Source organism: Chroicocephalus ridibundus, chromosome 8 (assembly GCF_963924245.1).
Source record: "Chroicocephalus ridibundus chromosome 8, bChrRid1.1, whole genome shotgun sequence".
NCBI classification, from domain to species: Eukaryota; Metazoa; Chordata; class Aves; order Charadriiformes; family Laridae; genus Chroicocephalus; species Chroicocephalus ridibundus.
Window position 1 is genome coordinate 38,175,775 of NC_086291.1, and position 60,948 is coordinate 38,236,722.

Here is a 60,948-nt window from a genome sequence, read left to right on the forward strand (position 1 = left end):
GCACAAAAATGGCCATATGGCTGGAGATTGGTCCCACGCCCAAAGAGCCAGCAGGGAAAACTAGGCCTTCTTCTAAAGCTCTTTGGGAACCGCGTGCGTAGCCCCAAAGACCTGGGGGCTGCAGGCTTTCCTGCTGCCTTCAGCCTCCAAACCACCCTTTCCCACTTGCCACCGCGCCAGGCACAAAAATGGCCATATCTCTGGAGATTGCTCCCACGCCCAAAGAGCCAGCAGGGAAAACTAGGCCTTGTTCTAAAGCTCTTTGGGAACCGCTTGCGTAGCCCCACACACCTGGGGGCTGCAGGCTTTCCTGCTGCCTTCAGCCTCAAAACCACCCTTTCCCACTTGGCGCCGCACCAGGCACAAAAATGGCCATATCTCTGGAGATTGCTCCCACGCCCAAAGAGCCAGCAGGGAAAATTATGCCATGTTCTATGGACTTTCGGAACCGCTTGCGTAGCCCCACAGACCTGGGGGCTGCAGGCTTTCCTGCTGCCTTCAGCCTCAAAACCACCCTTTCCCACTTGGCGCCGCACCAGGCACAAAAATGGCCATATGTCTGGGGACTGGTCCCACGCCCAAAGAGCCAGCAGGGAAAATTATGCCTTGTTCTAAGGTCTTTGGGAACCGCTTGCGTAGTACCAAAGACCTGGGGGCTGCAGGCTTTCCTGCTGCCTTCAGCCTCAAAACCACCCTTTCCCACTTGCCACCACGCCAGGCACAAAAATGGCCATATGGCTGGAGATTGGTCCCACGCCCAAAGAGCCAGAAGGGAAAACTAGGCCTTGTTCTAAAGCTCTTTGGGAACCGCTTGCGTAGCCCCACACACCTAGGGGCTGCAGGCTTTCCTGCTGCCTTCAGCCTCAAAACCACCCTTTCCCACTTGGCGCCGCACCAGGCACAAAAATGGCCATATGGCTGGAGATTGGTCCCACGCCCAAAGAGCCAGCAGGGAAAACTAGGCCTTCTTCTAAAGCTCTTTGGGAACCGCGTGCGTAGCCCCACAGACCTGGGGGCTGCAGGCTTTCCTGCTGCCTTCAGCCTCAAAACCACCCTTTTCCACTTGGCGCCGCACCAGCCACAAAAATGGCCATATGGCTGGAGATTGGTCCCACAACCAAAGAGCCAGCAGGGAAAACTGTGGCTTGTTCTAAAGCTCTTTGGGAACCGCTTGCGTAGCCCCACAGACCTGGGGGCTGCAGGCTTTCCTGCTGCCTTCAGCCTCCAAACCACCCTTTCCCACTTGCCACCGCGCCAGGCACAAAAATGGCCATATCTCTGGAGATTGCTCCCACGCCCAAAGAGCCAGCAGGGAAAACTAGGCCTTCTTCTAAAGCTCTTTGGGAACCGCTTGCGTAGCCCCACACTCCTGGGGGCTGCAGGCTATCCTGCTGCCTTCAGCCTCAAAACCACCCTTTCCCACTTGGCGCCGCACCAGGCACAAAAATGGCCATATGGCTGGAGATTGGTCCCACGCCCAAAGAGCCAGCAGGGAAAACTAGGCCTTGTTCTAAAGCTCTTTGGGAACCGCTTGCGTAGCCCCACAGACCTGGGGGCTGCAGGCTTTCCTGCTGCCTTCAGCCTCAAAACCACCCTTTCCCGCTTGGCGCCGCGACAGGCACAAAAATGGCCATATGTCTGGGGACTGGTCCCACGCCCAAAGAGCCAGCAGGGAAAATTATGCCTTGTTCTAAGGTCTTTGGGAACCGCTTGCGTAGTACCAAAGACCTGGGGGATGCAGGCTTTCCTGCTGCCTTCAGCCTCAAAACCACCCTTTCCCACTTGGCGCCGCACCATGCAAAAAAATGGCCATATCTCTGGAGATAGGTCCCACGCCCAAAGAGCCAGCAGCGAAAATTATGCCTTCTTCTATGGTCTTTGGGAACCGCTTGCGTAACCCCACAGACCTGGGGGCTGCAGGCTTTCCTGCTGCCTTCAGCCTCAAAACCACCCTTTCCCACTTGCCACCACGCCAGGCACAAAAATGGCCATATGGCTGGAGATTGGTCCCACGCCCAAAGAGCCAGCAGGGAAAACTAGGCCTTGTTCTAAAGCTCTTTGGGAACCGCTTGCGTAGCCCCACACACCTGGGGGCTGCAGGCTTTCCTGCTGCCTTCAGCCTCAAAACCACCCTTTCCCACTTGGCGCCACGCCAGGCACAAAAATGGCCATATGGCTGGAGATTGGTCCCACGCCCAAAGAGCCAGCAGGGAAAACTAGGCCTTCTTCTAAAGCTCTTTGGGAACCGCGTGCGTAGCCCCACAGACCTGGGGGCTGCAGGCTTTCCTGCTGCCTTCAGCCTCCAAACCACCCTTTCCCACTTGCCACCGCGCCAGGCACAAAAATGGCCATATCTCTGGAGATTGCTCCCACGCCAAAGAGCCAGCAGGGAAAATTAGGCCTTGTTCTAAAGCTCTTTGGGAACCGCTTGCGTAGCCCCACACACCTGGGGGCTGCAGGCTTTCCTGCTGCCTTCAGCCTCAAAACCACCCTTTCCCACTTGGCGCCGCACCAGGCACAAAAATGGCCATATCTCTGGAGATTGCTCCCACGCCCAAAGAGCCAGCAGGGAAAATTATGCCTTGTTCTATGGACTTTCGGAACCGCTTGCGTAGCCCCACAGACCTGGGGGCTGCAGGCTTTCCTGCTGCCTTCAGCCTCAAAACCACCCTTTCCCACTTGGCGCCGCACCAGGCACAAAAATGGCCATATGTCTGGGGACTGGTCCCACGCCCAAAGAGCCAGCAGGGAAAATTATGCCTTGTTCTAAGGTCTTTGGGAACCGCTTGCGTAGTACCAAAGACCTGGGGGCTGCAGGCTTTCCTGCTGCCTTCAGCCTCAAAACCACCCTTTCCCACTTGGCGCCGCACCATGCAAAAAAATGGCCATATCTCTGGAGATAGGTCCCATGCCCAAAGAGCCAGAAGCGAAAATTATGCCTTCTTCTATGGTCTTTGGGAACCGCTTGCGTAACCCCACAGACCTGGGGGCTGCAGGCTTTCCTGCTGCCTTCAGCCTCAAAACCACCCTTTCCCACTTGCCAACACGCCAGGCACAAAAATGGCCATATGGCTGGAGATTGGTCCCACGCCCAAAGAGCCAGAAGGGAAAACTAGGCCTTGTTCTAAAGCTCTTTGGGAACCGCTTGCGTAGCCCCACACACCTAGGGGCTGCAGGCTTTCCTGCTGCCTTCAGCCTCAAAACCACCATTTCCCCCTTGGCGCCGCACCAGGCACAAAAATGGCCATATGGCTGGAGATTGGTCCCACGCCCAAAGAGCCAGCAGGGAAAACTAGGCCTTCTTCTAAAGCTCTTTGGGAACCGCGTGCGTAGCCCCACAGACCTGGGGGCTGCAGGCTTTCCTGCTGCCTTCAGCCTCAAAACCACCCTTTTCCACTTGGCGCCGCACCAGGCACAAAAATGGCCATATGGCTGGAGATTGGTCCCACAACCAAAGAGCCAGCAGGGAAAACTGTGGCTTGTTCTAAAGCTCTTTGGGAACCGCTTGCGTAGCCCCACACACCTGGGGGCTGCAGGCTTTCCTGCTGCCTTCAGCCTCAAAACCACCCTTTCCCACTTGGCGCCGCGCCAGGCACAAAAATGGCCATATGGCTGGAGATTGGTCCCACGCCCAAAGAGCCAGCAGGGAAAACTAGGCCTTGCTCTAAAGCTCTTTCGGAACTGCGTGCGTAGCCCCACACACCTGGGGGCTGCAGGCTTTCCTGCTGCCTTCAGCGTCAAAACCACCCTTTCCCACCTCGCGCCGCTCCAGGCACAAAAATGGCCATATGGCTGGAGATTGGTCCCACGCCCAAAGAGCCAGCAGTGAAAATTATGCCTTGTTCTAAGGTCTTTGGGAACCGCTTGCGTAGTACCAAAGACCTGGGGGCTGCAGGCTTTCCTGCTGCCTTCAGCCTCAAAACCACCCTTTCCCACTTGGCGCCGCACCATGCAAAAAAATGGCCATATCTCTGGAGATAGGTCCCACGCCCAAAGAGCCAGCAGCGAAAATTATGCCTTCTTCTATGGTCTTTGGGAACCGCTTGCGTAACCCCACAGACCTGGGGGCTGCAGGCTTTCCTGCTGCCTTCAGCCTCAAAACCACCCTTTCCCACTTGCCACCACGCCAGGCACAAAAATGGCCATATGGCTGGAGATTGGTCCCACGCCCAAAGAGCCAGCAGGGAAAACTAGGCCTTGTTCTAAAGCTCTTTGGGAACCGCTTGCGTAGCCCCACACACCTGGGGGCTGCAGGCTTTCCTGCTGCCTTCAGCCTCAAAACCACCCTTTCCCACTTGGCGCCACGCCAGGCACAAAAATGGCCATATGGCTGGAGATTGGTCCCACGCCCAAAGAGCCAGCAGGGAAAACTAGGCCTTCTTCTAAAGCTCTTTGGGAACCGCGTGCGTAGCCCCACAGACCTGGGGGCTGCAGGCTTTCCTGCTGCCTTCAGCCTCAAAACCACCCTTTTCCACTTGGCGCCGCACCAGGCACAAAAATGGCCATATGGCTGGAGATTGGTCCCACAACCAAAGAGCCAGCAGGGAAAACTATGGCTTGTTCTAAAGCTCTTTGGGAACCGCTTGCGTAGCCCCACAGACCTGGGGGCTGCAGGCTTTCCTGCTGCCTTCAGCCTCAAAACCACCCTTTCCCACTTGGCGCCGCGCCAGGCACAAAAATGGCCATATGGCTGGAGATTCGTCCCACGCCCAAAGAGCCAGCAGGGAAAACTAGGCCTTGCTCTAAAGCTCTTTCGGAACTGCGTGCGTAGCCCCACACACCTGGGGGCTGCAGGCTTTCCTGCTGCCTTCAGCCTCAAAACCACCCTTTCCCACCTCGCGCCGCTCCAGGCACAAAAATGGCCATATGGCTGGAGATTGGTCCCACGCCCAAAGAGCCAGCAGGGAAAACTAGGCCTTGTTCTATAAGCTCTTTGGGAACCGCTTGCGTAGCCCCACAGACCTGGGGGCTGCAGGCTTTCCTGCTGCCTTCAGCCTCAAAATCACCCTTTCCCACTTGCCACCGCGCCAGGCACAAAAATGGCCATATGACTGGAGATTGGTCCCATGCCCAAAGAGCCAGCAGGGAAAACTATAGCTTGTTCTAAAGCTTTTTGGGAACCGCTTGCGAAGACCCACAGACCTGGGGGCTGCAGGCTTTCCTGCTGCCTTCAGCCTCAAAACCACCCTTTCCCATTTGGCGCCGCGCCAGGCACAAAAAAGGCCATATGGCTGGAGATTGGTCCCACGCCCAAAGAGCCAGCAGGGAAAACTATGCCTTGTTCTAAGCTCTTTGGGAACTGCTTGCATAGCACCAAAGACCTGGGGGCTGCAGGCTTTCCTGCTGCCTTCCGCCTCAAAACCACCCTTTCCCACTTGGCGCCGCGCCAGGCACAAAAATGGCCATATGGCTGGAGATTGGTCCCACGCCCAAAGAGCCAGCAGGGGAAACTGTTGCTTGTTCTAAAGCTCTTTGGGAACCGCTTGCGTAGCCCCACAGACCTGGGGGCTGCAGGCTTTCCTGCTGCCTTCAGCCTCAAAACCACCCTTTCCCACTTGGCGCCGCGCCAGGCACAAAAATGGCCATATGGCTGGAGATTCGTCCCACGCCCAAAGAGCCAGCAGGGAAAACTAGGCCTTGCTCTAAAGCTCTTTCGGAACTGCGTGCGTAGCCCCACAGACCTGGGGGCTGCAGGCTTTCCTGCTGCCTTCAGCCTCAAAACCACCCTTTCCCACTTGGCGCCGCTCCAGGCACAAAAATGGCCATATCTCTGGAGATTGGTCCCACGTCCAAAGAGCCAGCAGGGAAAACTAGGCCTTGTTCTATAAGCTCTTTGGGAACCGCTTGCGTAGCCCCACACACCTGGGGGCTGCAGGCTTTCCTGCTGCCTTCAGCCTCAACACCACCGTTTCCCACTTGGCGCCGCGCCAGGCACAAAAATGTCCATATGGCTGGAGATTGGTCCCACGCCCAAAGAGCAAGCAGGGAAAACTATGCCTTGTTCTAAAGCTCTTTGGGAACCGCTTGCGTAGCCCCACACACCTGGGGGCTGCAGGCTTTCCTGCTGCCTTCAGCCTCAAAACCACCCTTTCCCATTTGGCGCCGCGCCAGGCACAAAAAAGGCCATATGGCTGGAGATTGGTCCCACGCCCAAAGAGCCAGCAGGGAAAACTATGCCTTGTTCTAAGCTCTTTGGGAACTGCTTGCATAGCACCAAAGACCTGGGGGCTGCAGGCTTTCCTGCTGCCTTCCGCCTCAAAACCACCCTTTCCCACTTGGCGCCGCGCCAGGCACAAAAATGGCCATATGGCTGGAGATTGGTCCCACGCCCAAAGAGCCAGCAGGGGAAACTGTTGCTTGTTCTAAAGCTCTTTGGGAACCGCTTGCGTAGCCCCACAGACCTGGGGGCTGCAGGCTTTCCTGCTGCCTTCAGCCTCAAAACCACCCTTTCCCACTTGGCGCCGCGCCAGGCACAAAAATGGCCATATGGCTGGAGATTCGTCCCACGCCCAAAGAGCCAGCAGGGAAAACTAGGCCTTGCTCTAAAGCTCTTTCGGAACTGCGTGCGTAGCCCCACAGACCTGGGGGCTGCAGGCTTTCCTGCTGCCTTCAGCCTCAAAACCACCCTTTCCCATTTGGCGCTGCTCCAGGCACAAAAATGGCCATATCTCTGGAGATTGGTCCCACGTCCAAAGAGCCAGCAGGGAAAACTAGGCCTTGTTCTATAAGCTCTTTGGGAACCGCTTGCGTAGCCCCACAGACCTGGGGGCTGCAGGCTTTCCTGCTGCCTTCAGCCTCAACACCACCGTTTCCCACTTGGCGCCGCGCCAGGCACAAAAATGTCCATATGGCTGGAGATTGGTCCCACGCCCAAAGAGCAAGCAGGGAAAACTATGCCTTGTTCTAAAGCTCTTTGGGAACCGCTTGCGTAGCCCCACACACCTGGGGGCTGCAGGCTTTCCTGCTGCCTTCAGCCTCAAAACCACCCTTTCCCACTTGGCGCCGCACCAGGCACAAAAATGGCCATATGGCTGGAGATTGGTCCCACGCCCAAAGAGCGAGCAGGGAAAACTATGCCTTGTTCTAAGCTCTTTGGGAACTGCTTGCATAGCACCAAAGACCTGGGGGCTGCAGGCTTTTCTGCTGCCTTCCGCCTCAAAACCACCCTTTCCCACTTGGCGCCGCGCCAGGCACAAAAATGGCCATATGGCTGGAGATTGGTCCCACGCCCAAAGAGCCAGCAGGGAAAACTAGGCCTTCTTCTAAAGCTCTTTGGGAACCGCGTGCGTAGCCCCACAGACCTGGGGGCTGCAGGCTTTCCTGCTGCCTTCAGCCTCAAAACCACCCTTTCCCACTTGGCGCCACGCCAGGCACAAAAATGGCCATATGGCTGGAGATTGGTCCCACGCCCAAAGAGCCAGCAGGGAAAACTAGGCCGTGTTCTAAAGCTCTTTGGGAACCGCTTGCGTAGCCCCACACACCTGGGGGCTGCAGGCTTTCCTGCTGCCTTCAGCCTCAAAACCACCCTTTCCCACTTGGCGCCGCGCCAGGCACAAAAATGGCCATATGTCTGGAGACTGGTCCCACGCCCAAAGAGCCAGCAGGGAAAACTGTGGCTTGTTCTAAAGCTTTTTGGGAACCGCTTGCGAAGCCCCACAGACCTGGGGGCTGCAGGCTTTCCTGCTGCCTTCAGCCTCAAAACCACCCTTTCCCACTTGGCGCCGCGTCAGGCACAAAAATGGCCATATCGCTGGAGATTGGTCCCACGCCCAAAGAGCAAGCAGGGAAAACTAGGCCTTGTTCTAAAGCTCTTTGGGAACCGCTTGCGTAGCCCCACACACCTGGGGGCTGCAGGCTTTCCTGCTGCCTTCAGCCTCAAAACCACCGTTTCCCACTTGGCGCTGCGCCAGGCACAAAAATGGCCATATGGCTGGAGATTGGTCCCACGCCCAAAGAGCCAGCAGGGAAAACTAGGCCTTGTTCTAAAGCTCTTTGGGAACCGCTTGCGTAGCCCCAAAGACCTGGGGGCTGCAGGCTTTCCTGCTGCCTTCAGCCTCAAAACCACCCTTTCCCACTTGGCGCCGCGCCAGGCACAAAAATGGCCATATGGCTGGAGATTAGTCCCACGCCCAAAGAGCCAGCAGGGAAAACTAGGCCTTGTTCTAAAGCTCTTTGGGAACTGCGTGCGTAGCCCCACAGACCTGGGGGCTGCAGGCTTTCCTGCTGCCTTCAGCCTCAAAACCACCCTTTCCCACTTGCCACCGCGCCAGGCACAAAAATGGCCATATGTCTGGAGATTGGTCCCACGCCCAAAGAGCCAGCAGGGAAAACTGCGGATTGTTCTAAACCTGTTTGCGATCCGATTGCATGGCCCCACAGACCTGGGGCTGCAGGCTTTCCTGATCCCTTCAGCCTCAAAAGCACCCATGCCTACTTGGCGCAGCCACTGACTCCAAAGTTTCCATATGTCTGGCGATTGCTCCCACACCCAATGAGCCAGGAGGGAAAACTGTGGCTTGTTCTAAAGCTCTTTGGGAACCGCTTGCATGGCCCAACAGACCTTGGGGCTGCCGGTTTTCCTGGCACCGTCAGCCTTAAAAGCATCCTTTCCCACTTGGTGCCTCCCTAGCCTCCAAACTTTACATATGTCTGGAGATTGCTGACACGCCCAATGAGCCAGGAGGGAAAACTACGGCTTATTCTAAAGCTCTTTGGGAACCACTTGCATGGCCCCACAGACCCTGGGGCTGGTGGCTTTCCTGCTGCCTTCAGCCTCAAAAGTACCCATGCCTACTTGGCGCCTCGCCAGCCTCCAAAATTTCTATATGTCTGGAGATTGCAGCCACACCCAAAGAGCCAGGAGGGAAAACAGTGGCTTATTCAAAACCTCTTTGGAAACCGCTTGCATAGCCCCACAGACCTGGCACTGCGGGCTTTCCTGCTGCCTTCAGCCTCAAAACCACCCTTTCCCACTTGGCGCCGCAACAGCCTCCAAAATTTCCATATGTGTGGAGATTGCTCCCACACCCAAAGAGCCAGCAGGGAAAATTGGGGCTTATTCTAAAGCACTTTTGGAACCGTTTGCATGGCCCCACAGACTTTGGGGCTGCGGGCTTTCCTACTGCTTTCAGCCTCAAAACCACCCTTTCCCAACGGGCCCCGTGACAGCCTCCAAAATTTCCATATGTCTGGAGATTGCTCCCACGCCCAATGAGCCAGGAGGGAAAACTGTGGCTTCTTCTAAAGCTCTTTGGGAACCGCTTTCATGGCCCCACAGACCCTGGGGCTGGGGACTTTCCTTGCGCCTTCAGCCTCAAAACCACCCTTTCCCACTTGGCGCCGCAACAGGCTCCATAATTTCCATATGTCTGGCGATTGCTCCCACGCCCAATGAGCCAGGAGGGAAAACTGTGGCTTGTTCTAAAGCTCTTTGGGAACCGCTTGCATGGCCCAACAGACCTTGGGGCTGCAGGTTTTCCTGGCACCGTCAGCCTTAAAAGCACCCTTTCCCACTTTTTGCCTCCCCAGCCTCCAAACTTTCCATATGTCTGGAGATTGCTGACACGCCCAATGAGCCAGGAGGAAAAACTGCGGCTTATTCTAAAGCTCTTTGGGAACCACTTGCATGGCCCCACAGACCCTGGGGCTGGTGGCTTTCCTGCTGCCTTCAGCCTCAAAAGCACCCATGCCTACTTGGCGCCTCGCCAGCCTCCAAAATTTCTATATGTCTGGAGATTGCAGCCACACCCAAAGAGCCAGGAGGGAAAACAGTGGCTTATTCAAAACCTCTTTGGAAACCGCTTGCATAGCCCCACAGACCTGGCACTGCGGGCTTTCCCGGTGCCTTCAGCCTCAAAACCACCCTTTCCCAACGGGCCCCGTGACAGCCTCCAAAATTTCCATATGTCTGGAGATTGCTCCCACGCCCAATGAGCCAGGAGGGAAAACTGTGGCTTCTTCTAAACCTCTTTGGGAACCGCTTTCATGGCCCCACAGACCCTGGGGCTGGGGACTTTCCTTGCGCCTTCAGCCTCAAAACCACCCTTTCCCACTTGGCGCTGCGCCAGCCTCCAAAATTTACATATGTCTGGATACTGCTCCCACACCCAAAGAGCCAGGAGGGAAAACTGAGGCTTTTTTTAAAGCTCTTTGGTTGTTGACGCGGAAGGCTCAGACAATAACACTACGACCAATATGATCATGTTAATGCCACTTATTGCACAGATAGCTCTGTTATTATAGACGTTCTGATTCTGCATCACGCGCTGACAATTTGCTGATTGGTTGCATGAGCTGTACATGCAGTAAGAAACATATTATAATTGGCTTAACACATCTGTCCACGCGAACAATCACCCCTCCTATTTCCTGGGACAAGTTCGGCATTTCGCACGCTGAGTTTAGCACACTTTCTCATATCTTGTTTGTCTCAGCATTTCTAATGTTGCTACAATGTTTTCACAGAACCTTCAAACTCACAAGGCCTGCATAGTTGTTAGCAATTCTTTGGTACTTGGAGTGTTCACAGGATGACCTCTTTGTACTAAAAATCCTCCCACAGATCCCCCTTTTTGTTTTTGAACAATCCAAGCACCTGAAAACATTTTTTCTGTAGACACTTCTAAAGATCTTTGTAGACAATAAAACAAACATGGTAAAATGATCAGCAGTATCATTACAAGAATCAAAATTACAAGGCCCTGTTTCAACAAATCTTGTACCCTGCCAGCCAGTCCCCAAGAATTAAACAATTGCTCCAACCATGAATGACCCTGAGTGAGCTTATGCATATTGTGCTGTAACTGGGCTAAGTGGTCATGAATGGAGCGTGAGTGATCAGACAAATTCATACAACACATCCCTTCAAAATCCTCACAACCATGGCCTTGTGCTAACAACAAAAAATCAATGGCAGCACAATTCTGCAGCACAGCATGTCGTATACTATCAGCATCTGTTAATAAAGCAGAAATAATCTCAGAAGTCAGGTTAAACTGTTTTATACTCCAACAGGCTAACTTTTCTAGATCCGTTAAAGCCTTGTCTGCAGCCACACCTGGAGCTAAAAAGCCTGCAAAAATTTTTGACGGGCGATCCCAAAACTCGATGTGGTCACTGCACTCAGGGTTAAAATCAGTAATCGTTTGTCGCGATCGCCGTGACTGGTTCCTAAGACTAATAAGACTAATCCTGTCAGGAGCAAACAAGGTAAGTCTGCCTAAATAACACAGTCCTCCTACTGAACAACTAGGGATGCCTCCCCAAGCTCGGTCTCCACATATCAAAAAATATCCAGGTGGAAGTAGCTTAGGAAAAGATGCATTATTCCAAATCCCTCCAAACGACAGTCCTAGGTCAGCACCTCCATTTTGACAATAATTACTCTTAATAATGAAGCAGTGGGAGTAACATTTTGCATACCAGTGAAGGCACCTGTCATATTAAATCTATAATCTCTATATAATACTGGATTTTGCCCTCCCAATTCAATGTATCTTAAGCTAAAGTTGCCAATATGCCTGCCAGTATTATTTCCAGCATGATGTCCCACTGCTGGAAGTGACCCCAAAAGATCCAATTCCTGCAAAGGGAGAGGAAATGATCAGTTTAAATGATCAATGAGATTACCTTGAAATAGGGGTCCTACTCCTTCTGGACACCAAGAGTTGTCTGTAAATCCTCGCGACAGGTTACAAGTGACATTAACCTGCTCTGATTCTAACAGCGAACTATTTGTTAAATTGGCTTGGAATACGTAGCCTTCAAAATCCTCCAATCGCAGGAATGGAAAACCAATCAAACATGTTCAGAAAGGATCTGATGGAGTGGCCATGGATAAGCAAAAGGCCGAGTTGCCTGTCTGATTTGCCCATGTTACCCATATGTTCTGCCTAGAGGATATGTTTGTAATACCTTCCACTCCCGGTCCCACTAAACCAATAATCATTATCCCAATTATCCAACCCATGTTGCCGTTATGGTTTTCCCTTTTGCTTCCAACCAAATCACCTTGCACACTTTTTCTTTGTTTTCTCCCACTCTTCCAGTTTTACCTTCCAAATGCGGGGTATTAAAACGTCTTTGCTATACTTGACTACTAAAGGATCATAGTTATCCTGATACTTCCAAATTGCTCTAATCCAACAACGTGTTTCCCAAGCTAACCGATGATTATGATTCTCGTCGACGTCATGCTCTGTTAAAATGGCTACACGAACAGCCTGTTGTATTCTTGCATACTGAACTTCCAGGCAAGCCGAACACCAAAACCCTGCTAATCCGGCACATTGATAAAGCTGTTTCTTGCACTCGTTACACTCGCAAAGAACCCATGGTTCACACTCTCTACAAGCTGGACATATGACAGTTGCCAAGCCTGCGAGAGCCAGAGTGGTGAGTTCACGTGGTCACATCACCATCTCGTGTTCCACTCTCTTGCGTTTTAGGTTCCCTCCACGGCTTAATCCAACGTGCTGGTACCCATCTTGGACCTTGATCTGTCAAAACACAAGCATATCCGCGACCAATCATTTTTATCTCCACTGGACCCTTCCATTGCCCTGATTGCAAATCCTTATACTGTATCCATACTGGTGTGGTTGCTTGCAAACCAAACCGTAATGACATGTGATGAATCACTATCGGAGGTGAGTCACGTTCTCCAGTTAACCGCAAATAGTTCAATACATATAAAGCTTTTGCAAGGCGTTCTGCAGGAGAAGAGGTAATTTCTCCCCCTTTTTGTTTTTGCAAAAGCGCCTTCAGCGTAGTGTGTGCACGCTTGACTATGGCCTGTCCCATGGGAGAATGAGGAATTCCAGTATGTTTACGTATACCCCATAGAGTACAGAATTTAGCAAATCGTTGAGAAACATAGGCAGGTCCGTTACTGGTTTTAATTTCCTGGGGTACCCCCAAAAGTGCTATAGCTGCACACATATGCTTAATAACATGTTTGGCTGTTTCTCCAGTTTGTGCTGTGGCCCAGATGGCGTGCGAATAGATGTCAATGCTTATATGGACATATTTGAGCCGTCCAAATTCAGGAACACGGGTAACATCCATTTGCCGTAATTGCAAGGAATGGAACCCACATGGGTTCACGCCTAGGCCAAGCCCAAAACCATTTCCTTGGCAATCCAGACAGGTTTGCACAATGCCACGTGTCTCAGAAATAAGTAAATTAAACTGCCTCGCTAATACTCTAGCCAATTGATGAAAAAATTCATGAGACACTCGAGCTTGTTCAAATAAGTTGGTTTGACGGTTCTCCCAGGTTGCTGCAACCAAATGGTCAGCACAGTTATTACCAATGGCCAGGCCATAATCAGGCTGATGGCTACGTATGTGCACTATAAAATAAGGATACGTTCTCTGATTTAACAAATGTAACAATTGTAACAATAACTAATATAAGAGAGAATTTCGAAGAGATCAAAGCATCAATCGTTCCAGTCTCATAACAGTACCGACAACATACATAGAATCTGAAACAACATTAATCGGTTCATTCTGCCAGTTTTGAAAAGCCCACACCACTGCCCGTAGTTCTAAAGTCTGTAAAGAATCTTGTAAAACACCACTTAGTACTTTGGAGTGCCATTGTCCGTTAAGGCACCAGGTAACCGCCGCCCTTTTTGATTTCTTTCCGGCATCTGTAAATACCGTGAATCCAGACACCGGAGAATTCAAACGTCGTGGATTCTCTTCAACAGTTTGATTTCGAATTAATGGCAAAAGTTTCATTGGTGGGTACGCATTAGTTATCTGTCCGGAAAAATCCGCTAATGCATATTGTAAAACCTCTGAGGAAGAGAGAAGCCAATCCAGATAATTCTGGGTAATTGGAACATATATAACCCCCGGCTCATGTCCAGTTAAGTCAACGATACGAAGTCTGCCTTTTATAATAAGGTTTGCAAACATTTCTATACGAGTGCAGACAGTATTCTTAGGTTGGTAAGATAGAAAAACCCATTCTATTATAGACAACGTACAGTCGACCTGTTGCACTAACAAGCCTACCAAATGTTCTCTGCCAGACCCACAATTTATCACAATCAATTGTAGGGGAACTCCTGTCGTCAAGCGTTGTGTGCACCCAGTCATGATTTTTTGAACTATGAAATCTAAAGCCTTTTCTTGAGTTGGTGAGAGTTGCCGACAAACTTCAGCCTGTGTAGAGGTGCCTAGCAATGACATCAGAGGAGCCAGGTCATCATTGGTGATACTGGATACGGATCACACCCATTGAATATCTCCTATTAATTTCTGTACATCCATTAAAGTTTTAATTTTGGTCGTTAGCTGAATCTTTTGAGGCTTAACAGTACTTTGAGTAATAATCCAACCTAAATAGTACCATGGTGCGTTCTTTTGTACCTTTTCAGGAGCAATTTTCAGACCCTTTTGCTCTACTGTTTCAGTTAACTCCTTCAAGGTTGCTTCAACATCCAAATTTGGGCCTGCCACTAAAATATAATCCATATAATGACATACAAGCAAAAACGGATTATTTTCCCTAAACGGACGTAAGGCCCAGGCCACAAACATTTGACACAAGGTGGGAGAATTCTTCATTCCTTGTGGCAGAACAACCCAATGATACCGCTTAGCTGGTTCTTTCTTATTTGTTGATGGCACGGAAAAGGCAAATTTTTCTGCATCTTCCGGATGCAACGGTATAGTAAAGAAACAATCTTTTAAATCTACAATAAACAAATTCCATTCTTTTGGTATCATCGCAGGTGATGGTAAACCTGGCTGTAATGCCCCCATATCCTGCATTACTGCATTAATGGCTCGGAGATCATGTAATAGGCGCCATTTTCCTGATTTTTTTTTGGAATAGTAAAAATAGGGGTATTCCAAGGGCTTGTTGAGGGTACAATATGACCTGCCTCCAACTGTTCCTGTACTAACATTTGAACAATATGCAGCCGATCCTCTTTTAGTGGCCACTGGTCCACCCACACAGGAGTTGTAGTGGTTCAGGTGAGCTTCAATGTTGGCTGCTCGACCGTGACCACTCCTGAAAAGGCGATGTCACAAGTCGAGCCCCAAGCTGAGAAAGCACATCTCTACCTATCAAGGCGACAGGTAGCTGCATCACGTATGGCTTGACTGAGACTACGGTTCTATCCATAAATGTAAAAGAAACTAAAGTTTGGCTGATCGTTGTCCTTTGTGGACCCCCTACCCCAACTACACTCATCGCAGCAGGAACAAGGGGCCACGCTAATGGCCAGCTAGAAATAGTCACAATGGTAACATCAGCACCTGTGTCTATCAACCTGTGTCTATCAGGGTAATAGACGATCCTGAAGGATGCGTCACAACCACCTTTTCTTCAGGCTTGCCTCGTGCAATATCAATAGCTAACAAGACATCAGGAGACCCTGTTGAGCCAAAACCTCCAGCACCGCTCTGTTTTGGCAGCCACCTGGGGACCATTAATGGAAATAGTATCAATTGTGCAATTTTTGACCGCTGAGGAATGGTAATCGGGGGGGTCAGCGTATATACCATAATCTTTATAATCCCTGTATAATCAGCATCAATAAGGCTCGGTACAATAAAAATGCCCTGACGGGACACGGAGGAGCACCCAATTAACAGAGCACTCAGTCCATGGCCCAGCAGTCCTAGCTGATCTGAATCAATTAGAGTGACCGCCGTTGTGACTAAAGTGGTATCTACCGCTGTTGCCAGGTCCATTCCCGTGCTTCCTGCGGTGGCGCAACAGTCCAGACACCCTGTACCGCCTCCTGTACTTGTGTCATAGCGTGAGGAGGACGCATCGTGCTCGGTACCTGGTTTCCCGATCGCCTACACTCCGCAGAATTATGGGTGGCGCTTCGACAATTCACACACCATCTACCTCCACTCTGACGTGGGGAGCTTACTTGCCCGCTTGCTTGTCCCTTACTTGCGTTTCTGCACTCTTTATGAAAATGACCTGATTTTCCACAATTATAACATTTCTTATCATTATTATTATATTTTCCTTTTGATTGCTGTTGCACCAACGGACGTACTGCCACTCCAACAGCAGCAGCCATAACCGTAGCCTGTTCTTGGGAAAGCACCCGTTCTGCTGTTTCCAGCAGCTGAGCAGTGGTACTGCCTCGAGGTAGGGTACTAAGAGCTTTCTTGGTTTTATCTTTCGCATTATCAAAAGCAAGTCTAAAAACTTCGCCTTCATGGTCTCATCAAGGTCAGGGTGAGCAGAAATGGCCACATGCAATCTATCAACAAACCCAGAATAAGGCTCCGTAGGTCCTTGGCGAACATTTGTAAAAGCAGGAGGGTTTTTTTCCCCTCTAATCCCAACAAAGCCCTGTGAGCTAGCTGTTGACTGAGTTGCAAAACCTCCACAGCAAAATTAGCTTGCCAATCAGTTCGAACGTAAGGTCCCGTCCCCATTAACATCTGTGTCTGTACCCCATACAAAGGATCACCTTGAGGATGTGGGGTGGCACCAGCCTGATCACATAGGTTCTGCCACACACTGAAAAACTGCAACTGCTGAGAAGGGGTGAGCAACATTTGAGAAATCTGCTTTGAATCACGTGGTGTGAGTAAATTTGCAGTAAATAAATGCTCCACCATAGCCCTAGTATAGGGAGAGCCTAGTCCATATTGACTAACAGCCTGTTTCACCTCCTTTAACAATTTCCAATCAAACGGTTTCCAATCCTTTCCACCCTCCGCATTAGCAGACACCGGAAACGCCATAGGCTCAAGAAACGCGACCTCAATTGCCTCGTCTCTAATTACTCCCCTCCATCGGTTTTTCAATTCTTTCTCCCCTCCTACCGCTCCCCCACCCCCCTCAAATCCCGACGATGGCAGCCACGACAAGGCATGATGAGGCAGTGGCAAAGGAGCAGGGTAAGCTGGAGGAGCTCGTAAACTGGATTGATCGTCTAGATGAGCTTCCAACGCTTCCAACTTTTTTAACAACTCCCAGAATTGATGGTCTGTCAGTCCACCAGGTGGTACTCTAGTGCTGCTGCCGGGTGATGGCAGAGTAGAGGGCAGCAGAGGAGGGTACGGCATTGGCTGATCCCTGGAATCCTCAGGGGGGTCTCCTTCGGTACTTTTGACAACAGTGTCTTTGGGAGGGGGAGGAGGAAATGTAGTTTCTTCCTCTTTTCCACTTTCATAAGCAGCTATCTCAAGAGGGTCTGTAACGGGAGAAGGCTGGCTCGGGGCAGTAACGGCACGACTTGCTACATTCCCCTGTGTTATTCTGCAGCCCCGGGGTTGAGGGATGACAGCTTCTGGTGATCCCCTAAAAGAAAGGCTTGTGGGGGAAACATCCTTAACTCCGGGTGTTAATGCTGCAAAGGCAGAAGCAGCCGCAGCACGTTCTGCCTGCATTCTTTTCAAAGTCTCTGATACTAACCTCCATACAGTGGAGAGTTTCTCCGCCTCCTTGGATCCTTTACTTACTTCATCCCACAACACCGCTCCTATTTTAGCCCACGTATCTTGAGCAAAAGCGTCAGCAACAGTGGGAATAAGTCCTTTATCCCGTGCCCATGATAAGAGCACCTTCAAGGTAGGCGTATCATACTTCAATCCTCTTGTAGAGAGTATATGTTGGAGGAGCTTAACTACAGCCTCTTCTTCTTTGGAGAGCGTAGACCCCAACTCCTCCCCAGCCGCTCACTTGGCCAGAGCGAGATTCCCTAACTTGATGCGCTAGCGTCTTCCCGAGTGCCAAGGCAGCACTCACTTATTGACCGGCTTCTTCCACCCCCTCCGTCCGTCGGTTGCTCATCGGCTATTCGCTGATCCCAACACCGATCTGAGGGTCCCTGTTCAGGCGCAAGTTGTCGACACGGAAGGCTCAGACAATAACACTACGACCAACATGATCAGATTAACGCCACTTTATTGCACAGATAGCTCTGTTATTATAGACGTTCTGATTCTGCATCACGCGCTGACAATTTGCTGATTGGTTGCACGAGCTGTACATGCAGTAAGAAACATATTATAATTTGCTTAAAACATCTGTCCACGCGAACAATCACCCCTCCTATATCCTGGGACAAGTTCGGCATTTCGCACGCTGAGTTTAGCACACTTTCTCATATCTTGTTTGTCTCAGCATCTCTAATATCGCAACAATGTCTTCACATAACCTTCAAACTCCCAAGGCCTACATAGTTGTTAGCAATTCTTTGGTGCTTGGAGTGTTCACAGGATGACCCCTATGTACTAGAAATCCTCCAATGTTTCAGAACTGCTTGCCTGGACCACAGACCTTGGGGCTACAGGCTTTGCATGTGCCTTCAACCTCAAAACCACCCTTGCCCACTTGGCTCTCCGCCAGACTCAAAAATTTCATATGTCTGGAGATTGCTCCCACGCCCAAAGAGCCAACAGGGAAAACTGAGGCTTGTCCTAAAGCTCTTGGGGAACCGCTTCCATGGCCAAACAGACCTTGGGGCTGCGGGCTTTCCTGCCGCCTTCAGGCTCAGAACCACCCTATGCCACTTGGTGCCGTGCCAGCCTCCAAAACTTCCGTAACTCAGGAGATTTCTCCCACTGCCAACGAGCCAGTAGAGAAAACTTTGGCTTTTTCTAAAGCTCTTTGGGAACTGCTTGCATGGCCACACAGACCTTGCGGCTCCAGGCTTTCCTGGCGCCTTCAGTATCAAAACCCCCCCTGCCCACTGGCGCCGAGAACTCTTCCAAAATTTCCATATATCTGGAGATTGCTCCCACGCCCAAAGAGCCAGCAGGGAAAACTGAGGCTTGTTCTGAATCTCTTTGGGAAACGCTTGCATGGCCCCACCGACCTTGGGGCTACGCGCTTTCCTGGCACCTTCAGCCTCAAAACCACCCTTGCCCACTTCACGCAGCACCACATTCCAAAATTTCCATATGTCTGGAGATTGCTCCCACACCCAAAGAGCCAGGAGGAAAAACTGAGGCTTGTTCTAAAGCTCTTTCTGAACTGCTTGCCTGGCCCCCATACCTTGGGGTTGCAGGCTTTCCAGGTGCCTTCAGCCTCAAAACCACCCTTGCCCACTTGGCGCAGCACCATACTCCAAAATTTCCATATGTCTGGCGATTGCTCCCACGCCCAAAGAGCCAGGAGGGAAAATTGTGCCTTGTGCTAAAGCTCTCTGGGAACTGCTTAAATGGCCCCACAGACCTTGGGGCTTTGGGCTTTCCTGGCACCTTCAGCTCAAAGCCACCTTTTCCCACCTGTCACCAACACCCTCCAAAATTTCCATATGTCTGGTGACTGGTCGCACACCCAAAGAGCCAGCAGGGAAAACTGTACCTTGTTCTAAAGCTCTTTGGGAACCGCTTGCATGGCCCCACAGACCTTGGGGCTGCGGGCTTTCCTGCTGCCTTCAGCCTCAAAACCACCAGTTCCCACTTGGCACAACACCGGTCTCCATAATCTGTCATATGACTTGAGATAGCTCCAACGCCCAAAAGGCGCAAAAGGGAAAACTGAGGATTGTGCTAAACCTCTTTGAGAACCGATTGGCCGGCCGCCATACCTTGGGCTTGCAGGCTTTCCTGGCACCTTCAGACTCAAAACCACCATTTACCACTTGGCGCCGCGCGACACTAAAAAAAATTTCTTATGTCTCCAGATTACTCCCACGCCCAAGGAGCTAGGAGGGGAAACTGTGCCTTGTTCTAAAGCTCTTTGGGAACCGCTTGCATGGCCCCACAGACCTGGGGGCTGCAGGCTTTCCTGCTGCCTTCAGTCTCAAAACGACCCTTGCCCACTTGGCACCACACGAGCCTCCAAAATCTTTCCTCTGTCTGGAGATTGCTCCCAGACCCATAGGGCCAGGAGGGAAAACTGTGGCTTGGTCTAAAGCTCTTTGGGAACTGCTTCCCCGGCCCCTGTACCTTGGGGTTGCAGGCTTTCCTGCTGCCTTCAGCCTCAAAGCCACCTTTTCCCACTTGGCACCGCGTGACACTCAAAAAATTTCATATGTCTGGAGATTACTCCCATGCCCAAAGAGCCAATAGGGGAAACTGTGCCTTGTTCTAAAGCTCTTTGGCAACCGCTTGCACGGGCACACAGACCTTGGGGCTGCGGGCTTTCCTGGCACCTTCAGCCTCAAAACCACCCTTTCCCTCGTGGCGCAGTGCCAGCCTTCAAAATTTCCAGATGTCTGGAGATTGCTCCCACAACCAAAGTGCCAGGAGGAAAAACCATGCCTTGTTCTAAACCTCTTTGGGAACTGCTTGCCTGGCCCCTATACATTGGGGCTGCAGGCTATCCCGGGGCCTTCACCCTCAAATCTACCTTTGCCCACTTGGCGCTGCGCCAGCCTCAAAAAATTTCCATATGTCTGGATACTAATCCCATACCCAAGTAACTGGGAGGGAAAACTCCACCTTGCTCTAAAGCTCTTTGGTAACAGCTTGTATGGCCCCACAGGCCTTGGGGCTGCTCGCTTTCCTGGCGCCTTCAGCCGCAAAATCATCCTTTCTCATGTTTCCCAGGGCCAGCCTCCAAATTTCCATATTTCCAGAGATTGCTCCCACACCCAAAGAGCCAGGAGGGAAAACTGTGGCTTGTTCTAAAGCTCTTTCGGAACCGCTTGCACGGGCACACAGACCTTGGGGCTGCGGGCTTTCCTGGCACCTTCAGCCTCAAAACCACCCTTGCCCACTTGGCGCAGCGCCAGCGTCCAAAATTTCCATATGTCTGGTGATTGGTCCCACACCCAAGGACCTAGAAGGGAAAACTGTGCCTTGTTCTAAAGCTCTCTGGGAACCGCTTGCGTGGCCCCACAGACCTTGGGGCTGCGGGCATTCCTGGTGCCTTCAGCCTCAAAAACACCTTTTTCCACTTGGCACCACACCATCGTCTAAAATTTCCATATGTCTGGTGATTGCTCCTCACCCACAGAGCCAGGAGTGAAAACTGAGGGTTGTTCTAAAGCTCTTCGGGAACCGCTTGCATGGCCCCACAGATCTTGAGGCTCTTGGCTTTCCAGGCACCTTCAGCCTCAAAACACACTTTCTCAGTTTCCCCAGGAGCAGCCTCAGAAATCATGGAATCATAGAATTGTTAGGTTTTTGAAGAAACCTTAGAGGTCGTCTAGTTCCAACCCCCCTGCCATGGGCAAGGACATCTCCCACTATATCTGGTTGCTCGGAGCCCCATCCTGCCTGGTCTTAAAAAGTTCCAGGGATGGGACTTCCACCACCTCTCTGGTTGATCCTTTCCAGTGTCTCACCACTCTTATGGTGAAGAACTTCTTCCTAACATCCAGTCTGAATCATCCCATCTCTAGTTTTAATCCCTTCCCTCTAGTCCTACCGTTACCCAACATCCAAAGAAGTCCCTCACCAGCTTTCTTGTAGGCCCCCTTAAGATACTCGTAGGCCACTATAAGGTCTCCTCGGAGCTGCCTTTTCTCCAGACTGAACAACCCCAACCCTCTCACTTGGTGTTTATAGGAGACCATGCCCTGTGATAGGAGATCAGCCCTCTGATCATCCTCGTGGCCCTTCTCTGGATACGTTCCTGCACGTCCATATCTCTCTTGTAGTAGGGGCTCCAGAATTGGAGGCAGTACTCCAGGTGGGGTCTCACAAGAGTGGAGTAGAGGGGGAGAATCACCTCCCTCGACCTGCTGGCCATGCTTCTCCTGATGCAGCCCAGGATACGATTCGCTTTCTGGGCTGCTAGTGCGCACTGATGGCTCACGTGGAACCTCTCATCCACCAGCACCCCCAAGTCCTTTTCTTCGGGGCTGCTCTCAAGCCAGTTGCTGCCCAGCCTATATCGGTGCTTGGGATTGCCCTGACCCAGAAGGAGGGCCTTGTACTTGGTCTTGCTGAACTTCATAAGGTTGGCATGGGCCCACTCCTCCAGCCTGTCAAGGTCCCTCTGGATGGCATTCCTTCCCTCCAGCATGTCAGCCGACCCACACATAGAATAGAATCATAGAATTGCTGAGGTTGGAAGGGACCTTTAAGATCATCAAGTCCAACCATTAACCTACCCTGACAAAAACCACTTCTAAACCATGTCCCTAAGTGCTCCATCTACCCTTTTTTTAAACACCTCCAGGGATGGTGAATCCACCACCTCCCTGGGCAGCCTATTCCAATGTTTAATAACCCTTTCAGTGAAAAAATGTTTCCTAATATCCAATCCAAACTTCCCCTGACATAACTTGAACCCGTTTACCCTCATCCTATCACTTGTCACCAGGGAGAAGAGGTCAGCCCCCATCTCTCTACAACCTCCTTTCAGGTAGTTGTAGAGGGTGATAAGGTCTCCCCTCAGCCTCCTCTTCTCCAGGCTAAACAACCCCAGCTCCCTCAGTCGTTCCTCATAAGGTTTGTCCTCCAGACCCCTCACCAGCTTTGTAGCCCTTCTCTGGACACGCTCCAACACCTCAATGTCCCTCTTGTAGCGAGGGGCCCAAAACTGAATGCAGTACTCGAGGTGGGGCCTCACTAGTGCCGAGTACAGGGGGATGATCACTTCCCTAGTCCGGCTCACCACGCTATTCCTGATACAGGCCAGGATGCTGTTGGCCTTCTTGGCCACCTGGGCACACTGCTGGCACATATTCAGCCGGCTGTCAACCAACACCCCAGGTCCTTTTCTGCCAGGCTGCTTTTGAGCCACTCTGCCCCAATCCTGTAGCACTGCATGGGGTTGTTGTGACCCAAGTGCAGGACTCGGCACTTGGCCTTGTTGAACATCATACCATTGGTCTCAGCCCATCGGTCCAGCCTGTCCAGATCCCTCTGCAGAGCCAACGTACCCTCAAGCAGATCAACACGCCCGCCCAGTTTAGTGTCATCTGCGAACTCACTGAGGGTGCATTCGATCCCTTCATCCAGATCATTGATAAAGATATTAAAGAGAACTGGCCCCAGCACCGAGCCCTGGGGGACAACCACTTGTGACTGGACACCAACTGGATTTAACTCCATTTACCACCACTCTCCGGGCACGGCCATCCAGCCAGTTTTTTACCCAGCAAAGAGTACACCTGTCCAGGCCATGAGCAGCCAGCTTCTCCAGGAGAATGCTGTGGGCAACAGTGTCAAAAGCTTTGCAAAAATCCAAGTAGATAACATCCACAGCTTTTCCCTCATCCACTAAGTGGGTCACCTTATCATAGAAGGATATTAGTTTTGATAGGCATGACCTGCCCTTCACAAACCCATGCTGACTGGGCCTGATCACCCTGTTCTCCTGCATGTGCCGTGTAATGGCACTGAAGAGGATCTGTTCCATGACCTTCCCAGGCACCAAGGTCAGACTGACTGGCCTGTAGTTCCCCGGATCCTCCTTCCGGCCCTTCTTGTGGATGGTGTCACATTTGCTAACCTCCAGTCAGCTGGGACCTCCCCGGTTGTCCAGGACTGCTCATAAATGATGCAAAGTGGCCTGGCGAGCACTTCCGCCAGCTCTTTCAATACCCTTGGGTGGATCCCATCCGGCCCCATAGATTTGTGCACCTCCAGGTGCTGAAGCAGGTCCCTCACCATTTCCCTTTGGATTACAGGGGCTTCATTCTGCTCCCCATCCCTGTCTTCTAGCTCAGGGGTCTGGGTACTCAGGGAACAACTGGTCCTACTGCTGAAGACTGAGGCAAAGACTTCATTAAGTACCTCAGCCTTTTCCTCATCCTTGGTCACTATGTTGCCAGACCCATCTACTAGAGGACAGAGATAATCCTTAGTCCTCTTCTTATTGCTAATATATTTATAGAAACTTTTTTTGTTGTCCTTGACAACAGAAGCCAGGTTTAGTTCTAGCTGGGCTTTGGCCCTCCTGATTTTTTCCCTACATAGCTTCACTACCTCTTTGTACTCCTCTTGAATGGTCTGCCCTTCCTTCCAGAGGCCATAGATCCTCTTTTTTTCCCTAAGTTGCAACACTAGCTCCCTGTTTAGCCAGGCCAGTCTTTTTCCCCGGCAGCTCGTCTTCTGGCACATGGGGACAGCCTGCTCCTGCGCCTTTAAGACTTCCTTCTTGAAAATCATCCAGGCTTCCTGGGCTCCTTTGCCCTGGAGGACTGCCTCCCAGGGGACTTTGTCAACCAGGCTCCTGAAAAGCCCAAAGTCCGCCCTCCAGAAGTCCAAGGTAGCAGTTCTGCTGACCCCTCTCCTTGCTTCTCGCAGAATCGAAAACTCTATCATTTCATGGTCACTGTTCCCAAGACAGCCTCCAACCTTCACATCCCCCACAAGACCTTCCCTGTTTACAAACAACAGATCCAGCAGGGCACCTTCCCTAGCTGGCTCTCTCACTAGCTGTGTCAGGAAGTTATCCCCAGTACATTCCAGGAACCTTCTAGACTGTTCCCTCCCTGCTGTATTGTATTCCCAGCAGATGTCCGGCAAATTGAAGTCCCCCACGAGGACAAGAGCTCACGATCTTGAGACTTCTCCCAGCCGTTTATAGAATATTTCATCTGCCTCCTCATCCTGATTGGGCGGTCTATAACAGACTTCTACTACGATATCCTCCTTGTTAGCCCTGCCCCTGATCCTTACCCATAAACATTCAGTCTCATTATCACCATCATTTAGTTCAAAGCATTCATAACACTCCTTAACATACAGGGCCACACCCCCGCCTCTCCTTGCTTGCCTATCCTTCCTGAAGAGCCTATAGGCATCCATGGCAGCACTATAGCTATGTGAGTCATCCCACCACGTTTCTGTGATGGCGACTACATCATAATTATCCTGCTGCACAATGGCTTCCAGCTCCTCCTGTTTGTTGCCCATGCTACGTGCATTAGTGTCTAAGCACTTCAGCTGGGCTATAGGTCCTTTCTCCTTTTTTCTGGCGGGAGCCGAAATTCTGCCACCCCCAGACTTATTCCTAAGGAGCCTGGTTATGCCCCCTATCTTTTCCAAGTCTAGTGCCAGCATGCCACCTTCAGGCTTTTTGCTAGCAAGCTTGGATCCATCCCCATCCCCCTTCAAATCTAGTTTAAAGCCCTGTCAATGAGCCCCGCCAACTCCTGCCCTAAAACCCTTTTCCCCCTCTGAGACAGGCTTTTGCCGTCTGTTGCGAGCAGGCCTGGCGTCCTGAAAAGCAGCCCATAACCAAAGAACCCAAAGTCCTGCCGATGACACCAGTCTCTGAGCCAGGCATTGAACAGCTGGCATTTCCTATTAATCTTCTCATCAATCCTCGCAACTGTTGAGATAGGAGCAAACACTACTTGTGCTCCTGATCCCCTAACCATCCGTCCCAGGGCCCTGAAGTCTTTCTTCATTGCCTTCAGGCTTCTTTCTGAAATTTCATCATTGCCTAACTGAAAAATCAATAAAGGGTAGTAGTCAGTAGGCCTAACTAGGGTAGGGAGTTTCTTCTGGACATCCTTAACTTTGGCCCCAGGGAGACAGCAGACTTCCCTACAGATTGGGTCTGGTCTACATATGGGACCTTCCACTCCCTTCAGAATCGAGTCCCCTACTACAAGGGCCTATCTTTCTTTCATAACTGAGGATGTTGTTATACAAGGCATAATCCGTCTTGGCCTCGGTGACAACTCCAAGTTCAGCAAGCTGTTGTCCTTCTCATCCTCCGGTTCCCTTTGCAGAACATCATATCCATTCTGCAAGGGCACCTGGGATGGTGTGGGGATCACCTGGGTGGCACGCCTGCCACGCCGGACGGGGACTTGTTGCCACTGGCCCCTGTCCTCTGAATCTCCACATTCAGCTATGCTGCTAGAGGGTGGGGAGTGCTCTGTATGTGGAGCTCTGTCTGCCTGAGATGCTTCTTTCAGGGAAGGCAGGATGCGACTCCAGTTATCTATCTCCTGTTCACAATCCCTTATACTTCTCAAACGACTTACCTCCTCACGAAGCTCCATCACTAGGTGAAGGAGTTCCTCTACCTGGGCACACCTCCCACAGGTCTGCTCACCACTACCATTCAACACCGGCGCAAGAGCAGGGCACACCCTGCAGCCTGACACCTGGGTGGCAGCATGTTCCCATGCAAGCTCTGTCTGAGTGGCCACATCGGAGCTGCTCAGTGCAGAGCTCAGGGATAGCATGGCCTTCTGCCGAGTTCTTACCATGACGTCCTGGTCAGGTTGAGAGGTTTCCAGTAACTTACTGTTCAAGGAGCTGCGTCCGGTAAGCCCGCTCTCACCGCGGTGACACCCACCAGCTGCCTGCGTGCTGGGTGCACAGCAGCCGGCCGCTGCGCTCCGGGACAGTCCGTTTAGAACTGCCGCATGTGTCATTGTCTCCGCCCCTGCCGCGTCAGCAGCCCACCCCCGAGCTGCCAGTTCCGGCACGAGGCAGCCGCTTTTCCCAGCCACGAAAGCCCTCAGAAGAGCCTTTTTGCCAGCCTTACCCTCTGCGATCCCCTTCCCCAGTGAGGCCTTACCTGCACTGGAGCTGGTCTCCTCGGCACAGCTTGATGTCGTCGGCAAACTTGCTGAGAGTGCACTCTATGCCACTGTCCATATAGCTGACAAAGGTGTTAAACAAGACCGGTCCCAATACTGATCCTTGAGGGACTCCACTTGTCACTGGCCTCCACTTGGACATGGACCCATTGACAGCCACTCTCTGGGTGCGGCCGTCAAGCCAGTTCTTTATCCACTGAATTGTCAGTCCATCAAAGCCATATTTTATCAGCTTGGAGACCAGGATGTCATGCGGGACAGTGTCAAAGGCTTTGTTCAGGTCCAGGTAAATGACATCAGTTGCTCTCCCCTTGTCTATTGATGTTGTGACCTTCTCATAGAAGGCCACCAGGTTTGTCAGGCACAATTTGCCCTTGGTGAAGCCATGTTGATTGTACCCGATCGCCTCTTCGTTATTCTTCTGCCTCAGCAGTGCCTCCAGGAGGATCTGCTCCATAATCTTACCAGGCACGGAGGTGAGACTGACTGGCCTATAGTTCCCTGGTTCATCCTTCTTTCCCTTTTTGAAAATGGGGATTATGTTTCCCCTTTTCCAGTCAGTGGGGACTTCACCAGACTGCCGTGACTTTTGGAATGTAATAGAGAGCGGTTTAGCAACCTCATCCACCAGCTCCTTCAGTACCCGTGGGTGTATCCCATCCGGTCCCATGGACTTGTTCACTTTCAGGTTCTTCAGATGGTCACGACCCTGATCTTCACTTGCAATGGGCAGTTCTGTCCAACCCCTGCCATTGTCTTCTGTGACTCTGGGAGTGTGGCTGGAGCCCTTGCCAGTGAAGACTGAGGAAAAGAAGTCATTGAGAACCTCGGCCTTCTCCATATCACTTCTCACCAGTTCCCCCATTTCCTTTCTGAGGGGGCCTACACTCTCCCTAGCCCCCTTCTTACCATTAATGTACCTATAGAAATTTTTGCTGTTTCCCTTGATCTCCTTGGCTAGATTTAATTCCAACTGAGCTTTAGCTTTTCTCACCAGGTCTCTTGCTGTTCGGACAGCTTCCTTATATGCTCCCCATTCTAGCTGTCCTTTCTTCCACTCCTTACAAAGTTTCTTTTTGCGTGACAGTGTGTCCAGGAGCTCCCTGTTCATCCAGGCATGTCTCCTAGCACTCTTTCCTGCCTTCCTCTTTGTCGGTATAGTTTGCTCCTGGACATGGAGAAGGTGATCCTTGAATACTGAGCAGCTGTCCTGGGCCCCCCCTTCACTCTAGAGCTTTGTCCCACAACACTTTGGCCAGCAGATCCCTGAAGCGATCCAAGTCTGCATGCCTAAAGTCCAGGGTCATAAGCTTGGAATATATCCTCCTAGTTGCCCTGATGATCTTAAATTCTATCGCTTCGTGGTCACTGCAGCCAAGGTTATCCCTGAGCCTCATATTGGTCACCAGCCCTTCCCTGTTGGTGACAACGAGGTCCAGCATGGCACCGTTTCTTGTTGGTTCCTCTACCATTTGGAGGAGGAAGTTGTCATCTATGCATTCCAGAAACATCCTGGATTGCTGGGGCCTGGCTGTGTTGTCCCTCCAGCAGATGTCAGGGTGGTTGCAACCAGTTCCTCCTGCAGAGCCCCATACTTGTTCTGCAAGGGCACTATAGGTGGTGCACTTCTTACAGGAACCTGCTTGCTCCGTTTCTTTCTTTTGTTCCATCAGACAGAGACCTGCTCCCATTGACCCAGCTCATGAGGGTTACTACGGGAGGGCTGGGGGCCTTGCTGGTGAAAGGATACAGAATCCTCTGGTCCACTAAGAGTTACCTCCCGTTCTGTTTTTGCAGAGAGCAGTTTGTGGAAATGGTCAATTTCCCTCTCACTCTCTCTGATGTTCCTCAATCTACTCACCTCTTCTTTGAGCTCCATCACTTCACCTTGGAGCTGTGCCACCCAGCGGAGAAGGCCATCAACCTGCTCACACCGCACGCAGCCGTGGTCAACATTGTCACCCGCTGCCAGTGAAAGGCTGTGGCATTGCTCACAGCCTCTGGCCTGGATACCAATACCCATTTGGGTGGGTGCTGGGAAAACACTCTTCCTCCTCCAAGTGGCAACAATCACTCCTTGAGTGAAGTGCAGCACCTCGTGTTCTGCCCAACGAGCTGCAGACAGCAGCTGAAACAGCCCAACGAGCTGCAAACAGCCACAGCACCCCACCTGGAGCACCCACAGTAGGTTGGCTTGCCCTGTGGGCAGCAAGTTACTGCCCTCACAGAGGCTTCTTATAGTCTGATAAACGGTGGGTGGTGATGGATCTGCCCATGCTAGCTCAGCAGGCCCCCCCCACAAGCTATCAGCTGTCAGCCCCCAGCACAGGCACACGGCTTTTCCTGGCTTCCAAGAAGCCCCAAACAGAGCTCTTTGCCAGCCCTTTTGGCCTCAGATCACTTTAGATCTGGGTGATGACGGGCACAATAGTTCTCCTACCTTGGAGGCGTCAGCGAGGTCTAGTCAGACCTCCCCCTGCATCAAAACCTCTGCAGTAAAGAAGAAAAGACCTTGTCATAGGTGACTCCCTCCTGAAGGGAGCGGAAGGCCCAATATGCAGGCCGGACCCGATACATAGGGAGGTCTGCTGCCTCCCTGGGGCCCGGGTCAAGGACGTGAAGAGGATGCGTCTTTCCCTGGTACGGCTCTCAGACTACTACCCACTTTTGCTCTTTCAGGTAGGCAGCGACAAGGTAACAAGGAGAAGTCCAAGGGCAATGAAGAAAGACTTCAAGACCCTGGGACGCCTGGTCAAGGGATCAGGAGCACAAGTTGTGTTCTCGTCTATCCTCCCAGTTGCGGGGAATGACGAGGGGGTAAATAGGAGGAGCCAGCAGATCAATACCTGGCTTTGAACCTGGTGCTGCCGGCAGGACTTTGTGTTCTTTGATCATGGCCTGACCTACAAAACACCCAGCTTGCTGGTAACAGGTGGGAATACCTTGACTTCCAGGGGAAAAAGGGTTCTAGGACAAGAGTTCTCAGGGCTCATTGAGAGGGCTTTAAACTATGTTTGAAGGGGGGTTGGGGACGGTACTGGGCTTGCTAGTGAGGTGCCAGGGCATAGTTGCTCAGTGCTTGTGGGCCAGTGTGCCAGTATTTCTGAAAGCCAGAAGGCATACCACATCTCAAGGTACACTCACACATCTCAAAACTACACACACGACTCCCTCTCTGAAATGCACCAATGCATTTGGTGCATTATACACCAATGCACGCAGCATGGGGAATAAGCGGGAAGAGATGGAGATCTGTGTGCGGTCGCAGGGCCACAATCTCATTGCAGTTACTGAGACATGGTGGGACAGCTCACATGACTGGAATGCTGTCATGGATGGCTATGTCCTCTTCAGGAAAGACAGGCCAGTGAAGCGAGGTCGTGGAGTTGCATTTGGAGTTGCATGTGAGAGAGCATTTGGAATGCATCAAGCTCTTACTAGGGGTGGATGAAGAAAGGGTCGAGAGCTTATGGGTAAGGATTAAGGGGCAGGCAAATATGAGGGACACTGTTGTGGGTGTTTATTACAGGCCACCTGATCAGGATGGGGAAGCTGATGAGGCTTTCTACAGGCAGCTGAAGGTAGCCTCACAATCGCAGGCCTTGTTTCTCATGGGGGACTTCAATCACCCCAATATCTGCTGGGAAGACCACACAGCCAGGCACGCACAGTCCAGGAGGCTCCTCCAGTGCATTGATGATAACTTTTTGACACAGGTGGTACAGGAGCCAACAAGGAGAGGAGCACTCCTGGACCTGGTACTGACAAACACAGAGGGACTGCTGTAGGACATTAAGGTTGGGGGCACCCTAGGTTGTAGTGATCATGAAATGATAGAGTTCAGGATCATGAGTACTACGCACAAAACAACAAGAAGTAAAATTACAGCCTTGGATTTCAGAAGGGCTATCTTTGACCTCTTCAAGAAACTGCTTGGAGAGATCCCATGGGCTAGGGCTCTGGAAGGCAAAGGGGCTCAAGAAAGCTGGTTGGTATTCAAAGACCACTTCCTCCAAGCTCAGGATCGGTGCATCCCTAAGAGAAATAAATCGGCTAAGGGATGCAGGACACCTGCATGGTTGAGCAGGGAGCTTCTGAAAAAGCTCAAGTGGAAGAAGAAAATTTACAATAAGTGGAAGAAGGGACTGACCCCTTGGGAGAGTTACAAGAATGCTGCCAGAGCGTGCAGGGATGAAACAAGGAAAGCCAAGGCCACCTTGGAATTAAACCTGGCTAGGGATGTCAAGCTCAACAGGAAGGGCTTCTACAAGTATATTGGAAGCAAAAGGAAGACCAGAGAAGTTGTGGGCCCACTGTTGAATGAGACAGGAGCCATGATGACGGAGCATGCAGAGAAGGCGGAGTCACTAAATGACTTCTTTGCTTTGGTCTTTACTGCTCAGACCAGCCTTCAGGAGTCCCAGGCACTGGGGGAAGTAACAGGGAAAGAAGAAGACTTCCCTTGGGTAGAGGAGGATCGAGTGAGGGATCAATTAGATCAATTAGATATTCACAAGTCCATGGGCCCCAATGGGATGCACCCGAGAGTGCTGAGGGAGCTGGCGGAAGTCATTGCTGGGCCGCTCTCCCTCATCTTTGAAAGGTCCTGGAGAACAGGAGAGGTGCCTGAGGACTGGAGGAAAACCAATGTCACTCCAGTCTTCAAAAAAGGCAAGAAGGAGGAGCTGGGGAACTACAGGGCGGTCAGCCTCACCTCCATCCCTGGAAAGATGATGGAACAGCTCGTTCTGGACGTCATATCAAGGCATGTGGAAGAAAAGAAAGCTATCAGAAGTACTCAACATGGATTCACCAAGGGGAAATCACGTCTGACTAATCTGATAGCCTTCTATGATGGCATGACTGGATGGATAGATGAGGGGAGGGCTGTAGATGTGGCCTACCTTGACTTAAGCAAGGCTTTCGGCACAGTCTCCCACATCCTCATAGGGAAGCTTAGGAAGAGTGGGCTTGATGAATGGACAGTAAGGTGGATAGATAACTGGTTGAAAGACAGAGCTCAGAAGGGGGGATCCCCCTGTGTGATTAGGGACACAGAGTCTAGTTGGAGGTCAGTGATGAGTGGTGTTCCCCAGGGGTCAGTACTGGGTCCAGTCCTCTTCAATATATTCATCAATGACCTGGATGAGGGGATAGAGTGCACCCTCAGCAAGTTTGCTGACACAAAGCTTGGGGGGGTGGCTGACACAGCAGAAGGCTGTGCCACCATACAGAGAGACCTGGACAGGTTGGAGATTTGGTCAGAGAGGAACCTTATGAAATTCAAGAAGGGCAAGTGCAGGGTGCTGCACCTGGGGAGGAATAACCCCCTGCACCAGGACAGGTTGGGGGTGACCTGCTGGAGAGCAGCTCTGTGGAAAGAGACCTGGGAGTCCTGGGGGACAACAGGATGACTGTGAGCCAGTGATGGGGCCTGGTGGCCAAGAAGGCCAGTGGCATCCTGGGGGGCATCAAGAAGAGTGTGGCCAGCAGGTGGAGGGAGGTCATCCTCCCCCTCTACTCTGCCCTGGGGAGGCCGCACCTGGAGTACTGGGTCCAGTTCTGGGCTCCCCGGTTCAAGAGGGATAGGGAACTGCTGGAGAGGGTGCAGCAGAGAGCTACCAAGATGCTGAGGGGACTGGAACACCTCTCTTATGAAGAAAGGCTGAGGGATTTGGGTCTCTTCAGTCTGGAAAAAAGACAGCTGAGGGGGGACCTTATCAACGCTTATAAATACTGAAAGGATGGGTGTCAGGAGGATGGGGCCAGGATCTTTTCAGTGGTGCCCAGGGACAGGACAAGAGGTAACGGGCACAAACTTGAGCATAGGAAGTTCCACCTAACCATGAGGAGGAACTTCTTTGCTGTGAGGGTGGCAGAGCCCTGGCACAGGCTGCCCAGAGAGGTGGTGGAGTCTCCAACTCTGGAGACATTCAAAACCCGCCTGGATGCATTCCTGTCTAACCTGCTCTAGGTGACCCTGCTCTGGCAGGGGGGTTGCACTAGATGATCTCCAGAGGTCCCTTCCAACCCTATGATCATATGATTCTATGATCGCTTCCCCAGAGCAGACTTACCTGCCATGAAGCTTGTCTCCGCACCAAAAATAGCAAACATCTGGAGATTGCTCCCACACAGAAGGAGACAGGAGGAAAAACTTGCACTTTCTAAAGCTCTCTGGGAACCACTTGCATCGCTCCACAGACCTTGGGGCTCCAGGCTTTCCTGGCGCCTTCAGCCTCAAAACCACCCTTTCTCACTTCCCCCGGGGTCGGCCTCAAAAATTTCCGTATGTCTGGAGATTGCTCCCACGCCCAAGGAGCCAGGAGGGAAAACTGTTGCTTGTTCTAAAGCTCTCTGGGAACCACCTGCATGGCCCCACAGACCTCATGGCTGCCACATGGCAAGTGCCAGAAGGAAAGAATTGTGTTTCTTATCATGGTCTGTGGGAACTGCTTTCACTGTCCCAGTTACCTAAGTGCTAACACTGTCCCCAGAGCTGGGCTTAAAACCAGCAAACATCTAAAGATTGCTCGCACATGGAAAGTGGCAGGAGGGAAAAGTGGGGTTTGGTCTCACTGTCCCTGGGAACAGCTTTCACTGCCGCAGTCACCTCAGTGCTCACGCTTTTCCCAGAGCGGGGCTCAAAACCAGCAACCATCTAAAAATTGCCCTAATATGGAAAGTGCCAGAAGGGAAAAGTTATCCTTGTTTTCACTGGCTCTGGGAACTGCTTTCACTGCCCCACTTACCTAAATGCTAACACTCTCCAAAGCGCTAAGCTCAAAACCTGCAAAATTCTAGAGTTTGGTCGCATATGGAAAGTAACAGTGAGGAAAAGTGGGGCTTGTTTTCACTGTATCTGGGATCTGCTTTCAGTGCCCCAGTTACCAGCGCTGGGCTCAGCAACTGCAAACATATAGAGATTGACCCCACATGATAAGTGACAAGAGGGAAAAGTGGTGCATGTTTTCACAGTCTCTGTGAGCTAATTTCACCTTCCCTGTACTGTAAGTGCTAACATTCTCCCCACAGCTGGGTTCAAAGAGAGCAAACATCTAGCCATTGCTCCCTCATGGCAAGTGCCAGGAGGAAAAAATTTGCTTATTCTCACTGTCTCTGGGAACTTCATTTACTGCCCAGTAACTTAAGTGCTAACACTCACCAAAGCACGAAGCTCAAAACCTGCAAACATCTAGAGATTGCTCCCACATTCAAAGTGCCAGGAGAAAAAAAGTGGGGCTTGTTCTCACTGTCTCTGGAAACTGTTTTCACTGCCACAGTAACCTAAGTGCTACCACTCTCCCGAGAGATGGGCTCAACATCAGGAAGCATCGAGAGATTACTCCAACATGAAAATTGCCATGCGGGAAAAGAGGAACTTGTTTTCACTGTCCCTGGGAACTGCTTTCACTGTCCCTGTAATCTAAGTGCTAACACTCTCCCCAGAGCTGGACTCAAAAACAGCAACCTTCTCAGGATTTCTCCCACAATGAAGGAGCCACGGGGAAACGTTGTGCTTATGCTCTCTGTCTCTGGGAACTGCTATGACTGCTTTTATATTCTAACTGATACTACTCTCCCCAGCGCTAAGCTCAAAACCAGAAAACATCTGGAGATTGCTACCAGAAGGCAAGTGCCAGGAGGGAAAAGTAGTGCTTCTTTTCACTTTCTCTGGGAACAGCTTTCACAGCACCAGTAACCTAAAGCTTAAAACTCTATCCAGAGCGGAGCTCAATGAAAGCAAACCTATAGAGATTGACCTAAAATGGCAAGTGCCAGGAAGAAAACTGCAGTTTGTTCTCATGGTCTCTGGGAACCGCTTGCATGGCCACACAGACCTTGGGGCTGCGGGCTTTCCTGGTGCCTTCAGCCTCAAAACCACCCTTTCCCACTTGCCCCAGGGCTGGCCTCAAAAATAGCAAATGTCTGGAGATTGGTCCCACACCCAAGGTTCCAGGAGGGAAAACTGTGTCTTGTTTTCATGCTCTCTAGGAACCACTTCCATTGCCCCACCAGCCACAGGGTGCCAGGCTTTCCTAGTGACCTCAGCCTCAAACCCGTCTCCTCCCCTGGCCCTTGTACCTGGAGCCAAAAATCCCGAATGTCCAGGGATGGCTGCCACAGAGAAGGCGCCAGGAGGGAAAACCCTTCTCATTGCTGGGGGGTTATTAGCCCAGTGAGTGTTTATCACTGGGCCCCAGAGCCCTTGTTTTCTAGTAAACTGACATGGTCTGGCAGGTGATGGTTTGACGAGTAATTTTTTACCTTCAGTCATCTGTACATAACTACACATGTACAGCATTTCTCCTTCCACCTTCTTTGCATTTTACATACAATTCTCTGATCTTGCAAAGGTTTGCCGCAGCACTATTTGTAACCACTGGGCTAGGATATAATTGGAAGATAAAACCCTTCTGCAATTGTGCCTGGGTGAATCTGCAAACCTGGGTCTTTGAGTTCAGTGGCCAGGGCAGTCGCTCACCATGTCTCCCTCCCCTGCCTGGAGCTCTTTCCTCTGCCACTTTATATGTTCCCTCCTGCCAAGTCAACTGAAGAATGGTGCATGCATTTGTCTCTAAGGTGGGAGGCTGCATTGAAGAGCTGAGTAACTCAGAGGCCTCAATTTAAGAAGAATGATTCACAGTGCGCTGCCTGCATTTCAAAACCCGTGTATCTGAAATTTGAATGGGGAGGGGAAAGGGGGGACTTCAGCGCTTTAATTTTCAAGCTGACAAACCTTGCAGGAAGGATGGTTGAAAGGGCTCAGGAGGGTGGGGTGTGGAGGTGGGCAGCAACCACAGTGAAGGGAGGAGGATTTTGAACAAGCAATTTGTGTAAAATGGATAAACAGCAGCTGGAGTCCCAGTCTGCCCATCCTGCGTTTTCTCCTGGCCAGTCCTCTGCTGCTGGGCGACAGGCTGAAGTCCTCTGGATGAAATCTGGGGAAAGCACGCATGTGTTGCAGTGACGTCTCCAGGCTGCACTCACTAATGATCCAAACAGCTGTACAATGTCAAAAGCAAAGCAGGATACCGGGAATAACTTTAGCATTTGGAATGAATGTAAACTGAAGGAACACGCCAAAGCAGTAAGACAGAGTAGGTGAAGGAAGGACTAAAAGTGAACGTGGATTCCTGGACCTTTAATGAGAAACAGTGAAACACTATGAAAATAGCGAAACCACCATTGTGTACAGGAAAGAAGGGATCCAAATTATGTCCACATCAGAATTTATTCCCCACAGCAAAGGTGGTGCTTTGTGTTGCTATACCACTGCTGTGCCTTCTTTGACTGGCCTGCATCCTGTGGTGTCATTTTAGACTACACAAATCACCATCATGCCTTCCTTTATAGGTTGTGTGGTGATAAAAGGAATGCCCCAAAATAAGTGAGCATCATTTAGTACTTTTCTTCTGAGTCATAAAAAAAAAGAACCGTGTGAATATTTCCTCCCCTGCAAGCCTAATGTGGATGTTAACTTTGAAACATCATTAAATGCTAAATGTGTTATCTACATAATGCTGGTCCTTTGGCAAGGCAGGGGAAAGAAGATAGAAAGGAAGACTCCGAGAAAGGAATTTGGAAGTAATAAAGAAAAAAACAAGAAAAGGATCAAGTGGAAGAAAGAAAAGAGGGGAAAGGGGACAGAAACGGCAGGGAGAACCGAGCTGTTTGTTACAGCAAGCTCATGCTAGATAGATACTTGTGATCCGTAATACTGGGATTTGTGAAGCAGTTGCATCGTGTTGTGTGGTTGTGCTGCACACACAACTGTCTTAACTCCGGTCTCCTGGAGACTTAGAGCAGCGTGCAATCCCGGTGATGTATCCCAAAGCACAGGCTGGAATCAGGATTGTGTTCTGGCTTCCTTGGAAGAGCGAGACGCTTGGTTTTAAAGAATGGAAACGAGAGATTGGGTTGTCTTTTAGATGTCTTGATCTGGAAAGGCTGCCTTAATTCTATTAACCTTTAGGAGAGCAGTTAACATCTAATATTCTTTAATGATAATATGTTGACACCATCTCTGGTTGCACAATCTTAACTTTACATGGAATGTTTTGCATGGACTTTGTACACTGTATATGGCAAAAGCAAAAGCAGACATTCCCATGGTGTTTCTGCAGGGTGCTGAAGTTTTGGCCTTTGTCTTTCCTATGGAGCAAACTCTTAACTTGTGAGCAGCTGAGACACCACCTGCAGCACCTCCAGGTCATCAGCAGCAACAACAATGCTCAAAACCAGACTCACCCAATGAGGTATGGAGTACACATAAAGTCATGCATGTCTTTGCTCTAGCCCTGTCTCGTCTCGGGAGCCCAAACCATGGACCCTGTGCCAGCCCAGCACTATGGGGTCTTCACTGCACCATGCCATGTTGCCTTCCTTGCTCTACTCCCTGCTAGTCCGCAGATCTTTGCACTCTGCTTTAATTAATTTTGTCTTTTGCCTGATATATGCCTTTTTTCCCTAGCCTGGGAAAGGCAACCAGCTATTGCCCACAGAAAGCTTGTACCGCACCCATGTGTGTAGTACTTTGCTGTCACTACTCCCACAAGCTCATTGCTTCCACATATGCTGCTTTTAACCAAAAGCTGCAATCAGTATTCAGCGGCACTGTCCACAAGAGCAGAATGCTTTAAATGCTCTCCTCTTTCACCCACTCTTTTGGGGAATCTGTTGCGGTAACTGCAGACCAGAGATTCCAACAGCAGCAACAACGTCAGTGTAATAGAGAAAGCAAACACGCAGCCCAGCGAGTGGAACAGGGAGAGGCAGAGATCTGAGACGGATATTGAATGCCCTGTGGCCATTACACAGCGAGTCTTGTTCTGTGTGGTTCTCTGATCCTGCAGTAATAGACTCCCAGGGAACACTTAAAATAGATTAGCAGATTTGGAGGCCAAAAGTAACCGTGACTGTTTAATCTGATTTCCCCAATAACTCACATCATGATATTCCATTCAGAAACTCCAGCGGTGAGGGGGCAGTTCAGCAGCCCTTCTGGAAATGTCTGTGTACCCAGAAACACGATTTATTACATTGACTACTGGTTCAACTAAAGTATACCTCTCGGAAAGCCATCTGATCTCAACGTGGATATTCCAAGGCTGGCGCCCTTAGTATTGGTATATCCCCCCTGAATGTGTGTGTGTGTGCACATATATATGTACACACACACACTTTGTTTAGCATTCCTCTTTGTAGCTTCAATCCCACTCTTCTCTCCCCTTGCTAAGAAAGGTTTTGCGGTGTGGCAGGCTCCGAATGGCTCCGTGTTCGGCCACAGAAGCAGCAGCACAGCAGTGAAAGTCAAAAGACCTCCACACTGTGCCTCTAATTTTCCTGCTGTCCCCGGGACATTAAAGATTCTATGTAAGTGAAGTCGACAATTGTCATTGAAACATTAAACACCGTCCTTCCTTTTTCTCTAACGCTGTTTCTCTTTATCCTGCATGCAGGAAAGCCAACATCTTCATCTCTCTGCTGATTGATGTGGCTCTGGGGATGCTGCTGATGTCCTGGCTGTACCAAAAGAACCGAATTGGTCACCTTGACGATACCCTCATCCCCGTGGCTGATGTAAGTCTGGCCAAAGCCATTTCTCTTTCACCTGCTGTGGGTACTGACCACCTCTTGGTGTCTTGTTGTAAGAAGGCAATGACTTATGCGCAAGGATTTCAGAGAGAGTCCTGTCTGAAGTAACACAAATTAGGTCTCCTCAAGAACAGTGAAATCTTCAAATCAAGCCTGCTTGGGCTGCTCCAAAGGAACACAGCTCTGCTCTGCGTGTGCAGTGAATAGTAATTAGATGTTTACTGGAGGCCTGCTCCAGCTCCTAAAGTAACAATTGTGGCTTGGCCAGAGCTCCGCAGCTGCAGGTTGAGTGGTTATCGAGCCAGAATACTTTTATTCTGAAGTCAACAGGAAGAGTCCTCAAGTTGTTGCCATATGGGGCTTTTGGGGGAAAAAAAAAAAGGCTGTAACCTGGGTTGAATCTGATAAACAGCTGAAAAGTCAAACTTGATAAGCAGTGCAGCTGTGCTTCTGAAGAGAAATTTCATGGGGAGATCCAAAGGCGTTGGCTAGTCAGGACACAAACACCTGAAATCCTAAGAGATCTGCTGTACAGATGGTCAACTAGGAAAACTTGCTGTGTCCTGTCATTTTCTCAAACATAACTCCTCTTGCCCACTAAGATCCCTCGGCATCAGCATAAATAAATGAAGATTCTAAGTATGACTCATACAGTCCTACTTTTCTGGTGGCTCATTTTAGGTGCAGTACTCCAGTGTATCTGTTTAGAGGCAGTAAGGAACATATAATGTACTTCAGAGGCTGGAGACCAGACCACTAATCTGAAATGAGCTCCATTTTAAGAGTTCTGTGTCTTGGGAACACATGTGCAGCCAATGTTGAGCTCTGGCATGCAGCTGCACAGCCTAATCCTTTCTCTGCCCACTTTCCTTTCATTTCTGGGAGAGAAGGTAGATCTTTCCATTGTTTTTTTTCTAGCAGCTGGAGAATGTCCTCTCTTTGCTCTTTCTTGAGCTTCTTAGTTGGGAGGAATTTTATTCTGATTAGAAAATCCCAGCAGCAATTTCATTTTCCTATTTATCCTACCTTTCTTGAGAAGAGCTCATGTCTCCCTTGATGATCTGCTTGGTCCACTTCTAACCTTTTAATTGTTACAAGCCATAGGTCTCCGATCATTCTTGTACATGCTGTGCCTTCACAAAGTGTGTATGGAGTGCCCAGCATAGCTGTGGATCATGATTATTGCTATTTTTGTTATCTTTCATAGACAAATTTTTAAGGAGGGTATGTTTTAAGGGTTGCTGCAGACACTATTCAGCAGCAGTGGTGGGGTAGAAAGGACCACAATTCTTGCAATGCTCTTGTATTTGAGCTATACATGAAAAATATTTTTCTAAGTCTTATTACTAAGTCTTTTGCCTTACAGATATTTTAGCTGGAGAAGTTTAAATTCTCTATAGCTCTCCCTATGGGATTACTGCAAGCGCCCAGCTCTCAGAAATCTGATTTCTTAACAAGTCTGCAAGGAAGTGGCTTTTGGCTGCACTCCTGTTTGCGCAGGTGGCTCCAGGAGGGCTTCCATCTGCCCAGTGTCTTTGGCAGATGGATGCTCTCCATGCTCAAGGTGTACCCAATTCCAGCACCTGCCCTGCACAGGCTCTTTGTGAGAGTTGCTTGTTTGTTCCTCTTTCAGTAATTTAGCTCACCTGTCACTCAACTTAGGCATCATAGTGTCAGCTGTTTTCACCATATCTCCTACATGTGCAGACTTCATTGCCTCGCTATCACCGAGAGCTGTTTACTTGCTTTCCTGGAAGCGCTAACTCCTCCTTGCATGGGTGGCCTGGTCATCAGTTGCTGCCTTTCTTCTCTGCTTCTCCAAGCTTAACAGTTCAGGCCACTTACAACTCTTCTTACATTCCAGCCTTACTTTCTTCTTTCAAGCATATTAGATTGTGGACATAAAATAATTTGGAGTCCTTTTGCTGTCTTTGGTGCACATAGATTTATATGCATTATGTGCAGGCCTTAAAAAATTGCAGATCTGAGTGATCCCAAGATATCCCAGTGACTTCAGCACGTGGTGTGCAAGCCAGCACCACTTCTTTTCCAGTATGACAGCAAAATCTCCCCTTAGCCATTCAGCAGTGGGTTTCCTCTTTGCCGCTGAGCGTCCATCTGGTACACATTATTCCCACCACTTGGGCTCCCTCAAGTGCTTATGTGTTGCCAAGTTCAGTAACACAAACTCTGTCATGTGCGGAATGAGTTACTTTTCTTTCCGCAGCACTCCTTGCTGGTCTGCGTTTGGTGTATGCCCCAGGTCTGATGATAGTGTCGACCTTACATCTCTGTAGCTCTTAGTAAATAGACATTCTATACATTATAATAAGATTGTTATGTATTATAAGGTTATATACATAACCTTATTTTAACCTCATTGATTTGATTGATTTTAATATTGACAAACCTTATAGTGACAGAATGGTAGCTGTGTGGGGACTGGATACAGTGCTCTTTTTTTTTTTCCTAGCAAACGTCTCTCTGGAAGAAAGCAAATGCAGGTAGGTTATTTTGCCTCTCAACAACTGACAGGGTCACAAGCTCAGCCTGCTGACGTGAGGGTCAGGCCGTGTTCCCTAGCCATCATTCGTCATCCCTGATATTATGGTTCTCACATCAGCACTCAGCCAGCAATTTTTGGTGATGCACAAGCCATCGTGGACTGCGGCTCCCACTTTCACAGCTTGATGAGCTGCGCTGGGCCGACTGCAACAACAAGTTGCTTTTGTCAGTAAATGAGGCAGATGTGATTCAGAGACACCTAGGGAGTAGCTGGCAAGTAGCTGTGTGCAATACCAAGGACTGATTTTTTGGAGCAGGCTTTCAAATCCAGGAACGGAAAATGTGAATAATCTTCTCCATGTAGGTGCCCTCAGAACTCCCACCCTCCTCCTTCTTCTCAATCCCACCAGGCTTCCCAACGGTTGTCCTTGTTTTTGGCTTCCACAAGATAGCCTTCTTTCAAAAATACCTGATTCAAAGCACTACATTTGTCTGTTTTTAAAAGAACTGCTTATAAACCATTTTCTTTTTTTTTTCCTCCTTCACCTCTTTCATCCTTGCTGATGTCTCTTTTTCTTAATCTGTAATCTCTTTGAAACAGTTAAATATTTATCAGAGATTGTGCCTCCAAAATTATTGCTGGGGCTTAGAGATAATTGGATGTGAGTTCCTATTCAGTCATGTCCTGCTAATCCATAAAGAAAGCAAGCAGAGGGGACACTTCCTGGGAAATATTCTTGAATGTTAATTTGTAGAAAAGTATAATTTAGAGCCCCAAATGTCTGCAACAGATACAGGGTGCCTGCCAGGTGTCTGGTAGGGGGTGCTTTGGCTCTGCTTGCTCTGACTTGCACTGGATGCTGCACTCGGGCAGTTTGCAGCATGCTTCCTGGTGCCCACCCGTGGTGCGCTGTGTGTCCTCTGTCCCTGTCACGTTCCCACAGACCCTCTGTGTGTGGACACTAGAAAGAAGAGCGTGACAGGAAAGAAAATATTTCGACAGCGATCTCATCTAAACCATGTTAGCTTTAGTCTCCGATCTGGTAACATCCCTACACCCCTTTATGAAACACTTCCAATTCTGTATTGGATTCCAGTTCCAATAACTGTATCTTACTTATTAATCCTGGCCACATTCAATATTCATGACTGCAACAGGAGTATTGGACTCCCAGTCACCTTTTCTGATTCTGCTTGCTATTGATCAGTCCTAAAATATCTGTCTGGAAAACAAGGTTATGCCTTTGGACTAGGTTTTGCAATGCCTTGTGCAGCTGAATAACAGCAAGTGGAGGTGAATAACAGCAAGCGGAGGTGAATAACGCCTTCCCGCAGCCACGTGCCCCTGACAGAATTCAGTAGCACCTCTGGGACTGGCAGCCTCCACAAGCCTTGCGGAAGGACTGCTTTCCAGCATTTAAATATTTCATTAAAATCCCTAAATGCTTTTTCTAAGTTACCGATCCAACACTTTAAATATTAAAAACAGCCTATTTATAAAGCAGCTAACACTTCTGAGCCACAGAGGTAAGATCCATGGGTTAAAATCAGTTCTGACTTGCAGTGAGACACAGGGAAAATGAACAAAATAAAAAGGCAATCCTTTTCTTTAAGTTGAAGATGGAGCCCTTAATTTTTCCCCTACACTAAAAGTAAATGTTTACAAACTAATTTTGCAAGGATTCTGTTGGCTAAGAAATAAAATGGACTCATTCTCTGGAAATAATTTCCCCTTAGGGAAATTATCCATATGAATGATGGGGAAAGTAGGCTACAGTGCATCAGCTTTAGGTAGCATGTCTTGATTCTTCTATACATGCACGATTTTCAGTGCAACTCTCTTGCATGGACTTGACTGTAACTGGGATTTTTGGAGGTAGAGGGCTTTACTCACAATCTCTGGTCCATGCAGGACAGCGTGAGAGGTCAGTTCTTACACATATATTCCCTGCCTGTTTGCTGGAGGCTACCACTCTCAGCTACCTCGATTCACTGCCTGGTAAATGGACTTCACTGCTGGTTTCAGCTTAGTGAGTAGGTCAGGTACAAACTAGCCAGCAGCAGAGTCACCCCATCTTCTGCCCTGTCAACTGCAAGCGGGACCTCCAGCAGAGTCGTGGGGTAGAGAGAGAAAAACAGTAAATAACATCAGCCTGGGATTAAATCACCAGAAACTGTGAACCAAAGCCCTCGGTGATTGGGGACAAGCTCCATTAGGCTTTTTTTCTTAATGATTCAGAGGGCTTCTTTTTCACTGGGATGCCACAGGTATCTTTCCACGAAGCCTACAGGGAGACATGACAGTGCAAGGCAAGATCAGTGCTATCATGGTTAATCTTGCCAAGTACACCACAGAGCATCAAGAAAGTTTGTTTATGTATGAAATACATTTATATAATTGTGTTTTCTACCCTGCAGTAAACACATAGGGGTTATTTGTTGGTAAAAATTCACTTTTTTTGCCCATGAGTGCATTGCCATCTTCCCTTTTTGAAATCCTGACAGCCTTCCCCATAGTTAATTACTTGCTCAGTTCTGACTTTTCAGTTGACTGTCTGAAGAAGTCTATTTGTGCGCCAGCGTTTGCCATCTATTTCAAGAACTCTCATTACACCAAGAATTCATACTGTGCAAGTCTGCCAGAGGTGTCCGTAAACAAGCACTAGACTCGTGTTCACAGCACTGAGACCGTCTAAGCAGTTCGGCTTCCTCTTTGCTGTTACGTTTGGATTCAGTCAAGAGTCAATAACGGTGCATTTTTGATTTAACTAGCTGTCTGTAAAGTAGTTGTTTGGATTTTTTTTTCCATTGGTTTGAAGAGTGTGGTAAGAATACTTTGCAGGGGGCAGCACGTAGAGAGCACTGGACCTGCTCAGCGTGGTAGTAGTATTTTATCTCAAGTGCCCTTGCTTCCATGTCTTTGTAGCATGTAGCTGAAGAGCTCCAGGACCTGCTCCAGTGGCTAATGGGAGCACCAGCTGGACTGAAAACGAACCCAGCTTTGGATCAGGTTTTGGGCCGCTTCTTCCTTTACCACATCCATCTTTGGATTAGTAAGTGCCATTGTTTTAACTTTTCAGCCTCCGTTTTCATCTCTTGCCTCCCGACTGTTTAATGTTTGCCTAGAGGTGAATAATGAATCAAAATGCACTACTGCAAGTACAAACTTGTCTGTGAGTCTTCCTGCTGTGGGAACTCAAGCCAAAGTTAGATTCCCACACAAGGAAGTCATGCATATTAAATAAAGTGCTTATACCGATGCTTTGCAAGGAGTGCAAATCATGATGGAGCTTGCTTTCTTGGTGCCGTTAGTGGTGAGTGACCAAGGGAAGGCATTAGGTCTTATGAAGGTTTTCGTGGTCTTTGCCATGTAAGAGGCAGCTCATAGGACAGGGATAAGAAGTGTGCTCTCAGGATGCAAATGCCAACCCTGCCATCCTTGATAAGGAGGACAATCATGATGGACATGAACTTCTTAGTTATTATACTGACTTCCTTTGCTCACCAATCAAGTATTGTCTTGTTTCTGTGACTTTGCTCCACTTTGGTGATGAAAAAGACTGTGTGCCTCCACACTGTTTTATTTTACAAATACCATATGGCTTTTGTGGGAATAGCAAGAAAAGGGGAATGGTTGCAGTAAAGGTTGATGTTTGCAGTTACAAATGGGAACCTGGACACAAATCTAGAAAAACAAATCACATGTGGAACAAGGTGACTGCTCTGTTCAAGCTAAGCATGTCCTCCCTTCCTCACAGAGCTGCCACACCTGGTCAGAAACCTGGGGGAAAAGAGAGTTTTTGTGGGCCCTTCTAAAGAGAAGATGGCATCTAAAGGAGTCTTCCAGTTTTAATTCCATGTGTTCATGGCTATGACTTCTGGAGCAATGTTCGGGAGGGAGTGGGGGGGATTCAGTCTTTTAAGGCTGTAAACAGGAAAACATCTCATTCAAATACTGACACTCTGCAATGTCCACTAGGCTACATTCACCTGATGTCCCCGTTCATTGAGATGATCCTCTGGTACGTCGGGCTGTCAGCTTGTCTAGGCCTGACCTTGGCTCTCTGCATCCTCTCTGACATCATTGCACTTCTCACCTTCCACATCTACTGCTTCTATGCCTACAGAGCCAGGTGAGTTGCTCTCTTTTGGCTGCGTCTTGGCTATGTTTGGAGAGAAGGGCCAGTGAATACTCAGGCCACGTCTTTGATTTGTGGAGCATCCAATCCTGGTGTAGGTCTCTTGATTTCACAGTTTAGACAGCAATTAAATTATAGCCTTCTTTTATGCATGTACAAATGATTGCCGCAGTAGTACAAGCAACCTGTCTTTCAGTTCTCCTATGTTTAAATATTTATTTGTTGTTGTAGTGACCTGGAAAAATAAAACTAGATGACAGGCAGAGGACAAGAAAGCAGTTCACATGACTCCTTTGAGGACAAGAAAGCAGTTCACCCCATCCCTTTGATTCAACCTTATAGTAATCTTTTCAGTTGCACCCTGCCCAGTAGCTTTGAGGGGAACTGGAGGAGAGGAGGAGGAAAGGGGAACCCTTGTACCTCTGGAGAAGCCCCAAAATCCCTGCCTCTGCCCTGCTTCAGAGGTTTTTGTCTGCATCGTGGAGCACAGATGGCAGGTTTGGGGTTACAGCACCTGGTGTCATTGTCTGGACCTATTGGAGGACCTCATGGGCTTTGGGGCAGGTCCAGGGTATGTTGGAGTTACTGAGCAAACGGTGCCCACCAGAGTGCTCTGTTGCTGCCCTCCATTAACACGTGCTGCAGCAAGGAGCCACACAGGCCACTGGAGAATAGCTGCTGCTGACAAGGAGATGAGAGACAAGGTAATAAATAAAGGAATTTTTGGCTTATAAGGGACAGAATGGTCATCATTCCTCCTCAGGCTATGAGCAGTGGGTGTTACATTGCAAACAGGAGAAACAGTACAACTTCAGGTATGGGTAGTTTAGGGAATGGTTGGAAATGCTGAGACATGAATTGGGTCTGTTGCGAGCGGAGGGCTTGTACCCGAAATCAGTAATGTCAGTTATGGGGAGTCTCTTGAAACACCTCTAATTACTGGAATTTCTGTTTTGGTCTGTGAGGAGTGGCTTTGCTCCTCCTAATTGTGCAGAGAGTGGAAATAGGGAAAGCATTTTCTCAGCTGATTGCTTGTCCCTCATGAGCTGCAGGGAGCCAGCCTGCTCACCTCAGTGGTTTGTTAGAAGTATAGAGCAGCTATATCTTTTCTTGCTGCTGGCACCCAACTGCCCCTGCTGTGCCAGGTATCCCCCGTGGAGAGTCGGGAAGGGATAGCGGTCACACACATCAACACAGCCACCACAACACCTTGCGCTCCTGCAGCTGGCAGAAGAATTTTCTGGTTCAGGTGCTGGTGAAGCCTGAGATCCCCTTCTGAAACAAAGCACTCGGTGAAACGAGAGCAGGCAAGTGCGTGCAGGCAGCCGGGGAAGGTGGGGCAGGTGCTGCAGCAGGAACAGCCACCCCGTGCCGTGCCAGGGTGCGCAGGGGAGTGTGTGGCCCTAGAGCAACAGGGCAGGTGGGTATCAGCAACCTGGAGTCATCCTGGGCACCCTCCTGCCTGGGGATCCAGGGATTAGCGCACCGAGCTGCGCCTGCCAGTCTGGGGCACGCTGCCAATTCCTTGAAGCAGTTGGTGTTCCTCAAAACAGGCTCTTCTCTTGGATAAGACCCCTTGCCTCTGCTTTCACAAAGCTGCCTTGAAATCGGAGCAGCCTCCTTGCCTTAACTGGGCTGGTTAACCGCCCTGGCTTCTGTAGCTCAGGCTTTCTCAGGCTCTGTCCTGCCCCACAGATGGCCTGTGTCCCCTGCTTTACATCCCTGTGTGTTGGACACTGCTACCCAGGGCTCTTTGTGCCTCTTCTCCATCCCAGGGGCTCTTTCTTCCTCTGTGTTATTCCATAGATGGCTTGATTTCCTACCCCTAACCACACCAAGCTTCTCTCACCGTTGCCATTTTGTCTGGGAGGGAAGTAGCTTGAAGTGTTGTAGCACCAGGTTATAAAAGCCCAAGGAAAGGATGCGCTAGGGGTGCCAGCAGCCATTTAGTTGATCTCTTCCCACTCTTACGGATGTCTGAAGCAGAGATTTACTAAAGAAGGTGCAGGGGCTCCAGTCCCCTGCCTTGTCTCTCTGTGCTGCGGAGGCAAAAGTGAAGTGTATTGACTCCAGTGGGAGGGGTAAGACCTTGGCCGCTGCTGCTGTGGAAGGGGGGTGAAGCAAGGGGACCAGGGCAGATCTAAACTGCAGAGACAGAGGTGAGCTTGGGGGAATAAGCTTGCTGCTCCCTTTGCTGCAGGGGAGGCGGTGGCGTGGGGCTGGCGATTGCTGCGGCTGATAGGGGCCACCCTCCGGCGGCACCTGCCACATCCCATATGCCAGACCCTTCATCCACAGGAGCAGAAATCGAGAGCATGGCACGGCATGGCAGTTGCCCTCCAGTGGTCCAGAGCTGTCTGCAGCAGCCTGCTTTGCCCATGCCAGATGCCAACCCAAATACGCCTAACTGAGCAATCAGTATTTTATCTGCGTCATTCTCAGGCTGATTTCTTTTGCCGCCCCGAGTTCTGCGGCATGGGTAAGCGAGTGGGCACAGGGGTGTGATGATGACAGCTGTTTTGTGTTGAAGCTCAGGAACTCACAGTTCTGATGCACAGCATCTTCTCTTTGCCCAGGCTCTACTGCTTCAAGATTTACGGCCTGTCATCTCTCTGGTGCTTGTTCTGTGGGAAGAAGTGGAACGTCCTCCAGCGGCAGGTGGATTCCTGCTTCTATGACTTGGACCAGGTAGTGCTGCAGTGCCTGGGGCTCACTGCAGGACGCTGCCTGTGCACAATACGATCCTATCCCGCTTCATAGAATCATCTAGAATCATAGAATCGTCTAGGTTGGATGGGACCACTAAGATCATCAAGTCCAAGCATAAGATTCAGTTAATATTGAGACAGAAGACACAGGAGGCTTTGTGGTTTCCAGAACAAGTGCATGCCCCAGCTGTCTGCATCCGTGGCTCTTCAACCAAATTCTTGGAGGCTGTTTTACAATTAGGCCCCCTTTGCTTCTCTGCGTGAGGGGGCCTAATTCTCGCAAGTGCTGAGCCTTTGCAAGGTACCCTGGGGAGCTACTTCGGTGGGCGCTGCAGGTGCTCGCAGCTCCAGGAGCACGGGAGCGGGGATGGAGGAGGGAGGCGATTTAAAAAGTGGTGCCCAACAGTGTTGCCACAGTAACAGCCGTGCCAGCATTTCTATTAAAAGGCCCTGTTTCATTCACGTTGTGCTGGAGCCTGGCCCACACGCTCTCACTCAAGCAGAAGAGGCAGGGTTTTTTTGTCAAACGCCGCAAGCTCTTTTTAATTTCTGAAATGCCACCCAAAAGTTCAGCACAGCCTGAGTTGCTCCACGCCCGCAGTTGCAAACATCGCTAAAATAATACAATAATATTTGGTAACTTCCAGGGCCAGTGCTTCTCTCTCCATCACAACAGATAACCTTGAGCTTCTCACACTGCAGTGGAGGAGCTATTTTTCGGTTTCTTTGGTGATGGAAAAGTAAGCGCCTCCGTGCCAGGAAGATGATTTGCTTCAGGGCTTGGTCCCTGGGTACTTTGAGGAGAGCTGGTTTGGCACGTCAGGCTTCGTCCTGCTGCTCCGGAGACCAGTGGGAATTATGTCGTTGGCCTGGGTGGGAAAAGACAATTCAAAGCAGACCTTTAAAAGACTTTTGGAGATATTAAGCAACTGCAGTGGAGTGACAGAGGAGGGCAGAAACAACTGCTGTAAAGAGAATGAGTTGGGTTATGATCTATTTCTGGTTATGTGCATAAAGCTGGGATGTTGACCCACCTCTGTCACAGGACTGTCTGGGTTATTTTCTTTTATAATATACCACGACCATGATCTCTTTTGGCAGAAATGGCAGTGCCCTGTCTTCGTGTGGCCTCTGTGTTCTGCAAGTGGTGACTGAAAATTGAAGAGTCAGATCCCTCTTTGTCGTAAATCTGCATTTCTCCCAGTTGGAATTATTTAGGCTTACGCCAACTGGGCTGGCCCAGAATAAAAATAAGTTTTTCTGTGGGCAGTGGAGTTAATGACACCTGCTTTCCTATGGATTTTTCTCCTTCATCCTCTGAATATTGCTTCCTCCACCCCAGTAACTCCAGCTTCTTTCTCTCTGCTGGTTTCCCAGCAAGCAAGAGGCAGAAGTCCAGTGGCTGGGCTGACCAGTCGGCTGCTGCTGGGAATGTTTATCAACCAGATTTTGTCAGCTTTTCCCCAGCTGCTTGTTCTGCTAAAACAAGGAGGAACAAAAATACTTCTCAATTCTCCACAAAATTCCCTACCAAATTTCTACTCCTTTGTACCCTTCCACCTTTGCCTGATAAAAACTGAACAATGGCTTTAAAATTGGCAGGGATGGGATTGTCTCTAAAGGCAAAAATGCTATCAGGATCCAGCTTCTTTATCTTTCCAAAGATACTCCTATAATAAGGAGCCTTCCAAAAAGGCCCAGTGAGAGAAGTAGTACTGAAAATATTCAAGGTAACAGCATTATTCACATAGGGAGTAAAACATGTTAAGGAGTATTTCAAACTTTTACTGTCTCACAGTTTCCTATTCTTTTTTTGTTTTTTTTTTTTTGCCATCACTCTGCTAATGATTGTGTTTCTTTTTTCCCTAGTTATTTATTGGCACTTTGCTGTTTACAATCCTGCTGTTCCTTCTGCCTACAACTGCACTGCATTGTTTGGTGTTCACTCTGGTAAGATTTAACCCTTGAAGCTAATCATATACTGTCTCCTGAGATATTAAAAGAAGGTTTCCTAGTCATTTACTGTCATCCACAAAGAAAATATAAATCTGTCTCACACAGCCCCTGTACGCCAAGCAAGTGGAATTCAGGATGCGTGTTTGTGTTTCTCCAAAGGGAATTCCCAGCAAATCCCAGTCAGCGGCACAAGCTGTTCCCCTCTCTTTCACTCAGGAGTCATTTTTTTTTTATCTTTCCATCCCACATCTGGGGTGACGGCCCCTCTAGTTTCATCCAGAACTTTTTTTTTTTTTTTAATTAACTTGCTGTGTTAAATGCTTTCAGCCGGGCTTTGCTCCAGAGGGTTGGACTTCTTTATTTTTATTCTCTTCCCCCAGTATGACCAGTCCTCTCTGAGGCCTGCCTGGAGCACAACTTTCTGCAGACTGTGGCCATCACATGGTTTCAACATCTTTTTTGAGCCCTCTCTTTTCAGATGAGTTTGGCGGCAAAAATAAATGCAGCCGGATAAAAGGAGGTGCTTTAATCAGGGGACAGAAAACACTGAGCACGAAGCTTGTTCCTGACTGCTTTGCTCTTGCTTAGGTGCTCCACACGGGGTTCCTTCAGGCAGAAATAAGCAACTTCAGTTCGCTGTTGGAGAAAGAAAAATTTACGTTCGCTGATACACAGTGATGGTGTTTGCTAGAAATGTAAGCCCGAATTCTGCCTTTTAGACTACGGCTGTTGAAAGTGGAATTGCTTTCATGTCCTGGCAGGTCACAGCCTCTGCACCTGCAGGAGCTTCATCTCAGTTACACCCTTGAGCTGAGATTGTCAAGGAACCTCATGCAGGATCCGGATGCCCAGCACTTCTAAACATCAAACCCACTTTGGGAGGCTTTAGCTTAGCACACAGCCACGTCAGATTGCAGATCGGCTCATGAATTTTCTAAGTGTTGCATCTCCTGTTTCTCTGAGATGTTCTTATTTTCTCTTTCTCGGTAGCTCCGCTTGCTGGTGGTGATCATGCAAGGCCTGATACACTTGCTGATTGACCTGATTGACTCCCTGCCTCTTTATTCAGTCATCCTTCGGCTCTGCAGATCCTACAGACTGGCGGGTAAGCGCTGCACATGCAGAAGGTCAAGGAGTTTGCATTATGCATTTCATTTTTGGTGCAATGGGGAGCTGATGAATAGAAAGATGTGGGAGGCAGGGCAGGAAAAAACCCAAGGCTCAAGTCGCGCGGTTGTCCATACTGGTAACCAATTACTGCAAGGAGCAGTTTGGGAAAGTAGAGCAATTTTGGGAAAGTAGAGCTGAGCCACGTTACCAACTCGGTTGCTCTTCCATGGGTCCCTTCAGCAGGTTCCTATGAATTTTCTGGCAGAAACCTCTTAACCTTTCAGGGCTGTCTTTGGAGAACAGGAGATGCTGCTGGAGAAAACTGACCCAGTGAACAGCAGGTCACAGGGCAGAAGGAAATCTTGTTGCCACCGAGAGATGAGGCCATCTATTCCCACCAGTCTTAGGTTACTTCTCAGTTTTGTTCAGCCTTCTGCAGGGTAATAGGCCACCACTCAGGCAGAAGGTTGGCTGCTCAGTTGAGTTTGTTACCTGACTGACTTTCTTTGTTGGCTATTTGTTTGCTCCTCTTAAACGTTTTAAGAAAGAGAACACTGCAATGCCATGCTGCCTGAGAGATGAAGAGGCATCTCTCAGAATTTCTGCAGCCTGTGCTCCTGCCCCAGCACAAAAACGTGTCATTGGAGTGGTAACAGATGGAGCAGTTGAATTGAATTCAAAGGACTTTAGAGAGTACATGTCACTTGGTGTCCTGACTGCTTAGGTTTTGCCTCCCTTTTCAGTCTCAGAACATGGATAAGACACCCTCTGGCAGACGTTATGGCAGCTGATTTTACAGGCACCATCAAGATGGTTCTACCAACGTGAATGGGTAGCTTTTCCTGACAGCAAGGGGTTAGTGCAGTGTTTAATTTCAACCCGGTTCAGTCGTGGCATCTGGCCTCCAAGTTCTTTGGCTCGGTTTCTGAATTGATAAAATACGATATTGATGAAGCCTGGGCCAGGACAGATGAACAGCCCATCCCCACACCAGAAACAAAACACGTATTTTCTTTCCACGTGTCAGAATTGAAACACTTTGGACTTTAAAAAGCCTTTTGCAAATATGTCAAAGCTGATGTCCTCTCTGCAAGAGCTCTGTCTGCCCAGCGTCAGCTCAAGGGATGCCACCTTGGGTGGGATGGGTACATTGTCACATCACTTTGGAGTGCGAAGTAAGGCATAGCAGTGAGGTTCAGGGGTCTCAAACTCAGCCCGCACACAGGTTACCAACATGTTGTTTGATCATGCACAGGTCAGTTCATTTTCTCTGTACTTCTCTTTCCATCTTGCCCAACACATAGATATTCACATGACAAACTTTGGGGCAAGTTTTGCCGTGATGCTGTAGGACCTGTCACGGTGGTGTCTCCATGATTACCGGAACACAAAGAAGCAGCGAGCTTGCTTTAGTGCACTGTCATGTGAAACAAATGGGTTCATGTCCCCACCTCTCTTGTCCCATCGATGATGCCGGTGTACAGAAGCAGCAGAACACTGAGCTCTGGGGTTGGCTGGCAATCACGGGAGAGTTTAGGGTTCCTCTCTGCTAGAGTCATCTGCAGTAGACAGAGCCTTCCTGCTTTTAGTGTGAATTCCTGAGAGTCCTGAGCATTGTAGTCATCTATAGGTCATTCCAAAATACATTTGTAGCCTTTTTGTGCATGTGTTTTCCTAGAAGTTTAAACAATTGAATGATCTCATGAGGAGCTTGCTGCCCTGCAGCTGTACAAGGGAAGTGTGTGGCCATGCCCTACAGAAGCAGCATTTTCGGTTCTAACAGGCTGCTCCTAGGGTAAGAGCGCTCAACCACGTACCTGAAATGTCAGTGCCTGCTGGTTTCTGTCTCTCTCTGACAAATTGCCTGCCTGGAAAGTAGTTCCTGGCATAGCTTAGACACTTCCTCTAGCCAAAGCACATTTGGTTATTGAGGTACTCAAACACCTTTTGGAAGGCATTGGGGAAGCCCGTGTTTCAGTATAACCCTTCCTGTCTTAAACAAAAAAGGCTGTATGGTTTGGGGAGACACTTTAAACCAGAGCTATCTGCTAGACGAGTGGTGTCTCCCAGGAGGAGGAAACTCTGTAACTTTAATTAATTCGAATTATTTCAAAGATAAAATATTTTGTTTTTTTAAATGTGTAAGAGTCACACATGCTACAGTGATGGAGCTTACACAGATGAAGAGGTTTATTTCTGTTTGTGCTCCTGAGTCACTGGTTGATCCATGGCAGATCACTTCATTACTCGTGCCTCATCTTCTTACCTCTAGAAAGGAATAATAGGGGCAGACTTGGCTGGTGCAGGTTTGCAGAAGAGGGATTAGTTTTATTTATGTGAAGTGATTCAAGATCTTTCAAAGAAAAATGCCTTGCTAGTCTTACTTGTTACCTTTGTTTGAAACATTGCATTAAATGTTCATGTGCAATACGTCACCATTGCAATCCAAAACCTTTCCTATTTGTCTTTAAAGTATTGGGAACGTAGCAAGGCCAAGAGGAAATCCCAAAGTGGCAGGTTTGATGGGGTTAGCGGTGTGTTAAAGACATGAACGCTGGGATTAGTAGGCAGTGATTGCTTTAAAATGTCTTCAATGCCTCCAGGCCAGCCACTTTCCTCCCTTAGTGTGAAAAAGGAAGAGATTCGCACATGTGCTGTATCCACATGAGCACGAATTAAAGGGGAGTTCTCTGCCTGCTGTTAGCATGGAGTTCCCATTCTGATGGAAGCTTGGGAAAAGAGATTTTTCCAGTCCCTTTGTCATCATCAGGTCTGACTGGCTGATTTCTAGGCTTTGTGCTTGCTTTAGCACAGCGTTTCCAAGCTGGGAGACAGAGGGGCACTTTTAATGGAGCTGAGAGAAACACATCATTTGTCATTATGCTTAAAACCACAATAGAGAGAATCTGTGCTTCCTATCAAAAATGCGTAAGGGTTCACAAATCAAGAAAGGCTGAACACTCCATTTCAAGGAAATCGATGCTCAGCCAACAGAGCTGAGCCGCAAACGGCATGGGCTTTTCTCCAAGGGTGTATTTGGTATCTTTGTTTTGTTTCTTTTCAGCCAGTGTGAAGTTCAGAGTCCTTGAGCAGCAGGATGGAAAACCTCTTCGACTCCTTATGCAGGAGAGCCCCTTATGCCCTCCGTGACATTTTCTGCTGCGGGCTGTGCCTCAGACTGACCCCAAAGCCCTTCTCTCTTCCGTAGCAGTTCTGAAACTGGTCACAATGAAAGGCCCCACTTAAAATATTCCAGCTGTGAAATGCTGAAACAAGGGAAATACATTTCACATTGTAATAATTGGCTGCTGCTTTCTCTTCTTTTTAATACCCTGCTTGAATCCTCTGTTTAGAGAAAATGCAGCATCCTGTATAGTGTGAAGTGAAACATGAAAGACAGGAGAAACACGGAGCTCTGTTTACTTCTGGAATTAAGACTTGGCGTCATTATCACCTCGCGTCCTGGCTCTCTGCAGCCTCACCTTAGTAACTGCTGGACGCTGAGAGAAGCAAAAGGCAGCAGCTAAACCATCCAAAATGAAGCACCAGTAAACGGTCTTCCCCTCCAGGTGTGTTGAAAAGCCTCAGCTGATCCATGATGCTGGCAGGATGAGTGTGTGGGCAAGACAAGAGAGTTATTCTCCTGAGTGGCTCTGGCAAGGTGCATAGGAAAAGCTCACCTGTGCTGTTGTAACCTCGCACTTCCATGCTCTGTCGTCAGAGATACTAAAGGAAATTTTTTTTCCGAAGGCAAATGATGTGATGGTGGTAGCAGTGAATTTCTCGTTACACTTTCAGGAGTGATTGTGAAATATCCATTTCATGACATTGCCGGAGTACTGCCGTATCGCAGGGCTGCTTTTCTTGCTCTTTGCATCCTAGGAGGAGAGCTTGCAAGTAGTGTACAGAATTTATAAAAAACACTTGGGCGCTGGGGGAATGTGTGTGAGAAGGAATGAACTGCAGCTTCCCAGTTTTTTTGCTTTTTCCATCATGGGTCCAGCCCCAGCCCTGTTTGAGCAGAGGTCAGATTAGCACAGAACCAGCACACCAGCAAGAGCAATTCAACAGGGAATCCCTTCAACAGATGTCTTCCAGGGCAAAACTAGTGTTTCTGAAGCACGCTGTCTTCCCAGTTCCTCTCTTTCAGTAGGATATTGGTGTAAGAACCAAAATATGTCATTCTCTGTGGCCAGAAGACTCCATAAAAAAGAAACCAGACACCAAAGACAAGGCACAGGAGCCGCTGAGCAGAGAATTTGGCATCAGTGTGTTTGTGAGATGAGGTGGATAGCTTCTCCAGAGGAAAAAGATCACGACTGAGAGAGCAGAGGCAGTGAGTCATAAGAATATGATGAATTTTCCTTGGAGCACTGCAGAAAGATCCTTTTGCTATCTAGAATACAGTATAAGTCATATCAAGAGGTGGAAGTGCTTTAGTGGATGTCTCTCTTGGCCTTCTGTTCAAATAATAATGAGCAGAGAGTCAGTAAAGGCACTTTTTCGTTCTCCATGTGCTGGTAGAAATGAAAAACGGGCTTGTGTCAGAAATCCTGCTGAATATACCACTTTCTGCAAGGTCTTTTGCAAGGACAATCTACAAAGCCCATTTTTAAGTGACACGCTAAAATTCTTAGTTATGGTACATGTTAGTGTTCCTTTCCAGAAATTTCACGGTGGCTTTGTCCCCTCCCCACATGGCAGCCCTTGGGAGCCATCCCTGATGGAAGTCAGGCCGTATGCATGTAGCTATGCCCAAAATAATTTAAGATATTGGTGACTGATACATTCACAGCTGTCCTTTGGGGCGCTGATAATGGGTTAGAAATCAATAATGCTGGGTTTGAGCATTCACACTCAGCTTGTGGTTCAGCAGAGTGATTATTTTTTATGTTTAAGATGGTGTCACCAGAATGCAAAGTCCAAACAGAGGCAGGCGGAGGGCGGGGGATGATATTTCCATCCCAAATGCTACTTAATTTTCTCCAGGAAGTCTCACATAGTTCAGGAGTTTCATTAGTGTTTAAAATCTTTTATTTTGGTGCACAAGAACTATTTCTGGCAGTGTGGCTCAACTGAACTGCTAGCCCAGTGAGAAGAGACGATGAGTTTGATTCATCTGTATGCCTTCTGCTAGAAGTGCCATTTTTCACAGCAATTGCTGTGAAAGAGGAAGGGAAAAGGGAACACCTCCATTATGAAACAAAGGATGTATATTATATCAGGATATATTATAGCTTTGGACTACAGAAATTGCATAAAAGGAACTCATATTGCCACTTCCCTAATAAATAGTTGCTTTTGTTTTGCTTGTTTGTTTCCATTTATAATAGGAGGCAGACACCACGTAATTGCGCTGGGTGTAAAACCATCTCTTGTTATTTCTCCATAGGCAAGCATTACCACTCGCTATCACCACTCTGCCAAGGGATGGTTTTCAACGAGAGATGTTGTGGCCAAACCTTCCAGCCCCCGTAGCTGATAGTCAAAGGAACATACACTGCGTATCTCCCATGTATAGCAGCAGTTCCTATCCTCCCCCGGCATGTTTCACTTAAAACATACTGGTTGCCTACAGCTGAGGAAATAGGCAGAAATAGTTACTCAGGTTTTACTGTTGTTTGTTTTGGGAGCAGGTTTCTTTAGTGTTTTTTTTTAATTTATTTTTTCTTTTTTTTTTTTTAGCTAACTGTCTATGACTGCAATGCAATGTGGTTGGTTCTAGTGGTGCAGAACATCCCGTAAATGCTGTGGTCAATCCGTGGCCTTTCGGCTGTAGAATGGGTTTGAAATAGGAGCTGGGTGAGTTTGGGTTAGACACACCTCAGGCGGCATGAGCTACGCTCTCCCATTGCTGCTACAAATGTTCGTTTTGATCACATTTAGAACTAGCTTCCCGGGAATCTGTCTGGGACCCACTTAATATCTGCTAATGAGTGGGTGTCCAACAGCTGGACCACGCTGGGTCTGGCTCTCCTTTGGGTTCCCTCAGCCTGTGTGATCTGCTGCCCCAGCCTTTTTTCTAAACTTCATAAGGATGCTTCTGTCTACAGGCATTTTCTCCTTCTACTGCAGCAGTGGTGTACTTTGAAACAGATTTGACAAAGGTCTCCAGGATGAATTCTAGTGCACTCTTTGCTGAGTCCCCCTTTACCAGAGCTCTGTCTCCGCAGGCACTCTGAGTTCATCCTCCCTCTCTCCCTGAGCACCAGGCAGCTGGACCAAACTGGGGGTACAGGCAAACTCCCAGAAAAGTGGTTGCTTTTCAGTGGGCAAAAGAAATACTGAGCTTTTTGACAAAGTAGTGGCTGGCTGCTTGGTTTTTGTTGTTTCTCCTTTTTGTGGCTTGATTTTCTGCTGTGAACTATAGTCTCCTTTCACACAGCTGCTCAGCTGGTTCCAGCACATTGGACCCTTTCACTAGAGGAGGATGTCCTTCCATTTCTCCCCACTGTCCAAGCTTCCTCTAGCTCTGTAAGTCTCCTCCCTTGGCATCTCTCATGGTCTGTTTTCTGAGACCCACCGTTTCTGTGTAATCTGTTCACTCTTTTGGAGACAATCTGTTGCTGTGCATCCTTTTCATGCATCAGATCTTGGCCAGACTGGATCAATCCTCTGGACTTCACCTGTCTCTCTACTCTGAAATGCTTCATTGCAATGAGATTTTCCAAGGTGTAATGTGCTTCTGTCACCCTTCGTCCAGCTAACACGTGTGTCTGCCTCCTCCATCTTCCAAAAGACCAAGACAGGAACCTTGTGACCATAATTGGAGGCCACGAACTTTCATAGGCAGAGAATCCAGAGGCGGTCATTCTTGGGATGGTGATTGAAATCAAATTAGAAAGGATTAACTCAGCCCAGGAGCCTTAATTTCAAATGGTAATGAGCAGCCCTGCGTGGCACTGTGTGGTGTGCGTCCTGTTCTGCTTGGACTCCATTCCTCTGGGCGGGTATCGGGTGATACCAGGTCCAGCTTAAAGCATGGCCGTGGGCTGAGGGCTTAGCACATTAAAGCGGTGGCTTCATAAAAGATATGGCTTAATTGGCGCATTGTAGAAGAGTTCCCAGGAGTCGCAGTGCACTCCCAAAGGAGTATTGCTGGCTGCATTGGGAGGCCCCCACCTCTCCAGCCACTGCAACTTCCTAACGCAGACAGGTGCTGGTTCCACACCCTCCTGTAATGAGCATCACGCTCAAATCCTGCTGCTGCTTGCATCTGCTTCTCTGCTTGACAGCGATCCTGGTAATACTCCTCGCCAAGCTCGATTTGTTGATGTCTCAGGGTGTTGTAGGAGGCCAAAGAGCTTTAGCTAGCCAGAGAGGGATTCTGACGCTGTATGAGTAGCAGCGTTGACGTTTTAACAGAGGCCAGCGCTGTGTAAAAGTTGTGCTCGCCCTCCTCAGCTGCCTTGTGTTTTTTGCTACAATACATTTCCATCGCTGCTCTCCCTCTTTCGTCTCCTCACAAATCAACCCTCTATCGTATGGCAGTGTGGTACAGACATACAGGCTGCTAACCTACAGCTGCTACCCCAAGGATTCCTGGACATCCCTCTGCAAGAAGCTGTTCCTTGGAGAGCTCATCTACCCTTGGAAACACAAAGGAGAGAAGCAGGACTAAACACAGCAAAAGAGCTTGAAAGACTTGGTCGGGAAAACATATTGAATCCTAATTCTTTTGGACCAAAGGCATCTCAGAGCCAGCGTCTGCTGGATCCCTTTAGTTAGATTTTGGTAACATGGAAGGGGCTGAATTTTTAAAGGCAAATATTTTTAAACATTATTTTTCAACTCTCCTCTTCCCCTCGGCTGTGTTTGTGTCATATGCTAATGACTATTTTTGAAGCAAAAGGTTAAACCCAGCAGTGCCTCATGGAACCAGCATTTATGTCACGGAGGAATTACGTCTGAACTGGTTTGATGATGTATGTATCCTTCCATGTAAGCTCACAGGCTGTATTAAAATAGACCTTTGGTCTTCGAAGCCACATTGCTGAGGTGCGTTCTTCCAAATATTTTGGACCTTTTACGCTTCAGCCTTCAAGCCAGCTGCTCAAAACCAAGATAAAGGGTCAGCTTGTCAAGTTATACACTGAAAACTGTACAGCAGGGTCTTCTGTGTTCGTGGGATATTTATTCTTTTCCTTTTGGGTGGGCTTGGATTCAGCCCCACTGCACCACCAGGGAAAGTGTTAAGCGTAGAAAAAACAGGGCTGGAGGCCCAGAAACACAGACTGCTGCACCTTTGTGCCTGTATAGTCTCATCTACATTGTTTCAACAGCAAGTAGTGTTTTGGGGAGAGCTGAGCCCAGAGCCGAGCCCAGAGCCGAAGTGCGGAGTGCACAGTCCCAGAGCCCAGGCTGCTGGGGTGCACATGGCAGAGAGCCATGGTAGCCCAGAGTTCCAGGCTCTGCCAAGGCTCAGGGCTGCTTTGCTCAGTCACAGCGTTAAGGCAAACACGGCTTTGCTGCTATGCCTGCCAGAGGGCTGCGGCAGCCCCACTTCTTAGGCAGCCCCTCCAGCTCAGGACAGTGAGTGCTGTGCTCCCTCACAGGCTTAGAACATGCCCCTCTTCCTCAGGGCCCCAGGGAGAGCCTTGTCGTGCGCTGCCTCAGTCTTTGTATTTTCTGATAATCAAGGAGCTTTTAAAGTGATCTCAGATATGAGGTATTTAAAGTCACTTCTTTCCCTGAAGCTGTAGACATGTTTCTTTTAGGGGAGTTTTCCTCGGTGTCCTGGTCTGATTGTGTGCTCATTTTGATGTGAGTCTTCTATTCCCCATCTCGGGGAGAGTGCCTCTGTGACCTCCCTCTGGGTACTTTGTTGTTATGTAGGTATTTACATACAGTCTTTACCCAAAAGTACGCTTCCTCCAGGTCTGCTCGCACCTCATGCCCCAGCTGAAACAAGGATGTCATACCACTGTACCCTGCTGCTGCTTTGCACACCCAAAGTGATGGCATTGACTGGGAGGTGAGAGACGTGCTAGATCCTGCCTCCTTTTCCTCTGTCTGTTCAAGGCACCAAGGATGGAGGAGGAAGAGGAGGAAGAGAAGGATGTGTTGTTTTGCTCAGCCCTTCTCTGGAGGGCTGCCTGCATACTCTAGTGGAGACAGGGCAAGGCAAGGAGCCATGGCAAAGCACCCTGGGCTTTAGTAGCCTTCAGTCAGCACCTCCACTGGCAGGAGAAGAGTTTCCTACACCAGTCCCATGTCTCATCTATGTATATTCTGTGACATCCAGCTATCACAGAAGAGAAGGGGTTATGCCCCAGGAATGTAGGCTGCTTTAAGACATCCCTGGCCAGATATATTTGGGTTGTCTGTAGCTGCTAAAGCCTCTTGTGGTGCAGCCGCTGTCTCTTCAGTCATAGCCTGATCAGGAGAACATGAAGGTCTGTAGGCAGGTGCTTGGTCCAGACTTTCCTTAGCAGGCAAACACAGGAGCTTCCAAGGTCTTACAGTTTTCTTGAGGACATCATGAAGGGAGGCAGAATTACTGGGGCACTGCTACCCACAAAGGATGTCCTGTACCTTGATCCAGGGCAGAAGGGCACATCACTGAAGGAAGACAGCCCCACTGTCTGCCATCGCAGGCTCTGGGTGGGACATCACTGGTTGTGGAAACTGGAGAGATCTTTGCTCTTCTTTAATGATCAGTGCTTAAAACTCATGTACAAATACTGTATCTTCTTCTCTTGGAATACCGACGCCCAAGTGTTTCTCTCCACTCCAGGTGTGAATAGCTCCAGGTTGCGATCCATTTAGTGAATGAATTGTCTGAATAATGTTTCACACTTCAGGTTAAGTCAGGGCCATGGAGACCTATCCTTACCTGGCACTCAGCGGGGCAGATTTACACTTTACCTCCCTCTCATCTTTCCACTGGAGCTACTAAATGATATTCCCCCTGCTTCCTCCCACGCCTGCATAGCTTGGGTTACTAACTGCTGCAAGAAACTTTATTATTTTTGGTCTTGTGAAAATAACACTCCTAATATCCTGGCTTTTTAAATCTTTCTGTGAGACCAAACAGCTCACAATTGTCCTAATCGTGGCTGTCCTTTGGGATCAAGTGACTTGGAAGCCCCAGAGACAGCACAGAGCCATGAAAACCAGCAACTGTGACCTTCCTATTGGGAACCTGCCAACCATATTAGATGTTCCAGTGTCGGGTCTGTTTATTAAAGGCTGATACTGACTCCGGGGATGGTGAAACACCAAACTGAGAAAAAGCTCCTCCTCAAACCCTGAATCTTCTGTGACACAGAGGCCCTTGAGTAGCCCAGCTGGGAAATCACAGCCCCCTGTGGGTGCAGTTCTCCTGTGTGGGGTAGAACTGGTGCCTGAGATGTCTTACTCTTTCTCATGCTCGGTGTTCTCCTTCCCCGTGACAGTATCTGAGCTGATGAGATCCTTCTGCTGGATATTTGCCATGTCTCTCCTCTTTCTTCCCAGTCACTGCTGTGAAATAGTCTTCCCCCACCCTTTTCCGATTCTGTGCAGACACATTACAACAACTTA

The 60,948-nt window shown here is 49.2% G+C and overlaps 1 protein-coding gene across 1 annotated transcript; it reads left to right on the forward strand.

Annotated features, from left to right (window-relative positions):
• Positions 1-26,231: 26,231 nt before the first annotated feature.
• Positions 26,232-58,045, forward strand: LOC134519644 (phosphatidylinositol N-acetylglucosaminyltransferase subunit Q-like). The gene is made up of 11 exons (XM_063344078.1): positions 26,232-26,374; positions 28,206-28,379; positions 36,536-36,667; positions 37,871-37,991; positions 43,438-43,564; positions 44,491-44,644; positions 47,227-47,338; positions 49,228-49,308; positions 50,305-50,419; positions 53,489-53,547; positions 57,890-58,045. The coding sequence occupies exons 1-11, from the start codon at positions 26,232-26,234 to the stop codon at positions 58,043-58,045; spliced, it is 1,374 nt and encodes a 457-aa protein (XP_063200148.1).
• The last annotated feature ends 2,903 nt before the right edge of the window (positions 58,046-60,948 follow it).

What these genes read in the sequence shown, in the direction of transcription:
- LOC134519644 (XM_063344078.1), top strand. Translation starts at nt 26,232, where the DNA reads ATGTGTCATTGTCTCCGCCCCTGCCGCGTCAGCAGCCCACCCCCGAGC. An exon ending in TTCTATGCCTACAGAGCCAG is followed by an intron (nt 44,645 to 47,226) that starts GTGAGTTGCTCT and finishes CTCTTTGCCCAG; the next exon opens with GCTCTACTGCTTCAAGATTT. An exon ending in GCTTCTATGACTTGGACCAG is followed by an intron (nt 47,339 to 49,227) that starts GTAGTGCTGCAG and finishes TTTTTTCCCTAG; the next exon opens with TTATTTATTGGCACTTTGCT.